This window comes from Phragmites australis, chromosome 19 (assembly GCF_958298935.1).
Source record: "Phragmites australis chromosome 19, lpPhrAust1.1, whole genome shotgun sequence".
Lineage (NCBI taxonomy): Eukaryota > Viridiplantae > Streptophyta > Magnoliopsida > Poales > Poaceae > Phragmites > Phragmites australis.
Window position 1 is genome coordinate 10555555 of NC_084939.1, and position 72089 is coordinate 10627643.

Below are 72089 nucleotides of genomic sequence, written 5' to 3' on the forward strand. Positions count from 1 at the left end.
AGTCTATGCGAGGAAGGGATTACGGATCCCGAGGGCATACTTTGTTCAGTGATGTGAAATCGATGCACATATGCCACTTTTTGCTGTGTTTCTTATCTAGGATGGTTTTGGAGAGCCAATCGGAGTGGATGACCTCTCAGATAACACTGGCCCTTAGTAGCTTCTAGACCTCCTCTTTTGTGGCTAATGCCTGCTCTAGGGGCAGCTTGTGAAGCCCCTGGTGTACAGGCCTAGCCCTCGGGTCGACCTGAAGAGAGTATTCGATAATGGAGCGGTTTACTACCGGGAGATCCTGCAGGGACCATGCAAAGGTTTCGAGGTTACCCTGTAGGACGGGGGGTCCTCGGAGACCTCCTCTGTCGCGGCATGGATGTGGCGGTTGGGGAGCGGAGCACGGTGCCTGTACTCGATGCACCTAGCCAGGTCTTGGTCACCATGAATGGTTATTAGCCCTTAGGGTCCGTGCATCTTCAAGTAGGGGTAATTGTGATGGGGTACAACTCCGAATCTTTTCAAAGTTTCTCATCCCAGAATGGCGTTGTAGGCGTAAGGTACATCCACAATGTCGAAGGTGATTACTTCGGTCCATGTTGCGGAGCCCTCGCTGAAGATGATCGGGAGTTCTATCTGTCCTAGGGCATCGAGGGTGGCCCCATTGAATCCTTGGAGAGGTCTATGGCCTGGTGAGAGTCGACTTCGTGGGATTCGGAGTTGGTCGAAGCCATGCATGAAGAGGAGGTCCGCCAAACCTCCGTCGATTAGTATTCTCCAGACCTCGACTTCGGCAATGTTAGCTGAGATGACTAGGGCCGCGGAGTGGGGAAATTTCACCCCTTTGGAATCATCGATGGTGAGTGTCACGGTGGCGTCGACCCATTCATGGGCCTACCGATGGATGCTAGTTGCTCCGATGTGGTGCACCCGCATGCGTACTCTTGTTGTTGCTGTTTCGAAGTGTAGCCGAAGCTCCCTCTGTCAGTTATGGAAAGGATGATCCGTCTGCCCGTGTCCCTTCATCGTTGTACTGCTCTACGGATGATTGGGGTAGAGAAGGTGGGGCCATCTGTGGAGGGTTCTGCATGGCCAGATGATCGACCTATCGGCTGGTTGGTGGCCTGCGATCTTTGGATCGCTCCTTGGCGGCCCCTCAGTCGAGGCGAAGGCTACCTACCGCCTGAGGTACTCTTCTAGGAAGGTGGTGAGGGTCCAGCAATTGTTGGTGTTATGCCCTCGTCTTGCACCGTGTAGAGTGCAGCAGGATTCCTCCTCGGAACACCTGTTCGGAGTGTGGTTTCGCTTCGAGAGGCCTCCAGGGTGTCCCCGGCCACGTCCCCTAGTGTGGTTTTGATTTGGAGACCCACGGCTTGGGCTGATGTTGTTGATGTTTCGGCGTTGTCGCTGCTGCCTCCTTTGGGACCCGGAGGTATGAGTTTCCTCAAAGCCCCTCTTCGTAGGGAGGGAGAGGGCCTGTGACGATCCCGCATGTGAGTGTGACTTCTCGGAGTTAACATGGGAAGTCTCAGTAGCTCGCGAGTGCCTTTGGTGGAGTTTTTCCTCCTCTGCCCGTGCATATTTCTCAAACTTTCTCATGAGGACTTCCACCGTGTGTATTGGACGCCGGTTCAGCCGATCGTATAGAGGGCCTTTGGCCTGGGTTCGATATGCCACTAATCTGGGCCTTGGTCTGGGACAACCTTCAGAAGTAACACCGGAGGGTTTCGTCCGGCTCCTGCCTGATAGTGAACAGGCTTCCGAAGGTTACTGGCTCAACGAAGGTGCCCTAGAAATTGCTGCAAAAGAGGTCTCATAGTTGGGACCGAGCATGAATGACTCCAGGGTCCAGTGCCCAGAATCAGCGTATGGCCACCCCTTCTAAGGCGAGAGTGAAGAATTTAGCCATGGTGGCCAGTCCGCCCCTGCTGGCCTCTATGGTGAGTGCATAGGAACAAACAAACTCATCAGGGTCTGAATCGCCCTTGAACTTAGGTGGCTTTGAGGTTCGAAAGCCCTCCGAGAAGGGCATAGCTTGTAGGTCGGCCTTCAAGGGAGAGTCGTAGTCTTGCAGGGGATCCTCGCGACGCTAGCCCCGAGGCTCCGGAGGCCGAACGTGTAGGGTCTTAGTGTCGAAGAGTTCATCGGCCCGTAGGGCTTAGGTCCAAATAGCGCCAGTCGTCACGGGAGCAGTGGTGGTCATGTGTGTAGCTTGCTGATCGACTCGTAGGGCCATTTACAGTTTCTCCATATGGGTCAGGAGCGCTGCCAAGCGTAATTGACGCTCGGTTGGAATGGTGTTTGCGGCAGTGGTGCCAGCTGCAGCCCCTAGGGATGCAGCAGTGGCCTCGCCTTGCTGCTGGGTCTATAAGGTTGAGGGCCCTTTAGTGTTGGCTGCAGCTATGATCATGGTTGGGTCAGCGGTGGCTGTAAGGCCCTCGATTACCATGGTTGGGGGAGCCATCGTTGCTACGGCCTTGGTGATCTTCTTCTTGGGTGGCATCCTACCTTTCTTAGCACTTCTGTGTTCGAATTCCCATGGATGGCGTGTTGTTGGAGCAAGAAATCATTTTGCCCCAACAAGTACGGTGAGAGTTTCTTCTAAGGAGGAGACTCAAGCTTGGAGATGAAGTTTGAGAGAAAGGAACACCACAAATGTATTGATAGTAGTAAAATGGATCAGTCTGGGAGAGTACCATAGTGTGGTTTAGTGCTTGGGCACCTCTGTGTCCTGTGTGTTGCCTTGAGTGTTCTCCTTGTGACCTCCTCTCTCCCCCAGATGACTATGACCCCTTATTTATAGTGTGGTACGTAGGTTAGTGTACAAGTTATCACGATGTACAAATATCTAGGACCTCAGCGAATTATTGGGTCTTATCCCGGATAACTACTTTTTACCCTACACAGAGGATAAATATGTACCGTAGTAACTATTATGGTGCTTGCACCCTAAGGGGTGAGCTGGTCACCAATTGTGGCCCGGCACCACGCTGTCAGGGGTGTTAGGATAACCTCCATTGTACTGGGGTGTCAGGATGGTGTCCACTAACCTAGGTATTTAATGCCGGTCACTTTCTTGCAGGCAAAGGATGACCCGTGTTCCCCTTCTGGCCAATCTTTCTTGAGGCTTGATGACTCAACCTATAGCCTTTGGGGAAGTCTGCACAAGCCCTGGAGATGAGGGCTCCAGGGTAGGAGGCATGGCTCCAGGAGATGGAGGCTTCGGGAGGCATGGCTCCGGGAGATGGAGGTTTCGAGAGGCACGGCTCTGAGAGATTGAGGTTTTGGGAGACATGGATCCATGGACATGAGCTAGCTGAGCCATGGGGCCATCGGGGGTCCTTGACAACGACCCCTAACAAGTATAGTTGATGTCCAATATATATAGGTGAAACTATTTTGCAGCCATCAAGTACAATATCACAATGTGGTATAGGTAAGCAAATTCATTCCTTGTTCCGCTGCAACGTCACCTCGAGCAATATGTTTGAGATGAATAGAAACCATTCTAAGCATGCAATACATTTTTTTTTTCAAAAGAAAGGTATAAGGTCTGTCGATTTTATCATAGAAGAACAGAGTTGATCTAGTTTACAAGAAAAATCGGACCCAAAAACCTCATAACTGCACTGTTAATTGATGGAAAGCCGGCTAAAACCTCCAACAATAGGCGATAGAACAACTAAAACAGCACAGGTCGTATACCACTCAAAATACAGCTAAAAAAAGATGGAGTCAAAAGTAAGTAAATGATGTCGAGCTTGTCGCTCCAGTAGCAAACTACTCTGTCTTCTCGCAGAGGACATCAACCACTGCCTCGATGTCAACACGCCTGCATCCACAGCCACCACTGACACCACAAAAGAGTCATGCCTCATGTCATCGTTGCTGAGCTCCGTCGAACCCCATCAACATAGCAGCTCCGACTCCATCACAATCCTCACAGTGAGTTAGCTATCCACCGAAACACAAAGCGAAAATTGAAAGAAGCAACATGACAACTCTAGTGCCTCTGTCTAGGGGTAGTGTGGTGAAAGCCGTCACTGACTAGCGAGCAGCAATACATTTCACCATGAATTGGCCCTGTTTGGCATAGCTCCAGATCCAAGATTTTTTGGAGCTGTAGCTCCAAAAAATCTTGGATCTAGAGCTGTGGGTAGATTGAAGTTATTTAGTTGAGCTATCTGATTTTATTTTGAATTAAAAATAAAAGTTTAAACTACTTTATTTTTTCATATAAACATCAGATCTTGAATCTGAAACTGTACCAAACAGGCTCTTAATAGTGAGCTATGGACATGTGTAAACGTGGATACCAGTATACTACTATCTTTTCGTGTCGTGTGATTTCTTACACTTGGTACGTGAGATTCTTGCTTTATTCATAGAGTGCTGCTTAGTAGTGATTTCTTTTCACATTCGTGGAAAAATTAACCATCAGAAAGCTCATGAACTTTTTAGGCGAGAGGTTTACTACTGACACGTGGTAGCAACTCTGAGGGGATAACAATACAAGCATCTGCCATTTGTCGCATTGGCTCAACTGCTAGGATGAAGAGCAAAAGGATGAGTTCCTTATTTGACAATGCAGGTTTTCTGAATTCTTGAATGTGTCATTGACAATAGGGTTCCGAAACTACGTGAAAAAAGGATATGGGTCACGGGTGATAACATTTATGGGTGACGGGTACTGTACCCGTCACCCCGAACACGTCACTGATGACTAGTCATTGGTAACGGTTCCGTATCCATCACCAATGATGAACAAAGGTGACAGGTAATAACTGTTACCCGTCACCTACGACCGTCTCCTATGTGATGTGGAGAAATTTATAGGTGATAGGTAACTAGGTTACCCATCACCTATCGATTATTTATAGGTGATGGGTGACTTCTACACCCGTCACTTATGTTCTTTATAAGTGACGGGTAACTAGGTTACCTGTCACTTATGTCAGTCATAAGTGACGGGTAACATATTTACCCGTCACTTATAAAGAACATAAGTGACGGGTAGATATTTTACCCGTCACTTATATTTCTCTTGCTCGGTAGGAATGAGCTGTTTCCTGGCTGCATCCTGGAACGTAGCCAGGATTTGGCAGCCGTCTTCTCTCTGCAAACAATAGCAATGCATCCAAATACATATCGACAAACATAATTGTAGGAGTACTCGCTTTATCACAGAATTGCAAATATTACAAATTTCGTATGTATTCATTATAGAATCACAAATGTTACAAAGTTTTGGTCAACTCATAATTACTTAAGACTTCACAACTTAAGGCTTCTTTAGTGGAACTTGCCCTGTGGGCTGATAACGTCAGACACCATGAACTCAACGATTCATCGTCGAATATCCGAGAGTGCACTGGCGTCGATAAATTATGTTACCATGGAATTAAACTAATTACTGAAATTAGTTATGAATAATCTTGTATTGAACTTACCCGCGCGATTTGATATTCTTTGCTCAGAGCGTGAGGAGCATGTTCCACGCAACATAGAAACCATAGGTGTTGCCCGGTGGTTGTTAGTGGCACTGCTGAAAAGAAACTTTACTATTAGATGAAAAGAGAAAAAAACAGCAACAGAGAATATTTGGTATTTTGTCAAGAGTCTACAAATAAGGACATAGTTAGATTCAAATCTTAATGGTATTAATTAATGAATATCCAGTATCATGGGACTTACAATGTGAAGACTCGTAGTAACGATACATCCAGGCCATCAAGGTTGAAGAGGTCGTATAAGTCATTGAAACCCACAATGATGTAGCCATCTTGATCACTTAAGAAGTGTCATCGTTTGTACTGTACGACTATGGACTGATCATTGTTGTCTCTACAAATCTGTACATAATAATTATGTAGGTCGATACATGCTTTTCCCGCCCTTGCTAGCTCATCTACCGTCATCAAGGGCTTCCCATATTTGAATTTCGTGTTGGCCTGAGTCCACACTGGTGCAATGTCCGTGGACTTCTTCATCGGTACAATGGACTTCGACTTCGCCGGTACAATGGCCTTTGACATCTCCGGCAGGGGCTTCTTAGAGTCTTTCTTCTCGACCTCCTTTTCCTTCTTCTTTTTTGGGCTCTCTGGGGGAGATGGTACTGGGTCTGGAAGCAAGGCTGTCGAATGCGGAGGAGAATGCAGTGAAGCCGGTTTCTCTGGGGGAGGAGAAGGTAGTGAAGCTGCCTTCTCAGGAGGTGACCGGCGTGGTGGCGATGCACTTGGAGCTCATCCAGAATGGGAAGCACTGGAGACCACGATGTCGCCTCTCTTCCACTAGATCCTTTGATGAAGAGCTTCACCGAGAGTTATGACTTCCTCATTGGGGGGACCTCCAACACGTGATCAGTGGCATTGCTATGAACCATATCCACCGTAACCATGGCATAGCTTGCACGTATCAGTACCGTATGTAAGATACGGACGCCTGGAAGCACCTGACCCCTTACAACCTCGATGTGATATCCGCCAGGCCTGATTGCAAGGCTGCAGGACGTGGGCCCTCCTAGTAGGTCGATTGTATCCGGCTCAGTCTCGATAGCAGCTACTTGTTGCTTGACCTTCCTGGAGGCGCAGCTACTCTTCCCTGCAGCTCTAGGGCTAAAATCCTGTGGCATAGAAATCTCTATTCCCTTTACTGCAAGCTGCCCCATGATGCTTGAGTAAACTTTCTAGGTGATGTCCCATGTCAATGCATCCACATCCACTGCATCCGACCTCTTCCTCTTTTGTACATCCTGATGTCTTCGGGAAAGCCATATTTCCAGCCTTGGGAACTTGATACACCTCGCACTCAACCTGGGTGCTCCGGGTTTTCCAGCGCCACTGTGAGAACATCACTTTCCCTGACCCCGGTGAATGAACCTTGGGTGGCTTCGGCTGCCTTTTCTTTGACTTTTTCTACGACTCATTGGGTTTCACTGTTTCTGAATGTGATTTCCCCGCTATCGGATAGCTCACCCCTTGCACGAAAATATGACCGTGATCGTACCGGGAATTGATTCCAAGGATTGTTGTCCTCTGCCTACCATTTCGCCCTTTTCCCAGCGTAACCTGCTGCGTCAGTCCTGTGGTCATGCTTGTTCTTAGCCCGAAGCTGCTTCTTCTTTTCACTCTCCATCTTGAACTTCTTTGAGCTCTTCATCTACACAAAAGCATCCAAATCTTCCGGTTTCAGGTGTTTGTAGCTCTCGTAGGGTGCCACCCCTTTTGCTAAGTAACGATTCACAAGCTTGCTCTTAAAGCTTCGGTGAAGTTTCGCGATAGCTTTCATTGCTGCATTGACCGTGGCGTTCTTTTGACACTCGCTCATGTTTCCAGGGTACTCCAGATACTCCATGATGACATTATTGAACAAGTCCCTCTTCACTTCGTCACTGAGGTCATTGAACTTAGTCGTTATCGGCACCCTCTACCAAGCAATGCGCCTTGCGACCCTCCGAAATATTTTAAGGGCCTTTTCATCCGTAGGTAGCCCATCAGCATCGATTCCTATGATGGTAAACTTGTCCGTCGGCCACTGTGTTTGTGTCCTTGGCTTTCGGGCGCGTGCAACACTACCAGCTGTCTGGCTTGGAGACTGCGTTGCCGCCATCTAGTGAGAAAAAAAGGGAGTTGACATAAACAAAGAATATTCCTCCATTCAACAAGTATAAAATGTATTGACTCGCTCATATCAAAACCTCTTCAGTGGGATTGTATTCTTCATCACTTGCCCGACGTCGGCTCTCCCGATTCGGTGACGGGACAGGGCTCAGGCTGTGATACTGGCTTTTGCTGCTGCCGGAGGAGGACATCGGGTGCGGGCTTAGGCTCCTATCCGCCCCATCTTGTGCCGGGGTGGCCTCTAGTGCTAGCATCCTCTGTGCTTTTGGTTTTTTAGGGGTGACAGTCCTCTTCTTCACCATGGTTTCTTAGAGGAAAGAAAAGGAATCAAGGTTAACAATTTTGATCCAAATTTCACCATTGGCTCCAACTAATACCTAACGAACCTTATCACGCAACTAACATATATAAGTAACCGAAAAGTAACACTAATAGCAGATATACCACAGTCCACCAATATCCCATTTCTTAAGTCACAAAAGCATATATAGGCTTTTTTTGGGCAAGGAACTTTGAGGATCAAATAACATACACTAAAATGCCATTGCTGATCCGATCTAGAATTGGAGAAGGCATTAAATTTTAATTTTGAAACAATATGTAAAATGTGGCTAACTCGTGCTTAACTGCTAGCTTGAGTACTAGGCTGCATCCATTTTGTTGCAAAGAGGCATGGGGCATCTGCTCTCAATTCAGCGTGTCCTGATGGAGGAAGTGTGATATTGGGGTTTTATAATTTACAGTCAGTTAGGGGCATACAATATGAAGCATAAATTGTATAGGATAATCAAATTTGCTGTCAATGTACTATCCAGGTGTGACTACTTCCTGTATGAGGGTAAGGCGGAACATCGATAACCCTAACCTTGCTGATACATACAATCCGAGAGCTCGGAGGATTACACATCTCAACAGCCAAAAGTTCCCAATTATAAATCTCATACAGATGAGTGCTATCAAAGTTAATCTATACCAGGTAAAATACACACAACAAATTTTTCTTGGTGAAAAGATAGCACATGTATTATTCTAGTTGCTAAGAATGTGTTCTTTCACAAAACTTTCTATGGCAGGATGCTCTTCTTTCACCATTCTTGAACATCAATGCTCACAGCATGGTGTACATTACTCAAGGGTGTGCATGGGTTCAAGTTGTTAACAACAGAGGGAAAACAATTTTCAACGGAGAGCTTCACCGTGTTCAGTTGCTAATTATACCACAACACCATGTAGTGCTGAAGAAGGCATAGAGAGAGGGATGTGCATATATTGCATTTAAGACCAACCCTAACTCCATGGTGAGCCACATTGCAGGAAAGAGTTCCATTTTCTGTGCCCTCCCAAATGATGTTATAGCAACTGCATACCGCATATCAAGAGAAGAGGCTAGCAGGCTCAAGAATAACAGAGGAAATGAGTTTGGTGCATTCACTCCAAGTCACTCCTACAGGAGTTACCAAGATGTAGCGTGGCGACGGCGACGGGATCAGGGGGCGATGGTGCGTGGCGATGGGGCGACAACGAAGGGTCGATGGCGATGGGGTGATGGCGACAGGTCGATGGCGACAGGTGGACGGCGATGGCCCGTGGCGGCAGGTGGAGGACTACGGTGACGGCGAACCCTAGCTTTGCGCAGGCAAAAAGACTTAGGAAAAACGAGACTGCGCGCGCGGGGACTAGCTAGGGTTATATACAAAAAAGTCATAAGTGACGGGTGATAATATTGCCCGTCACCTTTTACTTCGACTCGGCCTGTACATATCAGTCATAGGTGACAGGTGATAATATTACCCGTCACCTATAATTATAACATGTCACTTATTGTAAGTAAAAGGTGACAGGTTATAATATTACCCGTCACCTTTTACTTCGACTCGGCCTGTACATGTAAGTGATAGGTGACAGGTTATAAATGTCAACTGTCACTTATTGTGTGTAAACGGTGACGGGTTATTAATATCACCCATCACATTTTACTTCGACTCGGCCTGTACATACAAGTGATAGGTGACGGTTTATAAATGTCACTAGTCACTTATTTACTGTAAAAGGTGACGGGTTATTAACATAACCCATCACCTATTGGAAGTAAAAATTCAAACATGTCATTAATATTACAAATTTCACACTAAAATTCAAAATTTTCATTTTCGTGCTTTCTTGACATGGATCCCTTTGTTATGGTTGGGGCAGATGTATTGAGTTTCCTCGATCGGCGAAAGGCATGGCACAACTGCAGTAGCAAAAGGGGGGATTTTATCGAATTGATTGAACTCCTCCTCATCAACGACGTTTGCAACTCTGACGATGCGTCTTTCCCAGCGAGAACCATATAGCATTTCTTCTTTGTTGTGTCAGTCACATAAAAGACTTGGCGAAGATCTTTAGCGAGTATGAAGGGTTCAGACTTGTATCCGACATGTGTGAGATCAACGCTAGTGAACCCATACTTGTCATTAGTGACACCCTTTGTCCCACGTACCCAACGGCACCAAAATAGGGCTACCTTGAATCCCAAGTAGTTTAGCTCCCAGATCTCCTCTATTTGACCGTAGTATGTGCCCCTCTGCATGTCATTGTCATAAGCTTCTATACGGACACCACTGTTCTGGTATATGCTCTTCTCATCTTGCGCAACCGTGTAAAATGTGTATCCATTTATATTGTACCCTTGATATGTCATAATTGTGTATATAGGTCCCGATGCCATTATTTTATCAGAGCACTTGTAGGAGTACTCGATTGTCTGATTCGATCTCGAAACCAAGTCATAAACCTTCGCATATGTTGCCTCGCAACCCAAGCTTCAGTTTCCCCTGGATTCTCTTCAAGCAGCATCTGCTTGTGCTCATCGACATAAGGGCACACTTTGCTCATTTGTTGCAGCACGAGGAAATGATCTTGGTCGTAAGCCTTCGGATCAGGAGTTATTGCCATCTTCCCCAGAACTCCCACACCTGCGAGCCTCCCCTCATGGCGAGACTTAGGCACTCCAATTGGGTTATTTGGGTCAATGTAATTAACAGACCACTCCAATGCCTCTTCTGTCGCATAACCCTGTACGATGCATCCCTCAGGAAAGGCTCAATTCCTTAAGTACCACATGAGAATGCCCATATATCTCTTGTATGGAAACACGTGATGCAGGAACACGGGGCCAAGGTAGTGTATCTACTTCACGAGATGAGCAGTGAGATGTACCATGATATCGAAAAATGATGGTAGGAAATAAACCTCAAGAATACATAGAGTCTCAAAGTGTCTTCTTTCTAGCTCCTCCAGCAAGTCTAGATCGAGCACCTTTTGTTCAATTGCATTGAAGAAAAAGCATAGGCTCAGGATAGTCTCGCGAACCTTTATTGGGAGGATGTTCCTAATTGCTACTGCAAGCAGTGACGTCATCATCACATGGCAATCACGGGACTTCATCATAGCGAAATTCATTTTTAGCTATTTCACCGAGACAAGTCTTGCGATGTTGGACGAGTAACCGGAGGGAACTTTCACACTGTGCAAGAACTCGCAGAGAGAGTGATAGCTGCTGGGGGTAGGTGTTTTCCTTTGTCCGTATCTTGTGCATGGAGCTCCGACCTTAAGCCCATTTCTTCAAGGTTAGCTCGTGCGTTCTCATGATCCTTTTTTTTCCCTTCATTTGGAGCAATGTACCGATCAGACTCTTGCATATATTCTTCTTTACATGCATGTTGACGATAGAGTGACGGACATCTAATTTTTCCCAATACTCTAGGTCGAACAGTATTGATTTCTTGTTCCACATTCCTAACTGTTCATCATCCTTAGAGGATTTATTTCGCTTGCCAAGGACAACATTAATATTCCTAACCTGATTGTGGATATCTTCCCCGCTGAAATGGCTCGGAGGTAACGCTTTGTCCCTTGTGCCATCGAACTGCTTGTCCATGTTTCGGTACGGGTGTTTCCTAGGAAGATAATGTCGATGCTGCATATACACTATTTTCTTTGAGTTGTTCAACCTCAAACTGCATGTCTCATCTAAGCAATGGGGGCAGGCTTCACCTTCTCTTTTACTCTGACCTAATAAGTTACGAAGTGTTGGCAGATCATTGATGGTGACGAACAACATGGCGTCCAAGGTAAAGTACTCTTGCTTGTACTGATCCCAAACCTCGACGCCTTCCAACCAAAGTTTCTTAAGATCATCGACTAAAGGCCTGAGGTACACATCTATATTGTTGCCAGGTTATTTCGGTCCTGATATCAAGATCAACAACATAATATATTTCCGCTTGTTACAAAGCCAGGGTGGAAGGTTGTAGATTGACAATACAACAGGCTAGGTGCTATGTGAGGTACTCATGTTACCGATGGATTCATGCCATCCGTGCTCATAGCAAACCAAATATTTCTCAATTCTTCGGTGAACCAACCAAATATGGAATCAACGATTCGCCACTAAGCACAATCTACCGGGTGCTGTATCATTGTGTCGTTCTTACGACCCTCCTTATGCCAACTCACCAATTGGGCCTCCTTTCTGTTGGCAAACAGACGCTTCAAAAGGGGAATTACAGGAAAATACCACACCACCTTCCTAGGACCACATTTCCGTTTCTTGCCTTCGTCCCCATCACCACTGTCATTCCTACGCTTATATCGATGGGTTCCACACACGGAGCATTGATCTAGCTCTACATACTCTCCATGAAACAAGATATAATCCTGCTTACATGCATGTATTTTTTCTATTTTCAGTCCTAAAGGGAAAATTATCTTCTTCACATTGTAGAAGCCCTCGGGCACAAAGTTTCCCTCCGGTAGCATGTCCCTTAGCAGATCCAGCAATGCTTCGAAACTCTTGTCAGTTCAACCATAGGTTGCCTTTAGCTGTAGAAGCTTTAGGTTCCCAAAGATTTGCGTGTACTTCTCCTTACAGTTGGGATAAAGGGGCGTCTTGGAATCTAGCACAAATTCCTGGAATTTAGCAAACTCACCATTGTTATACTCGTCGTGCCGCTCAACATCCCGCACCATCTGGTCCACATTCTCCACAAAATCCTTGAGATCATTATCATTAAAACCTAATATGTCCTCATCCCTGAGATCATGATCCATTTCATCGGGTGTAAGTCCTTGATCCACACTGTCGGCACTGAGGGCCCGATCCATCTCTCCCTTGTTAAGGTCTTCTTCCCCATGTTTGTTTCAACATGTATAATTCTCTTTAAATCCACGCATGACCAAGTGTGCATGGATATTGTCTAGTTTCGGGAACTTCTTTTCATTCCTGCAGTCGCTACATGGACAGTACATTGATGTTATACTACAATCTTTCATATCCGCCAAGGCAGCACTCAAGAAATGCTTCACCCCGCTCAGATACTCCGTAAAAGTTCGGGTCTCGAGGTACATCCAACTTCTGTTCGTCATCTACAATTAATGTAAAAACATTCATTCTTCATTAATAATGACCTTAATTTTGTGGTTAAGGATGCGATTAAAATCTCCAACAAATACACTAGATCTATGGCATCTCGCGGTAGATCGGCCAAACCTAGTACCAAATCTAACATAAATACAACTCACTTGTACTAAGATTTTGGATGAAGATGCAAAATGACCGATTACAACTTAAAGCACAACAAATCTACCAAATTGGGATTAGAGGAGAAGGAAAGGGGGAGATACAAACCTTCAAAGAAAATCGCCAGAACTATCGCGCAGTACTGTTAACTACTATTCGGCCCGCACAGTAGCTGCCAGCTAGTTTTATATAACAGATATAAGTAATAAGTGACGGGTGATAATATCACCCGTTACTTATTACTACTCATAAGTGACGGGTCATATTACGACCCATCACTTATTTCTGGAATAGGGAGACCCGTCACCTATGCCACGTCATAAGTGACGAGTTGTACCATAACCCGTCACTTATGGCTGGTGCCGGGAGAACTGTCACTTATGACCAAGTTATAGGTGATGGTTTTAATCGTCACCCGTCACTTATGACTTGTGCCGGGAGAATCGTCACTTATGACCAGGTTATAGGTGACGGTTTTAATAGTTACGCGTCACTTATGTTATAGGTGACGGGTAATATTATTACCCGTCACCTATTATATGTTATAAGTGACAGGTATACACCCGGTCCCGACCAGAGGCGATATAAATGACAAGTATTGTAATGATCCGTCACTAAATTGTGTCTACTTTATCCGTTTTTACGTAGTGTGACCAGATAAGAAACACATATAGCAGCAAATAACCAACTGTCCCTGCCTAGAACCACCTTCACCATGTTCCCACTAATTTGTCCATCCTCTCATCTATGACATTGCACAATAATTTGGAATTACGTGTTGGGCTTCAAAGTACTTCTGCAAGAGGTAGGGAGTAACAGTCAAATATTTACACGGAACAGGCGCAAAACCTCGGGAGTTTACATCAAGCCCCAACGAAAATCATACTTATTATTAGTCAGTACAGAACTGGAAGCTATTAAATATCACTACAATAATCACACAGCTGTCGATAAGAGAAAAAAGAACAGAACTACACCACTTACATTAAGACCCAAAATGCTTCACGTACGACTGGTCCTTCCGATTGGCGCGTACGACAAGCACAAACACATGGTACAGTAACCCAAGGGGTACTGTAGCTAGTGCTGGTCGGAACAGCCGGTTCGTATGCATAGCGTCATTCCATTAAGACAAGCATAGAACAGATTTTACAACGAGAATATCTTAAGAATTAATTTCAATGCTCCAGGCTGTGTGTTTGTACAGCCTAGGCTCATTAGGCTGCGCCTTTATTTTTTTAGATAAAAAAGCTTTATTCTGAAGCTGAAATAAGATTATGTCCTCTGCACTGAGCAGTGGACGTCCCGGGGTTTTCAGAACAAAGTGCAAGCCGTCCTAGATTATTATAAAATCAGCCCAAAGCTGGACGCCACAGCGCTAAAACACTAAAAACACCATGATAAAAGCAACATCACACATGACATAGCCAGTGGCTAAACCGACAGCCATGACCCCCCCCCCCCAAGATCTTTATGTTTGTAACCTCCAGTGTACGACATGCAAAAGTGACAATGTCCCGGCCTCATCCTTCTGAAGTAACGACCAGAATCACAGCCTGTAATTACCTATGAAGATCTCTCCTGCATGTAAGTAATGTTCTTCTTATTATTAAAAACAATATTATTTTGGCTTAACCACATTGACCAACAAAGTGCTGCAACCCCAACCCAAATCTATAGCCTGAATTTTGATCCCACACCAGCTAGCCAGTTCCCAAATATATTAGTAATAGATGTAGGTGGGGGCAAATCAAAAGCATTCTGCACTGTTCTCCAAATAAATTTTGCAAACTGATATTCAGGAAAATAATGTTGGATTGTTTCATCATTGTTACAAGAACAACATTTTGAGCTACCATTCCTATTTCTTTAAATACCATAGAAACACTTTTTATTTTCATAGGTATCTTGATTTTCCATATGGAACGATGAGAATAAGGGAAATCCTGATTCATTAGAGCATTATACATCAAATGTATAGTAAATATTCAATTTTGATGTTGACTCCATTGAAACTTATCTCTTTGATCCAATAGGTGTATTATTGCCAATCTAGCAATCAAGTTGTGCCATGACAGAAGCGTTTTACCCACTAACGCTCTCCTAAAAGCGACATTGAGTGGTGTGTTCCCATCACATCCTGAACTCTTGCTTTTCTCAGCTAGCAATATTAAAAAAAAAATGAGGGTATTGTCGCTTGAGGGGGGTATTTCCTATCCATGTGTCCACCCAAAATCTTATTTGGGAGCCATCTCCTGTGATCAAATTTCCCAAGTTTAAGAGTTGATTCTTTACCTTCAAAAGGCCAATCCAGATATGTGAAGCCCATGTTGTTTATCTACTTGAGTAAGTGTCTTACTTCCCAAATACTTCTTCTAAGCAATTTTTGCCATACCCCTTCCTCGTTTAAAAACTTGAACAAACATTTTTTGAGAAAACAATTATTTTTATATCAAGGACGTCCTGGCCCACTTAGATCTTTGGATCGACGTAGAATGCTCCATTTAGCTAATCTATACTTTTTTATGGTTGTCACTTTACCAGAAAAACATGTATTGAAAGTAATACAATCTTCAGAGCACCCCTCTAGGTATCTCAAAGATAGAAATCATAAAAATCAATAGGCTAATAAAAACCGAATTAATCAAGACAAGTCTGCCCTCAACGAACATATGCTTGCCTTTCCAGCTAATTAGTTTGTTTTCAAATCTTTCTTCAACCCCCTTCCAATGAATATTTCTTATTTACCTTTGGTGCAAAGGTATGTCGAGGTATTGAAAAGGATATTCTCCCATTTCACACACAAAAATATAGATGTATTGCGCTTCTTCCTCCTTGGCTTGACCGTAGCAAAATAATTCACTATTATAGAAGTTTATTTAAAGACCGAACAATTGCTCAAATGCACAAAACAATATGTTAAAGTTTTTGGCCTTTTCAATATCGTAGTCCATAAAAAGAATCATATCATATAAATATGCAAGATGGACAAACCATTATTGACAAAATGTGCACCACCCTCTAATTGGACCGTCTTCTTTAACTCTTGGAATTAGAATGGTCAACATATCTGTAATTATATTAAAAAGGATTGTGGTAATAGTGGGTCACATTGTTGAAGGTCTTTTGTAGTTTGGAAGCAATTACCAAAGTGTTCATTCGCTTTAGTACCAACACTTCCACAGGTGACAAAGCTCTCTATCCAAGAGCACCATTTGGTTGAGAAGCCTTTCATTATTAAGGTTTGATGTAAAAAAGAGCATTTAACATTGTCATAAAATTTCAAGATCTAATTTTAATACATCCCTTCCATTTTCTACCTATGTGTTGACGCCAGTTATTATACACTTTCAACATCAACTTCTCCCAATATATGGAGGAGTTATCACCATGATTGTAGATTATTATAACTAATATTTATGATTTTGCGACATAGTCCTTATAACTTCGTTTGTAGGAAATAAGGCTCAAAACGGTGAAATGTGATTGTGCTAACACAAAGCCCAGTTCTCCATCCAAGGGCCAAAAACCTTGGCCCATGAAGCCTAAAGCATCCCCTGAACGTCCATAAGGCCCAATACGCAAAGCCTAAGCTCATAGGTTGGCACACAAGTCTTCTAGAAGGTCCAACCAAAAGATCCTCGAAATATAGAATTATTCATGCAGTCCAGGAAAGCATCATATTCCAATGAACATTCGAAGTCCAAGATGGCATTTTCTCGAAATGCAATGAATACCTAAGTTGTATATCTCGTTGAGAGCTTCGACTTTCACAAATTGAAAACATGATTTGGACTTGGGAACTAGGAAATATGTGCCCCACAATGAGTGCTGCACTGAGGAGTCCAAATCTAGACATATCATCTTTCAATGCATTTTGGGAGTCAAGACTACCTTTTCAAGGAAATTCATAACAGACAGTGTTGTACACTTTTCAAGAAATACAATTTAGAGTCTAAATTCATCCAGTATGGAGTTACAAGTGGGAGATATCATCCTTGGAAGGGAGAGCTATGAAAAAAAAAAGTCTGAAAACTGACTTGAAAATATGTAAAATGAGTTGTAATTTACCTCAATCAATAGATTCTATTATAGGCCAGTGGAACACACCCAAAGACACACCTATAGATTCTATTATAGGCCAGTTGAACATACCCAAAGACACCTCTAGACTAGAAATATGACCCCAGGGTGCTCCTAATTGTATACCAATACATAATTTTGAGTTGAGATCACAAAAGACGGCCTCACACCATCAGCTTAAGCCATGTAGTCTAGTTTTCTAGTTTCTTCTAGTTGGCTAATTAGTGCTCTAATTATAGTAGCGCTTGTTTAAAAATGCTCTAATTAGGGTCCAACTAGTCATGGTTCTAATTAGACCAAGGTTTAAGAGTTGAATTCGATAACCATCAGGTTCACTTATGAAGGTGTTCTAATCATTTATCTTATGAAGATTTATTTGCCTTGCTAGAGTATGTTAGCTATCGTGTTTCTCTCTTGGTCCTGGTTATTATCATTATGCTTAATCATTTATTTAGGCAAGACTTGATGATTAGCTAGTAGATGTGATCCCGTTGATTAGATCTATTAGTCAAATTCTAATGGTAACTAAGGTATGAGCTGAGCTAGGTATTTTTGGCCAAACACAAATCATTCTCAAGCTCATATTCAACGAATAGCTTAGGGTGCGCATACCCTTCCTACGGGACAACATGGGGAGGACAACCATGAGGGCTTAATTAGTAAGAAATAATCGGGGGACAATAATAGATTTAAATATGCTTAGATTAGCAATGGCAGTATCTGGCTACCGGGTTTGAGTGTTATTGAATATCTGGCTAAGACTCATAATTTCGGCTATAGGTTATGTGCTATCGGCACTCAGCCATTACTCTTCATTCATTGTTTCTGATATGGAATTGAGCTTATCGTAAAGGTTTATCTTATTAGATTATGCAGAAAAGTATATGGTTTGCTTGTTGATCCTTGGTGACGATGGATAATGGACAGTTACCATATCCAGGTACCCCAGGGTTTCCTGTAGTTCCCACAACATATCTTTATCTTTGGCAAGGGGATCCTTAGAAGAAAGGAAACTACTTGCGGGTATCCAAGGCATCTCATAACCGAGAAAGTTATCTCCAAAAATAGGAAGGAAGAGTCTAAAGGATATACGACACCCCCATATATATACAGAACCAAGGGACCCTGTGGAAAAGAAGGGATTGAGGGAGAGAATAAGTAATCACAAGCAATACGAGTTCCACAAGCCCATACAATCCAACAGGAGCCAACAAGGAAGTCATCAACTAGGTTTAGATCCATCCAGACTAGCTACACCCCCTTGTAATAGGCTCAGATCAATACAAGATAAATATGACGTAGGGTTATTATCCTCAGGGAGGCTCGAACCTGTCTAGAAACCCCTCTGTGTTTCCCTTGAGATTCATCTACTCAAAGCATCCCCCTATTCTTCAATAAATTCATTAGATCGGTGATTTACAAATCGTTGACAGCTGGCACAGTTCGTGAGGATCATGACAAAAGGCATTGAAGAGTCTACACACGACATCCCATTGCCATCGCCTAAAGCTTCACCAAAAACTGATTTTTTAGACGAGGGGTTCTACGACAACCTTACCTCTCTTCCCAAGGAACTGGTGATCAATTAGGTATATTTTAGCGTTGAACTTTCTAGCGACGATTCAAGTGATGAGATAAGTCAATTTATGGATCAATGTGCCAAATATTAAGGTATCGAGTTCGAACCACTCAATTGACAAGACAACTATGGATGTTCGATTCACAACAAGTTGGGATCAATCCCCGTAACTTCTGATAACATGGATTGTCAAGATACTAACCCAATGAAGCATGATGGATATAGACACCTCCTCCAGGGGGAGGTTACCCCTGAGAAGTTTTCACCATCTAAAACGAGGGTGATGATCTGGGTCCTCTGGCCTTGATGGAAGACAATGGTCAGCCTCATGCGGACAGACCACATCTGGCCCTTATCATACAGTCCCTTGATCATCAATAGGGGGCTAGTCATTTTAAATCCACGACTGCAAAATGGATCCTCCTTCTACAAAAGGCCCTCATGCGCCCTCCAACCACAGATCTGGCTACCCTAGCTAGTAAGGATTTGGTAAACACGATGGTAGACTTGACAAAGGAGATCATACTACATCTCGAGAATTGTCACCTAGCCCTAGTTGGAATAGTACTAACCAGGGCAGGCCAAGCAATCCTCTATCACGAGATGCATCTGACCCGAAGAGGCGTAACCTTAGGAACAAGACTTCCCAGAATGACAATCGGGCAAATAATCGCTATCGTACCTCAACGGTCAAAGGTCATCCAATCAATGACTTGCATCGGTTCATCGACAATCGGCAAAGACGCTCAGGGGCTTCTGACACCCCCATTAATCTAATCAGGAAATGTCATGACATCGATCAAATAGGGACCAATCTCCAATTGCCGTGGAAAAGACTCCCAGGGGCGCTGAAACCAAGCAAGGCACCATCAATGGGTGTCTGGCCTTCTCTCTAGATTTATGGAACATAAGTTGTCCAGCAAGGTTCCATCCCGGGACGATCAAGAAATATAATGGAAGCATAAATCCCATTGAGTTTCTCGAAATCTATACCACAACCATCCAAGTAGATGGTGGGAACCAGAAGGTAATGACAAATTACCTCCATACAACCCTTGAAGGGGCAGCCAAGATATGGTTGACCAATCTATAGTCAGGGATAATCTACTCATGGTAGCAGCTCTGCGACGTGTTCTGAGCTAACTTCCAGGATATGTATGTTCACCCTGGCATGAAGAACGATCTCCACCGCTGTGAGCAAATAACGAATGAAACATTGTGCGAGTTCATGCGACGCTGCAGCAACACCTGAACACTATCCCCAAGATTAGTGACTACGATGTCATCTAGACGTTCACTCAAGGGGTTAAGAGTCGGTGTTACATTGAAGACATCACTAGAAAAATGCCCGAAATAGTTAAGGAGCTCATGCAATTGTTGATAAGTCTACTAGGAGCGAGAATGTGCTCCTCTATGTTAAGGAAAAGACTTAGGGCATCAAGCGTCCTCAACTTGGACTTGGCGGGGACAAGGTCCGGAGCAAGTGTAAGAAGAACACCAAGGGAGGTAAGGGCAAGAAAGCTAAATCTAATGAGATTTTTTGCAGGTCTGCCCGACGTTCGTCCCAACCAGTGTTCATATCTTTCCCAGGGTAGAAGCTTTACACCAAGCTCCGGCGAATGTGACGGGAAGACTTGGTGCGATTTCCACCAAACTGACAACCACAGCATCTACGACTGCAACCTTTGGAAAAAGGTGGTCAAGGTGAAAGTCAAAAAACATCCAAGAGAAAGAAGGTCCAACTCGCAACCCAAAACAAGGGCTCTGACTTAGATGGCAGCGAGGATGACACAGACATGATGTCTTTTCAGCCGGATAGAGAATGATCAACCACATGTTCGGTGGTTTTGAATCCTATGTGTCCAAGCAACAGCACAAGACAGTGGCCTAAGAAGTCCTAGCCACTATTCCTAATGGTCATCGAACCGTGAAGTGGTCAGACACATAAATCTCCTTCGACCAATAAGACTACCCTAATAACTTCATACGGCCAGGCTGCTTTCTGATAGTGGTTGAGTCTATGATAAACAATTGCAGGGTTACTTGAGTCCTTATCGGTGGAGGAAGTTCCTTGAACATCCTCTTCGCTAATGCACTCAGAGGAATACAAATCTCCAAGTCTACGATCAAGCCAATTACTCAAGCCTTCCATTGTATAGTACCCAGATCCTCGTCCACTCCAATTCACCAGATATCGCTACCCATCACCTTCGGGAATCCTAACAATTTCCGAATAGAAAAAATCATGTTTGATGTGGTTGATTTTGAGACGCATACAATGCCATCTTAGCAAGACCTACTCTTGCCAAATACATGGTAGCCATGCACTACGCTTATCAGTGCGTGAAGATCTGTGGACCCGAAGGAGTCATCACCGTCCAGGATTGTCCTAAAGCAGGCCTCCGATGCGACATGTGATGTGTCGACATGGCAGTTCAGCACCTATTAAGCGAGGAACCCAAAAGCTCAAGGATCATGGTGAATAAGAAGTCTCAGTAATAACCACGATCACATCACCTCGAGACACACACCCAAAAGACTCGAGGGATCATTTTCATGATTCATCCGAAGCTCATAAAATAGCGTCTAAGCTACCCCTAAAACAATAAGAGTCACTACTTATCGGCTCAATTTAGTCTATGTTGTTTAGGTTTAAGAGAATGGGTCTACATAGCTCAAGGATCATCAAGAGTCTCTGTAAGTTCTAAGTGTAATTCCCTAGAGTACCTCCTCATAATAATAAATCATATTGCCCATGAAGTTGATCAATTTTCTTTTTTCTGCCTTTCTTGTCTTTCCATGCATCTTCATGCTTGGCAAACGGGGTAAAACACTTCTCGGATCCTGCATCCTAAACGTGCACCTGTGGCAGCGAAAATTTTATCTCGACCTAAGGGAAATATGAGTTCCTTTTACTTTAAAGATGTTGTTTGCTATATGGACTACCCACCCGAAATCTCTATTTCTGAGTGAACAGTTGTGGGCTTAATAAGTACTAGGAAACTGAAAACAACATAATGTGTACCATCTGATAGCAATTTCTAACGAGAAGAGAAGGACCATTGTGTCACAAACGTGGGGTTGCGAAAGGGCTCCATATCGCATTCCATGAGTTACTGGGGGCTACGATGCCTCCCACTCAAGCAGACATAAGGCTGGTCATAATAAGTGCTCCGACTAGCAATCAACACGTCTCTATCTAATCAACGGAGTAGTAAGTCCACGATATGCTGTCAAAAGAGTTCAGAACAAAGTACCCCCATCTATTGCAAAAAGCATCTAAAAAATTTAAATAAATAAAATATTTATCTTTTAGCCTATCTTCGAACGAATACCTTTAAAAAACTGAGGTAAGCCCCATTTCGGGAACTTATACCCACACATGCACTCAATTTTTCAGACTGCCCATCTAGGAATCCTTCCCTAATAGCCAGCGAGGGACTTCATGTATACCATGATTGCAAAACTTGTCGTGCGCGCCAAACCTTCGACTAAAAGTACCCTACTTACTTGGAAGAAACAAAGGCTGAACACTGGTTTAAAAACTCCTTTGTATTCAAAAGAATGATATAGTCATACACAGGTGTTCTAGTAGAAATAAGAATATCCCATTTAGCAAGGTTTTTTGAGCTCTTTTACAGATAAGCTAATGGATAGATGATTACAAAAAGACCTAAATGAGCTACTCGACAAAGAGGAAGGAGAGCCTTCGACCAACGAAGCTTCACTGACTAAGCAAGACTAAGGAGAGATTCCCTTGTTTCTCTCCAACCACTAGTGCCAACGGAGGAGACCAGGTCATCGATGTTGTGGCCCCCTGCCGAACTCAACGATGTCATTGCTCGATCATCGACATCTTTAATAACAAAAGGTTGGGAAGAGGCAATGGCTCTCCACCCTTATTGTCGGTGTAATTGCTCCGGCTACTCCCTCTGGTCATCCTCACAGGAAAACACAAGGATGGAGAGGATGAAGCGGCAGGTGTCTTGCCGTCTTTAACGAAGACATTGCCGGATGCATTGTTCTTCTCCGCCTCATCCTCCGCTTCTTCCTCCTATATTTACGCTCCAAAATATCCCATTCCACCTCATCTTAGACCTGAGGTGCTGTGGGCTTGCTGTCTTTAACAAGGACGCCACAAGTCACAACCCTTTCTTCAACTTCCTTGTCAGAAGAAACGTCGACGCCCTCTACCACTAAACCAGACTTTGTAAGAGATGATAGAGGAGTAAGGGGTGTGTACTCAGGGGAAGAGGGTGAGTGGGAAGAGGGCGTGTACTCAGGAGAAGGAGGAGAATCCATGATTGAACTTGAGTGTGGTGCAGCTGAGATCTAGCAGCAGAAGGTTTATATAGACCAACAGGTCAGGAGGCGACACGCCTCACCTACGAAGCCTTAACTCCAGGTGTAGTTGCGTTACGAGTCATGGGTGCCCAAGCGACACTTGGTTATCAAAGCTATGTCTTTTCAGTAGACCAATGCGGACGAAGAGTCGGACTCCAGTGCAGTCGTTTACCCATTGAGTCTTTTAGGGCATAGGAGCAGTTGAAAGGATGGACTAACGATCCCTTTGAATTCATGAAGGAGAATCTTTTTCACCACCACGCAAACTTTCCGCTACCACAGTTCAACTTCTATGCCTAGCCAGCGATGAGCCTTATCTCCCTTGTACTTGGCAAGGACAAGATAATTTTTTGGACCGACTAAGAAAATCTACCCAAACAGAATACCTTCTCGAGAACTCTTTTAACAACTTGGAGGTATTCGAAATCCTGAGTAGGTGATCTTAAAGACCCAGGAAACCCGATTGGATGTTTTATCCTAATCAGAAGACCAAGTTTACTCGATGATATGGTCGGACAACATTCATCATCTCTCTAGCTCTCTTCCAGTAGGTACTAACACTGTTAGTGGCCCAGCATCTGCTACCAAGTTTTGCTACCCTCTACCTTCAATTCTTACACATGATCGATGTCCATAGCTGACGACAACAACATCGACAACATGCTATGACAATCTCCACTATGAATATTTTGATACCGCCCTCCACTCCATACTATCTTTTAGAATTGCCCTAAACTTCATCCATAGAGGTGAGGACATTACAAAGGTACGCTACTGTGAATATTTTTAACGTAGATGTTTTGGAAAGATGTGCTTTCTAACCTCAGGAAACAATGGATGCATGACAACTTGAGGATTATTTCTTGGAAAGAAACACAATTCGAGGGGTAAGGCAATTATAAGACTGCAAGATAGAGATCGCCTCCATGAGAACTTAGGCAACCAATGCCGACCCTAATGCCACGCGGCACACTTGCTGAGATCACAAGAGTGCCACCAATTTTACACAGAAGCATCCTCGTGCTCCTCCAAACATGATCCGAGACTACAATTTAGTGATGAATACACCCTCATGCATCACCAAGCATGATGGAATGTCCTCAAACCGCAATCAGCATGTTATAGAAACAATAGATCAAATAGCCAAGAATACATCAGAAGTCCTTCAATCTCGACGAAAACCAAAGCAATCCGGACTAATTCATTATAGTTTCATGTGACACCCGCGTTGGTGCCACACAACACTTTCTCCAACCTTGGGATGTGCGCTCTAGTTTTTGTCAGAAGACTCAACAATTGTTCTAGAATAGTGTTAGCCTATCGACTCCCTACTTTGATTATATGATGAAGCCATCAAAACCTATGAAGGAAAAGATCATGTTATCAACATCTTAAACTACACCTCTGCTAAGCCTATGGCAGATCTTCAAGTCGAATCAATCATCACCACTAAGACTTTCTATGCTACAAGGGCATCTTTTGCTATTCATGATGGCGAAGTTACATACAGGTAGATGTAGAATGAAGCTGAAGATGAAGATGGAATCAAAGGAGGAGGATGAAGATGACTACAATGATTTAATAAAGAGTAAAACTTCCATTGCAGAACAGATTGTCAAGCTACTTAATCCCAAACATTGAACACAACACATAAGGCGTTACATTGAACACAGATGGTGTTACAAGATAAACACGATGAAGTTGCATACTAAAGGCCTCACTCACTCCTGGAAGAAGTACTTCAGAATAGTTATTGCGCACTACTACATAAAAGGTCATTACTGCTGGTTTAAAAATGGCATCACTGCTAGTTTTTAAACCGACAATGATTAAGCAGCAATGACACATAGCCGCAACTCGCAAGCCACACAAGTCACAAGTTTTTAGCACGAATTATGTGTTTGTGTGATTCGTGGGAGTTGAACTTGGGATATCTCACCTTACACGTAGGCTTCTTACCATCTCACCTATCACTCATTGCTAAGAGCAATGAGATATCTTTTCCTTTTGACCCTTGTTAACTGAAAGTTGTGATGATTATTTGGACAGTAAAATGACTTCAAATGAAAAGGTTGTCTACTATAAAGTTGTAGACCTTGTCAGGGGCTACAATTTTTATATAAAGTTTGTCTTTATTTGACTTTGTTTGAAAAAGTTATAAATTTCTAAAATTTGTCATCAATGTCAGTTCGTATTATGAGCCGATCACTGCTGGTCCATAATACGAAGCGACAATGATAATCCAATGAGATATTTTTTGAACTAACATTTATTGTTCATAACTTGTGATGATTATTTAAGAGTCAAAATGACTTTCCGTGCACTGTTCTGTAAAACAACTATAACTTTTGCATACAGATTCTGATTTTGATGTTCGACCTCTACTTTCGAAACTAACAAGGAGATGCATCTGAAACAAATACAATGATTACACTGGTACCTTTCTTGACCCCTAAAAAGGCTTAGAAGACCATCGACAGGAACTTTGAAGTGTTAGTCAAAAATTTACCTTCTCCAATTTGCCTGAAATTTTTTAAGATATAGTGCTACATCTAAAAGTCAGTGTCGTGCAAAGTTTCATCAATTCTAGTTACCAAACTCACAGTAAAAATCTTTGAAGTTACAGTTCTCAACTTTGTAGCCCTGTATGTGGCTTTTTCAATCATTCCTACTAGTGTTACACCACATCCGACAATTTACTTTGTGGTCCAGTGTGTGGTTTTTCCATCGACGGTTTTTACATGATTATTTGGGCATCTATATTGCTTCAAATAAAAAAATTTATCAACTATAAAGTTGTAGATCTCATCAAATGATACAATTTTCATATAAAGTTTTTCGTCATCCGACTCTATATAAAAAAGTGATAAATTTCCATAGATGAGCTGCATTTTATTGTCACTGTCGGTTTATGACTAAAACCGGCAGTGATAATCAAGTATCACTGTCGGTTCATTATCACTACCGATTTTTTCTAAACTGGCAGTAAAAGGAGGCACGGATGACTTTTTTCTGTAGTAGTGACACAATAAGAATTGACAACAACTCCGAAGAATCAACATCAAGCATGGAGATGGAAAGTTGTGCATCTGTAGTGAACTTCAGATAATCAACTATCTTCCCTAATCTACAGTAATTTAGAAACATTCAAGCACCAAACATGCAAGCAACAAGGAGGTACACCAAAGTGGACGACCTACTAGCCAACTCACTGAAACAACCAGGGAACATTGCGTAGGAAGAAGTGAAGTAGCTGTAGCGCCAAGTGTATCATCACTTCACGTTGGCTCTGGCATAATCGACACGATGAAGTGAAGGAAAGCTACTTGGACACCTTCGGCATACTGCACAAGGACCATGACTTCACAACCTTAGGTACATAAGAAGTCAAGATCTTTGACTATAAACAGAGTGCTTTCGGGAGGCAACCCATTTTTTGCATTTAGAGCAGAGCATATAGTGCTACTGAGAGGGCAACTCAGATCTTGCATCTTTTAGAGTGAACTAGGAAGCTGAACCTCACCTCAAAAATCTTAATTTGTCGCTAATTAACTCTAAACTAACTTTTGATCTTAATTTTAGATCACCACACCACTCTCATGTTTTTATTTTGATTTTCCCCTGCTGTTTCCAGTTTTTTTATGTTTTTCATCCACCCTTTGCAATTTAGGTCAAACCAATCAATATAGCATATCTAAGCCTCCACCGCAAAAGCCTCTACACACAAATAAGTAGCTCTCATACCACCCAAAACCACACAAAGCTTACCTCACTGCGGACCCACAGCCACCCACCAAAAACATGACCACCCTGACCCCAGCACAGTGTCACACGGCAGTCCCACTAATGATGCGCGGCACCACCAGGACCCACAATACCAAAAGACCACTGGTTTTGCCATCTACTACACAGTCCGACAACCCCACCCACCCACTTTGTTTCCTCAATCATTTATTAGCATGAGTGAGTTCTAGTCTTTCGAGTTCTAGTCTTTCTAATGAGCGATATCTTATCATAATGGCATTTGATCAACGTGGTTCTTTAGCAACATAGGTGTAAACATAGTGTTTAGACTTCGTTGCAGATCAACATCAGTTTAGGTTAATCCTTCTTGCTAGCTCTTTAATCATTTTGCATTGGTTGGTCTCTTCACTTTGAATTGCGCCCACTTTCTTTTACTACAGTTCAAGTAACCTCTGAATAAAAATGGTGTTTAGACTTTTGTTATAAATTTTTGTGGTAACAGAACATTAGCAAGTGTTGAAAAAATTAGCCGATGATTAATCGGCCTGATTAATCGCAGCTCGGCAGGGGAATGAGTTGATTACAGTGAAATCGGCTCAAAATCGGCCGGAGGGGGGAGAGGAGGAGGCAGCAATGGGGGAGAGGTTGAGGTGGCGATGGGGGAGAGAAGGAGGTGGCGGCGGGGGCGAGGAGGAGGAGGTGGCTGCCAGGGCGAGGGGGAGGAGGCAGCTGCGGGGGAAAGGAGAACGAAGGTGGCGGCAAGGGTTAGAGGGAGGAGGAGGCCGTGGCGGCGGGGGAGGTGGTGGCTACGGGGGTGAGGGGGAGGAGGTGGTGAGGAGGTGGTTGCGGGGGCGAGGGGGAAGCGACGGCCGCGGGGGGGGGGGGGGGAGGGGAGGAGAGGGCAGTAGCTGGGGCGAGGGTGGAGAGACGGCAGCGACTGGACTTAGGGCCGGGGGGTTGGGGTTAGGTATAGGGCGGATGGGCTATGCCAAGTCCAATACATCTAAATTGTTTCTTTTCTTTTCTTTTTCTTTTTTCTTATTAATCATATGATGTATTTATTTATGGATTTATGTGTATCAATCATGAATGTGAAAAAAATAGTAGATGCAATGCAATATTTTTGTATGTAAGCCCATCAAGTATTTTATATCAACCGATTAATGGTCAACTAATTAATTTAGTTAATCCTCGATTAACTGATTAATCCCTACTGCTCGACCTGCCGAGCAGCTATCGATCAACAATTTTTTCATCAGTGGTTGTAAACATGGTGTTCAGAACTAGGTGAAAACTTTGATATCGTATAGTGCCTGCCACTAAACTCCACACACAAACATTCACACACTTGCACTCACTAGATTCTCCATTTGTTAGTAGACTAATTAGGCCACAAGTTGAACTTTGAGGACGTATTTCTTTTAGCTGCTTACTGCTTGGATATATTTGTTGCTCCTGACTGTCACCTTGAGCTAGCCTATGCACTTGGACAATTCACTACAACAGAATAGCTCATCCGAGCCGGGTCCATGCCGGCTAAGCTAGAACTAGCACTGATGAAGTATTAGTGCCGGTTTGTAACTTTTTGCGCTCGATCAATGATCGAACCGGGTTAAACTGGCACTGATACTATCTATCAATACCAGTTTATAATTCGAACCGGCACTTATACTATCAGTGGATCCGAAATTTTTATAAACCTTGATTTTAGCTCATGCCTCAGGTCCGGTCCGGCTCATCTCTCTCTTTCTCACTCCCTTATTTGTTCGGCCTCCCTCATCGGCTCGATCTCGTTCTTCCTCCCTCCAATATCTCTTCACCAGCCTCTCTTTCCCCTCACTAGTCTCCCTCTCTCTCCCCCTCACCGGCCTCCTCCCACCCTCCCCCACCAGCAACTCTGCCCCTTGCGAGATCCACGCGGGATCTAGCCATGGATCTCAATAGGGTCGGAGATCCACGCTGCTTGCGGGTATCCGTCGCCATTGAAGCGATGCTAGGTATGGTCCACCGTGTGTGTGTGTTATGCGCCACCGTTGAAGTGATTCGGGGCTCTGACGCTTGCGTGTGTTATTTGCTGCCATTGAGGTGTCTGTGTTCTTATATGCTTTCTCTCTCTGTCTGCCGTGCTTGCTGATGTGTGGGCTACCGTTGTTCTAGTGTGTGTGCGTGCGATGATGGCAGGCCACCGCCATTCTAATAGTTCGCCGTTGTGTCTGGATGACTAGCGTGGTTGCACCATTGTTATTCTATTTTAGGTGGCTGGTGTGATCCTTTATGACCATGTATTCTGTGCTAGTAGCTTGTTGGTGCATACATGTGTGCGCTATTGTTGTTCTGTCACCAACCGAGGTGCTTGCTCGCTAGTGATTTGGCTACCAGTTGATGCCGTCGTCCATGTGCCATGTGTGCTCCGGTTGGTTGTATGTGTATCAACCACCATTGAGATTGGTCATAGGGTGCCTCGCGTTTTCTTGTGTTGGATGGAGCAAGGCTGCGTCAACGAGATGAGCGGCCTCCTCAGTTGGAGCACGACGATGGCGGCGGGCTCCGATGTCGGGCAACGCTGGGCTCTGACTCAATACATCGAGCCGACTTGTTTGCTAGCACTTTTTCTTTTTTTTTTTTTCTAAAAACCTCAACAGTGCCAGTTGTTAAGTTGATAGCTCTCGGCTATACAATGCCGGCTGCAAAACCGGCACTGTTGACCTTTTTGTTGTAGTAATTTTGCTGGCACATTGACATGAACAAATTCGATACAAAGGAAATTCAAGGATGGATGTTTGACGTGTTGAAATTCAAGGATGGATCATATGTATAGTTTCATGTAACATGACTACACCCTCCATTATATATCTTCTTAGCATGAAAGACATTTTTGTTGTCGGATTACTTTTTCAGCCACCCCGGCAATTCTGGTTGTGGCCCCTTTCTAAAACTTTTGATGATAACATTAAGTAAGAAAATCGACCTATATTATTGAATCTTTTTAGCATCTGGCACTTTGCACTACGTGAAAAATAGACAAAGTAGACACTACATAAGTGACGGGTCGTAATATGACCTGTCACTTATGATAAAAGTGATGGGTCGTAGTTGTGACACGTTACTAATGCCAGTCATTGGTGACGGGTGAAAACTTGACCAGTCACCTATGACGACTCATCACTTATAGGTCATCGTAGGCCAGTCATCGGTGAGTCATCACTTACAGGTCATCGTAGGCCAGTCATCGGTGTAACTCATCAGTGACGGGTCTCATAGGCCTGTCATAAGTGACTAATCTGTGACCTGTCACTTATAACCCTCAGCAAAATAGTTAAAAAGATCTTTTATCCGAGTCCCTTCAGGACGCACGCGAGGTTGAGGTGGTTAAGCAGCTACACGTGCGAGGGACCGTCGCGAGTTCGATTCCTACGGAACGCACATTCTAAAAACAGTCTGAAAAATAGGTAGAGACACGTGACGAGTGGTGATAGGTCTGAGTTGGATTGGCTTCGGTGAAAAATATTTTTTAACTTTTTTTTGCGTTCAAAAAGCACGAAAATCGTATATCAGTCATAAGTGACAGATCACAAATAAATCATAAGTGACGAGTCACAGTTATGATCTATTACCAATGACCTTAATAAGTGACGAGCCAAGTTAATTGACTAATAACTTTATTAGTGACGAATTCTTATCCATCACTTATTATATATCATCAATAATACGTATCATCAATAATACGTTAAGAGTGACAAGTATATGATTCGTCACTTATAACGATTATGATCCATTACTTTTATCTATTTTTTACATAGTATTGTACCAAACATTTAGGCCGCTTTTACTAGCTCGTTGAGGTCCGTGAGTAACTTCTCTGTGAACGTCCTTTGGACGACGTCCTCCGTCACGTCGCTTACATCCTGACCCCGACCCACCTGTCGTCGATGCGCCACACCACTTCCACCCCGATACTGAGGTCATGTGCGAACAGCACAGCATCAATGTAGGCAGCACCAGCTGGCTCCCGGCGATAAGACCCTTCACCACTGAGCTGAACCCAGCATGGTTCCAGTAGCATCTAATGCTCCTGTGCCGCAAGATGTGCTGCTGTTGTAAGGACCCGTGTAACCACCCACCCATCTCCCTTTCACCCTTCCCGCCAATCCTGGTGGGATGTGTAGCTTGATCTTTGCCTCCGGAGTCGTGCCATTGGGGAACTTGAGCACATCGACAGACAGCTGGTTGGTGGCCATTTATAGACAGAGGAGAGGATCTGTCGCGGTAGCTACTGGGTGGAACATCTTGCTGCATAATGAGCTGAAGATGACAGCATTTTGGCCATCTCCAATCATATTTTTTTTTTATTCAGTTTCTTTTCCGATTTAAAGTTCCTATTCTTTTATTTTCTCTCATCTTTAACAGTTTTTTTTCGAAGGGAATCGCGAAACAAAAGGATAGAGAATCCTATCCTGAAAGGAATGAACTTGAGAATTCTTTCGTGACGAAAACAGTAAAGAAAAATCGTTAGAGCGCTGAAAGAAACGAAAATTCCTTCATAATAAGATTTTCGTCCCAAAGAGAAGCCTTTGGACATGGCCTTATTGTCCCAATACCCATTACAATTCTCTCATCCAATTTTAGATCATACAGTTTATTGGAGTGGCTAATTGTAAGATTATCAAATTTATTTTACCTTTAAACTACTAGAAAAAATATATATTTTCAGCACAACAGGCTTAATGGACTAACTGTGGATGTAAATGGTCCCCAATGGGATCCAAAGTAGGGAAAACCAGAATCTAGTTTGTAAGAACTTATATGGAAAACCAGAGTAGAAGTTAAACCTTGCCTCCTCTACGTGTATTACAAACTACAATCTGGTCATTCTCAGATCTGTGGCGTGAATATCCTAGCACAATCACCTTTTTCCCTGACACGACTACTCATCCTACAATTCATGCAAGGAGGCCACTCTCATCACTTACGTACAGGACACCGGCAACAACTCATACATGGAAGCGGTCCAAGTCTCTGCTTCCTTGCCATACCGTATGCGGTAACGCTGAACAGATCGGTGATATTTTCAGAGGTGTGAATTAGGATATTTAGAATTATTTTGATTTTAAAAATAATATAAGATAAATTTATATCAATTTCTATATAAATGTGCTCTACGTTTATCTAAGTATATCTACTCTACCGATCATGCTTGCAACCTATCTAAAATGGTAAATTGTAAGGATGTAAATACGAAAATGTAAATAAGGTAAAGAGTGCAAAGTCACTATAAAGATTATTTCTTGTGGTATCGATAGCATTAATGTCACCTCTAGTCTACGTTGGAGCTCCATAAAGGATATACTCCCGGTCGGTACCTGGTCACGACTCTTAAGCAACCAGGTCACAAATACAAGGCCTCCACCCGGATGAGCCACCAAACCACCAAGGTAAGGTCTCACCACCAGCATCTTTTCTGGTTCCTTACTGTCGTGATCACTTCGGAGTTTGAGCCACCAAGAGAAGGAACTCTACATCAATGCACCATAGCCTTGTCACCGCTCCACACCAAGTCGGAGGTTCAACAAGCTTGCTGATGAGTCACCAAGACTCCATGGTACCATTGTACCACTTGGTACAAAATTGGATCACTGCTTAATCCACTCTCTAGACAGCAATCACCTACCAACACTCTGTTTAGACCTATAAACACTAATCACTCACTAATGTTATGCTTAATCACATTAAGCACTTTGGTGGCTTCGATTTCTTCTCAGTTGTACATGAACTTCTCTGAACTCCAACAGCATGCCACACTTTCAAATGACTGAGTGAAGGGGTATTTATAGGCTTAAACCTGCACACTAGCTATTATCCCAACGACTCAGAAAAGTTGTTAACACCAAATGATCCGGTGAGAGCAATAGTACTAACACCGGATCATTCGGTGAGTACATTCTCACAAACTAGCTGTTGGAACTCCACTCAAGCTTTTGTGAACACCAGACACTCTGGTCTATATTTCATTTCCATCACCAGACTATCTGTGAGTTATCCTGAGCCATCCGAGGCTTTCCTTATTCTCTGTGTAAATTGCTCCGGTGAAAGCATCTGGTGCACATCACTTCATCACTAGACTATCTAGTGAGATGACTTCAGCCAACCAAGCCAATGCAACTCTCTCTGGAAATAATGCTCCTCTATGTACGGCCTTCATCACTGGACCATCCGATGTATTGAACTTCGTTCTGGCTCTTTGCACTGTTCATTCTCCTGTGTATGCAACACATTGATCACTGATCAGTTGTAACCTTCTCTTGATAAAATGCTTTGGTGTGTATCTTCTCTGATCATCGAACCTTCTGGTGAAATCTTCAGGTCTCTCTCCCCTTTATGAAATATACTCTGGTGTGTTCAATACCCAGAGCACCGGACCATCGAGTGAAGCAAATCTTCCTGAAACTTTTCCAATTCAGTCTAACTTTGTCTCAGCTACGGTGGCTTCTTCATATATTGCACCAATGAGACCTACTAATATATATTCTTGACAAACATGTTATGCCCATTAACTATGTTGTCATTAATCACCAAAATCACAATTATAGTCTAATAGGGCCATTTTCGCTATAATCTCCTATTTTTTGGTGATTGATGACAACAAAACTAAAGCAAGTGAGAAATAATAAATGATACCGAATGTAAAGATCATAAGCGAGCATAAAATCTTACCACATTGCTTCGATGCATGTTCTTACCACTTAGTCCCTATTTGTTGTGGCTCTTCATTTCTCTATTACCACTATCTCCCTTGAACAACCTATGCAAGAATTTATCTTTTGTCAATCTATGCGCCTAGCATCTTTTCTTCTCCCCCTTTATCAACTTCGGCATTCCTAGATGTCTTACTTATTGCTACAATCTCCTCGCATTGTTCATCTTGCTTTGGTCATCAAACTTCTCCCTTTTTGTCAATAATCTCCAAAAAAGGCTATAAACACATGTTGAACTCAAGGGAAAAATATTAAAGCACATGAGAGAAATTCACAAATTATGGTCCAATAAAAGGATACCAATTATATAGATATCACTGCAAATAAATAATACCAATTTTAGGTTATAAAAGCATATGGATCATAATTTATGAAACTCACATAATATAGTCTAGACTCCCCCTATTTATATGCATATGATGAGAAAGAAACATATGCAAAACTCGACAATATGTCAAGATAGGAAGTTTAAGCTATATTATGTATGTAGGTAGCTTAAATGAATAAAATATTTAACAAAGATACCAATTGAAGCATTTAAGCATTGTATATTACTGGGGACATATTGATTGCTCCATGAGACTACAAAAGATGTCACTAGAAACACATGTTAGTCTCAAAATCACAACCTATAGGATATACTCCCCCTAAATGTGTGAATACAAGTGTTGAATAATTGTGAGATATATACACTTGTTATTGATAACAATAGGGATTTATCCTATAGATTGGATCATGGCACATGAAAGATACTAATTGTAAAAACTAGTGCCATATAATGAACCTACAACTAATAAACCATGTAGGTTGCTCATGGGTTAGAGATAAACACAAACAATCTACCATATGAAAACCTACACTAGGCATTACAATAAATTGAAATAAGCATATGCAATTGTAGATGAGGCAAATATAAGCTAGAAGAAGAAAACAAAATGCTTGAACATAAGTCTAGCTACCATTTACCTCTTCTCCCTTGGATGGGGATTTGGGTATGTGATGATGATGATTATCATCAAAGCGTCCAAACTTGTATACTTGACTTATTTGCTTCAACCTTCACTTCATCTTGTGAGCTAAGTCTCCAAATCTCCATAGCCGCTTCAGGCTTCAAGTCTTCTTTGGAACCCAAACCGATTGGGGCTTCTTCATGTTGGTGATGACTTCCTTAGGCACCAAAATAGGTTGGTTCCACCTCCAATCCTTTCTCCCAACCGTATGTAGAACCACCTTGCCATTATCCTTCTTCATGACCTTGTAGTGGTTGGTTTTGATCTTGATCTTGTAGTTGAGCTTGGTGTAGAGGTTTGAGGTCTTGTTGGAGAAGTTTTTCATCTTCTTCTTCTTTATCTACTTCTTCACTTGTTTGCATTAGATGGACTTGTAGCCTTCTTGTTGGCATTTGAAGCATGTCACGGTGGACCCCTCCATAAGGTTCCTCATCATGAAAGTATGGTTATCTTGAGGAGGTTTGTTATGTTCTTTGCCCTTTAAACCCCCCAAGTTATTCTTGAGCTTCTCCACTTGTTGTTTAAGCTCAACATTCTCTGGTACAATGAGATTGTTAGATGATTTTACAACAATATTCTCAACACATTTCCCATTGCAAAGGGGTGAGCATGATATATCAATTAAATCATTACAAGAAGTAGAAGCATCTACCTTAGGTTTGAAATTAAATAGAGGTAGATTGTTTCAAAGGTACCTTAGTTTGAGATTCAATACACTCAAATTTAGCTTTAAGCTCTTCACCCTCCTTGTTTAGAAAATTAAATTTGCATAATAATTGTTCATAATTAGAAACAAAGCTAGCATGAATGTTATTAAGTGCATTGAATTTCTTAAGCTCTTTATATTATTTCTTAGGGGCCCTTTGTTGCTCATTGATTAAATGAAGGAGTTCATCATAGGAAGGAGAATCCTCATCGAATTCATCATCACTTACATCGCTATCCATACCTTTGGAAATATGACTTGCGCGATGACGACTTGTATGATGACGACCTTGAGGAAGAGCTTTTCTTGGATGGAAGGATGGTGAAGCTTTCATCACTTGAGCTTGACTCTTCATCGTCACTCACCTATCTTCCTATACTTGCGAATGCCATGGCTCTTCCCCTTGTCGCCCTCTTATTCTTGGTCTTCTTCTTTTCCTTCTTGATATGATCAATTGTATTGACCAAGTCTTTAATGGAGATAGGATGATCAACCTTGGCATTGATCCTCTTCATGTTCTTCTATAACTTTGAGAAGAGGTTGACCATCTTAGGATCAATTTCTTCATCACTTGATGTACTTTAATCATCCTCTTCATCGCTATCTTCTTCTTGATCACCAACATCTTCACTTGAGCTCGACTCTTGCTTTTGTCTCCTCATCCTTGCCTTCATGTATTGACATTGAACATGCTTTCTTATGAGGGCAATGTTCTTGGTTTCGGATGAGGAAGAAGCTTCCACCCCTATGTTCATTGTCATCTCATGGGCGATGATCTTGCCTAGCATTAGACTTGGAGTCATCTTCTTGATGTCATTATTGTCATAGGTAATGGAGACTATCAACTTGTACTTCGGAAGAAGAGCTTGAAGTATTCTTCTCACCACTTGATCATCTTTAATTGGTATCAAACCTAACCCATTGATCTTATTGACAACAATATTTAAACATGAGTACATGTCATTAGCACTTTCCTGCGGTAATTCCTTAATGCCATTGAGCTTAGTAACAGCCACATGATATTTCTCATTACGCACATTCTTTGTGCCTTCATGTATTTTAATGAGACTAATCCAAATATCATGTGCATTGGTGAGAGAATAAACACGATTAAATGCATCAACACATATAGATGATAATATGATACTCTTGGCCAATGCATCTAATTGCCTCTCCTTGTTGGTGATGCGAGGTCTCATCCCATCCTTGGTGACTCTCCAAACATCCAACCCTTGGGCTTGCAAATAACAAGTCCTTAGAATTTTTCACAGGAGGAAGTTTGTGTCATCAAAAAGTGGAGCACCATAGGAATCCATCCCAATCCCAAACGTCACAACTCACTAGGCGATAAAGCCTAACCGATCACAATGAGACTAAGGCTCAAATACCACATGAATTGGTGAAATCTTGTGAAAAGTGTGAAGCTCTAACACAAATTGTACAGCTAGATGTGAGTCCTAGCTCTAATACTAATTGAAGGGATCGGTGACGTTGAAAGATGGGGGTGAATTAAGACTCTACCGATCAAAGCGCTTGCAACCTATCTAAGATGGTAAATTGTAAGATTGTAAATTCGGAGATGTAAATAAGGTAGGGAAAGAAAACACAATGAGACTAAGGCTCAAATACCACATGAATTGGTGAAATCTTGTGAAAAGTGTGAAGCTCTAACACAAATTGTACAGCTAGATGTGAGTCCTAGCTCTATTACTAATTGAAGGGGTTGGTGACGTTGTAAGATGGGGGTGAATTAGGACTCTACCGATCAAAGCGCTTGCAACATATCTAAGATGGTAAATTGTAAGATTGTAAATACGGAGATGTAAATAAGGTAGAGAAAGAAAACTCGGCACAAGAATTTTTTCCTATGGTATCGATGACATGAATACCAACCCTAGTCCACGTTGAAGCTCCACAAAGGATATTCTTCTGGTCGGAACCCGGTCATGGCTCTTGAGCCACAAAGTCACAAAGACAAGACCTCCATACGGATAAGCCACCAAGCCACCAAGGTAAGGTTTCACCACTAGCCTCTCTTTCGGTTCCTTACCGACGTGATTACTTCGGAGTTTGAGCCACTAAGACAAGAGTATTTGCGTCCCCACACAATCACCTTGCCGCCGCTCCACACCAAGTTGGAGGGTCAACAAGCTTGCCGATGAGTCATCAAGACTCCAAGGTGCCAGCGTACCACATGGTACATGGTTGGATCACTCCTTGACCCACTCTCTAGGAAGCAATCACCTAGCAACACTCTCTCTAGGCCTATAAGTACTAATCACTCACTAATCTTGTGCTAAATCACTTTGGATAATCACATTAAGCACTTTGGTGGCTTGGATGTCTTCTCAGGTGTACATGAATTTCTATGGACTCCAGCAGCACGCCACACATTCAAATAACTGAGTTGAGGGTATTTATAGCCTCAAAGCCGTGCATTAGATGTTAACCCAACAGCTCAGAAAAGTTGTTAACACCGGATGATTTGGTGAGAACAATAGTACTAACACCAAATCATCCGGTGAGTACACTCTCACAAACTAGCTGTTGGAACCCCAAAGCCTCTGTGAACACCAAACACTTCGGTGTATACTGCATCTCCATCACCGGACTGTCCGGCGAGTTATCTGAACCATCCGAACATTTCCTTCTTCTATGTGTAAATTGCTTTGGTGAAAGCATTAGGTGCATATCATTTCATCACCGGACTATCCGATGAGTTGACTTCAGCTAACCAAGTCAATACAATCCTCTCTGAAAATAATGCTCCGGTGTGCACAACCTTCGTCACCGGACCATCTGATGCGTTGAACTTCGTTCTGCCACTTTACACTGTTCATTGTCTGGTGTGTGCAACACATTGATCAGCAGAACATCTGGTGCTTTGATCTTCAGCTACAACCATCTCTGGACAAAATGCTTCGATGTTTATCTTCTCTGATCATCGGACCTTCCAGTGAGGTCTTCAGGTCTCTCTCCCCTTTGTCAAATATGATCTGGTGAGTTCTACACCCAGAACACCGGACCATCCGGTGAGGTAAATCTTCTTGAGACTTCCCCAATTCAGTCCAACTTTGTTCCGACTGCGGTGACTTCTTCATGTATTACATCCATGAGACCTAGTAACATATATTCTTGACAAACAAGTTAGGTCTATTTGTCACACCCAGTTTTAACGGCCAAAACTAGATGTAGCGTATGTGTGCGCAGGATGTTCAATACACAAAAGGATGTCACAGGTGAAGTAACAAAAGTAATACTTTTATAGAATAAACGTTAAACTCTATGACGATATCTGCAGCAGAACAAAAGCATTAGTGCCCAACAACACCGCAGGAAACCGACCGTGAGACACATGCCTACAACGTTGCAACCTCGTCTTGATAGTCTTAAACATCTTCACTCACTGAGAAGCAACACACATGTCGCATGGCATAGGGAAAATAGCAAGTGTGGGAAAGATAATGATATGCAGGCTTATATCAAGAATAGGCTAACACATGGTATATTTACGTAAATGCGAGTAATGAAAACATATTTAGCCTTAAAAAGCATTAAACAATTATTAAGTGAATATAACCCATAAAGTCCAACACCCAGCATACAAGGCTCTCCACCTTGCATACCATAACCGTCTAGTACTCCCTATATTATAATCAAAATCACAACCATCTAGTACTCCCTGTACCAGAACCATAACCACAACCAAACCCATAACCACAACACAACTCATAACCACAACCCACTAATCATGTGAGGATCCAAGTCTCTCATAACCGTGAGCACGGCTGTTATAACAGTTTTTACACTCTGTAGAGGTTGTCCAGCTTTCCCCACGAGTCGTGATTTCAATGTTGCTATGTTAGCTAAACACTTAACACACATCAGTGGTGTGTCGTCTGGAAAGTCACTTCAAAGACGTTACAAAGTTTCATCCAGTATGTGGATGCCCGCTAGGTTTCACCGCCATCAAAGTGGCATTCACACCACCCAGAAGCCCCCTTTTGCGCCTTGTAGCTCCAGAAAGATTTCACTCTTCCCTTCTACTACACATCTCATACCACTAACTAAATAGTTCTTGCCTTTATTGTCCCCACACATCCACTCTTCCATTTGACACGCACAAAAACTGGAATGCACTAATTAATATACCAGGCCTGTCCCATACTAGGTCTCGTGGTTGGTATGATATTTCTTGGGTTATCACTCCACAAACCGGTCCTTACTTAGGTCACTTGAGCAAACACTAAGCCAACAACATAACCATCATCATCAACAACACTACTTTGCTCAAGGCCTAAGGTTCCATGTTGCTAGACCATTAACACATTAACCACCAATGTTGCATATGTTCATTAGTTAAGATTATGATACTTCACAATATCCCAAAAGCACAGCTAAGCAATCTACCTACCAAATATATCTAACCATAAACCATATAAGTTCCAAGGGATGATAAGGGAAAATCTAGGGAAAACCCTAACGTCGGTGACTACCCATCATATTAACAGACACTGCATGCAATTTTGTAAAACAAAACATTTAAAAACATAGGTTCAAGATGATCAAGGACACTTGCCTTTTACCCAATGCTGCTCAGTGTTGTCGAAATCTTGGTCTTGAAGTCCCTCGAATTGCTTCAGAACGTTATCGACTAATCGCGAGAATTGCCGACAAACAACACAAAGGAAAACACTAAGAACAACATATCAAACATCATTAAAAATACTATAGTTGGATAGGGATATTTTTAGAAACATTTAGACGCAAGAATCACCTAAATCGGAGTTAAGATAAAAAGAGAATGAGCTTTCGGGAGATGGATTAGACTGAAAAGAAAGACTAGTTTACTGGAGTTATCTTCTTATAGGAAAAGAGTTTATTGTGCAATCATTGCGCTAGGCTTGACAACGTCATAATGCATGGTTCAATAAGTGTAGGGCAAACTAGACTTCACTGATTTGGCTAAGGAGAATGATGTGGTGCTAACTTGACATGCTATGCAAGAACCATCTTGGATTAAAGAAAGGATGCGCGGGGATCTAGTCTCGATCACCTATGATGGATCAAAAAGGCTGAAGGTTGCGCTTCTAGGTTAAGGATTCTACTGGTGGCTCTATATAGCGGTGGTGGTTCGGGTTTCGTCGAAGACACTGATCGGGTATGTGGTCACTGACATCGATGTCGAGCTTCAGTGGTGTTTCAGTGAAACGAGGGAAGCATATCATAGAACACGGAAAGACTAACTCAGTGGTATGGTTGGTTTTGTAAGGGGTCATCCGAGGTAGCGGCAAAACAGCGATGACTACTTACAGGTTTGGTGGTGATCGCGAATAGATGCAGGAAAGAAGATGCTCGCATTCCCAAAGATTGGCTATGAAATTTGGGAAACCGTTCGAACAAAGTTGTTTGTATATCCCGGGAACACAATGCTACGACATAGTTTTGGGTAGATCATCCACTGAGAGGAAGAACGATCAGCAGAGATGAGATGGGTGATGGCTGCGATGTGCTGTGGTTTTGGCAATGGCGTCCTGGTCGTGTCGCTGCACAAACGGAGATGGGCTCCTAGGGTCACGTAGAAGACTCGATGGGACACGTCGTGACGTGGTTGGTACATCTATACGGCTTTCAGATTGATGGAGAACGTGAATGCAAATTTGGTGCGCGCGCAAAACGCATCTAGAAACCGGACAGCGGGTATGTCAACCTTGATTACGGTGGTTTGGCTGCTCTACTAGACGAACCGGTTTGTGAGGACGTGGGGAACATCATGATACATGTGCTGGTGAAAGGGCATGGTAAATGGTGCACTAGTTGGCCAGGAACGTCGATGCCAATCAGCTACAGCATGGCTGTCCGCGACGGCGACGACCGTGGCGGCGTAGATCAGGCTTTGGATGAGGCTGGAGCTTGGCTAGGGACTTAGTATGATGCTAAAAAGTAGTAAGGGAGGATAATAAGGGGTCCTCACATTGCTTTGATAGTCGAGGAAGGAGGATTCACAGAGAAGACGACGAGGTAGCGCATCATGGGCAGCGGGGATGGCGGCTTCGGCGAACGGTGGCACACGGATAGGGCAGCAGTGACTTCTAGGGTTTGGTGGCATAGAATAGAGGTAGGAGAGGGCATGAAACTCACATTTTTAGGGCTAGGGCCGGCTGGTTGAGGTGGAGTCCAAGCCGAACACGAATCGGATTCGAGTTCGAGTCGGTTACGATTTCCTTTTTCGTAGTTCTCTTATCCGAGGATGATATCTCCATCGTCTGGGCTCAAAATTGGACGTTTATTGATTTTAAATTGTAGTAATCGAAAAGATCTACAACTTTGGTAGTCATTGGAACTTCTAAAAACATCATCATGATTTCCAAAAATGCACCACAAGATAAACTGTTTGAACTCGGACTAATCTGCGTAGTACTGATTTCAAAGGCCATAACTCCAAGCTCCATTATCCGAAAGGGGACTTGCATAGGTCCAAAATTGAAGCTCTCGACGAGACCTACAACTTTAGTATTGTCAAGATTAGCATTTGGAGCCGTTTTTAACTCCGAAACTTCATAAGAAGATGAGGCTGTCCAGGACTCCACGAAAATTTACAAATTTCGTAGATCCTTTGTTGGGCCATCTAGAAGACTTGGCTAAGGATTTAGAGTTGAGCAAAATTGAGCCCAAATAAACTTTAGGTATATCTAGGGTTTAGAAAAGAAACTTTTGCAGAGAAATCTGAATAAGGTTTGAATTTGAAATCAGTTTGGAGTGAATTTAAGAGAAACAAAAAATAAGGTTGAACAAGAATAGGAGTAGATAAGGAATTTGAATTTAGATTTGGGTAGAATTTGAGAAAAAGGAGAAATTAACTTTAAACAAGGATTTGAATAAGATTTGAATTGAACTAGAGAAGGATTATGCATGATCAAGAATTGAATAAATAATGAATTTAAAGATTTTGAATTCCAACTATTAAGATCCTTAACTTATTCACTATTGAGTTTTGTAAAACCTGTTTCAAAATCTTTTTCACTTAAAACACCAAAAAGAAAGAAAAGAAAAAAAAGTTCTAATGCATTTACCTAGCACCTAACAAAACTCAGCATGCAATTAATACAAAATAATAACCTATATTAATTGATTGATTAAGAAAATAGGTTTTAAACCTATACTACTGTTGAAGCCATTTAATAATCTTGAAAAATTTTAAAAGTTGTAAATTCTGAAAATCAGGATGTTACACTATTGACTAAGTTATTATTCATCACTAAAATCATAATTATAACTATAATCTAATATGACTATTTTCCCTACAAATGCACCTGTTGCTTCTCTTTTGCTGATACGTCAAGGTAGATAAGTGGTACGGCATGTGTTGCTTTGGCTGCAAGCATATAGCTACTCCCGACACTTCCCAAGCTTACAAGCATCTGAGAGTGAATGCAGTTGATCATGCTCGTAGCTCATTAGCTTGTGAATGACAAGCAACAGTAATATTCATGTACTATATATCACAGAATATTTTAAGCTCTTCTATTATTGAGCTTTAATGATATAGCTGAAACTAGATGGTGGATTTGAGTACAAGGCACGTAATAATTCCTCTAATCATAATTATTCATTGGCACAAGGCACGTAATAATTCCTCTGATCATAGCACAATAATTTGAAGAGGCTCCAACTATATAGGCTCGAGAATGTCGTTCAGAGAAGTGTGAATAGACGCCTCAATAAATTTCTTTTAAAATTGATAGTGTTCTTCTATTTTCACCCAACACACCTCAAAGCTTAAGCGAAAGCAAAACAGAATCAGAAGAAAAGTATCAAGGCATGTTGACTCTAGAGATGAAATATGAACCATAGGTTCCATTCAAGGCCTTCCATATGTCTTAACACTTGAAAGCTTGCAACTTGCAAAGAAACTAAAGAAGATGATCACTGGGCAAAAAAACTCTCCAGATTGATGATTTAGATGTAAGGAAACGCAAGACCTTCTCATATACATGAGTGTGCAAATTTTATACCTCTAGCAACAAGAAGAACAACTTCCCAAGGTGAAAGGATTGCAGCTAAAAGGAAAAAAATGAAAAACAACACAAAAATAGGAAAACATGCACGGAAGGCAAGGGAACCAACAGGAGACTAGCACGAGATGAGCATGAGCATATGCAAGAAAATAATCTTCATTAAGTACAGAGGTCAACCCTATTTTCGTTAGATTATAAAGTTGTTTCTCTCATAAAATCTCTAGCCTATTACAAAGACTAAGTCTATCCTCTCATCTCCTCCAAAACCTATCACTAAGCTTTCAAATGGCTGGCTCACCCTCTCTCTACAGCCCTACCCCTCTATTTATAGGTCTAGGGAGGTGCCTTAGCTCTTAAGTTTCCTTTTTCCTAAAATACCCCTCACCGGTAATGCATTCTTACCTATCATCGGAGCATTTTGGTCTATTTTTCGCTCTGTTCATCGAATGCTATGACTTCTTCACAACTTAACTTCCCCTCAACCCAAGTTCACGATGATGCCATGTGACTCTCCAGTCCTCCCGCAGTTTTGTGGCCAAACCGCAAAACCCTAGCACGCTTCTCAAAGCGTGACTAGTCGCAACTTGCTTTGCCTCAAGCAAGTGCTCCGTTGTCGACGCGTGTACTCTGTCTTATGATCTTGACCACTGGAAAGTCTCAACTGCTCCTAATCCCTAGGGTCTCCTTGTCACTTGCACCGGTATCTCCTTTGCTTGACTTTGTCCACATGTCGTCTTCATCAATCACCTCATGCTTCACTTATCCTCCATATGTACCGCTAGGATCACCCTTGACTCTGCTCAGCCTCCTTGATCATCCAGCACTAAACACCTGCTTAGCTCCGATCATCCCACCATCGATCGCCAAGATACATCTATCACCTATACACCATGAGACAAGCAAACATGTTTTTCCAATTCCAAGCCATCACAAGTTAGTCCAAATAAAAATTTACAATTGAACTCCTAACTTGAAGAAACTATGGACGCCTGATGGTCTGGTGTGTTCACCCTCTGAATACCGGACCATCCGGTGAATGTAGCTTCATTTTGCACAATAAAAATTTGCTCTCTGTAGAAAACACTCCAGTGCAGCCTTCCAATGTGTTGGGCTCTAGTCATCGGAACTTCCGGTGCATACAACCTCACCAAACAATTACTCCTGTGAAGCCTTCGGTATTTAGAGACCCAATAACTGGATATGGTCAATTAAATAGCACATAACTTCATTTTGTTGCCTCTTTGTAAGAATTGGTTCGGTGTACCTTCTGGTGTTCACAAACCGAAGAGCTAGACCATCTGGTGTATCACTTTGAATTTGGCGCCAAAACATATCTTCTGAAGAAAATGTTCTGGTGTCACCTTGCCCCCACACACCGGACCATCCGGTGTGCAGTATCCAATTTGCCTCCATATAGAAATGCACCGGTGTTCAGCTTCAACAGATCACTAGATTATCTGGTGAAGCCACTTTTTCAGACACCGGATATTTCAGTGAGTTCATTTTTTTGAACTTAGACAAAATTTTCCAATTCCATTCTTCAACTCGAGTTAATCATGAACAAGAACAAGCATCAATAAACATGAGCTAACCAAGTTCAACTCAACTCGAACATTGTCAATAACTCATCATACGTATAAACCAAGACAATTATCCACTTGGTTTCTCAAACTACCATCAGTACATGTTACATTCAACTGTGAACTAATGGTGAGTAAGTGGATGCATGTGGATATACCACTAGTAGAAGTAGTATCATTTTGCATTTTCTGATTTCTTATGCTAGACATGTTGGCATTATTACAAAATTCACTAGGTGCTCTTGAGTAGTAATTTATCTGTCTCCTTCTTGGCAAAACTAACCATCACAAGGCTCACAAACTTTTAAACTTAGGTTAACCATGATACGTAGTAACAAACTTTTCGTTTTCTCTTGATTGGTTAAAAAACAGATCCCTTTGCCCTGTTTATATACATGCAGATTGTACTTTCCAGAATTTGACTAGGATATTACTTGCTCTACCACAGAAATAGTGAAAACAGACGGAGTCACTATTACAAAACCCCCTTTCACTACCAACTCAAAAGCACCTTTCACTGACCTGGGGACCAACAGTGAAGGTGTTATCACTACCGGTTGAAGGTTTCAATCGGCAGCGATAGTCAGGCGCCGAATCAATGTGTTTAGGGTCAGAAAATTTGAAAAGAAAAATTTGCACATGAGGAAACCCCACGCCCGTGCCATCGCAAGTCACAAGTCACACGATGTTTCTCACAAAATACACACGCATGTGGTTCGTGGCACTGGAACTCAGAACCTCTCAGCTTGCACGATACATCCTTACCATCCAACCATAAAGGTACTAGTGATAGCATTAGTATATGCATCCTTTTGACATATTCTGTTTGAAACTTCAAATGATTATTTAGATATCTAAATGACTTCAAATGAAAAGTTTTCAACTACAAAGTTGTAGATCCCATCGAGGGCTACAATTTTGTGGATAGAGCCAGCAGTGACAGTTAAGGTTTCACTAGCAGTTAATAACACAAACCGGCAGTAATAGTATCACTGCCGGTTCGTGGTTAGAGCTGACAGTGATAATGAAATTTCACTACTGGTTCTTTTTGAATAACCTTTTAGTGCCGGTCCTTGATACGAACCAGCAGTGATACTCTATTACTGCCAGCTCGTAAGGAATTGGTAGTGATGGACAAACATATAAGCCTATTTTGCAGTAGTGAGTATTACAGACAGCTCTAAGATCTGCCACTCACAAAGTATCCAGAGATTCAGCTCGGGTGCGGAGACAGCTTCTAATAAAAAGGCATGGGTGCGGAGCTTGGCGGGCGACAGTGGCGCGGTGGGGAGTGGCCAGGAGGTCAGCTCGGCGGGTGGTTTCCCGCCCACACTAATTCACTGTGATTGTTTTCTGAATCGGTGCAGGCTGGGAAGATAAGCTGCCTTGACTTCCACGTTCCATCATAAGAGGATCTCCTCCTCAGCTCAACGCGACGTGAGTACTCAGTCCCTGCTTGATTTCTCCTATTTTTTCATAGTGATGTGTTATGTATACTCTGATATGTAAGATTATCACATATGTGGTTGGGAAAGGTATGTTAGCGTTAATCTTGACTTGTACGTGTTGCTGTCAATCAAATGTTCCGTAGTGATCCTGTCCGGGCTAGCAGTACGCTTTTGTTAGCTGAGTTAGTTGTGTGCATGTGTTAGTGGGCTTGTAATCAGCCGAGTCGTGCAGCCAGCCGAGTCATGCATGGAGTGCATGCACATTCATGTGTTAGTGGCTGCTGCTTAGTGTGTTCGTGGCTGAGTCGTGAGGTCGAGTCATTGCTTGCGCAGCTAGTGCATGTGCGTGCCTATTTAAGCGTAGTCTATGCAGTGCCACGGTGTGGTGAGTATGTGAGTGTTGGTGAAGTGAAATACAAGTGAAAGCATTTGGTATACAGAGCTGGGTGGAGTGAATGCCCAAGATGCTTCCTTGCGACAGGTCACCGAAGTTGCCAGAAAGCAATGCCGTCGACAGCAGCGCTACATCGAGAGTACTGGTGAGGGAGGGAGTTGTGACCCTCCAGTACCCCATGCTCATGGAGAGCAACTATGGCATGTGGGTAGTGAAGATGAAGATCTTCATGCGTGCACAAGGCTTGTGGGCGGCCGTGGAGGGCGATGAAGTGATCGACGAGAAGAAAGACTAAATGGCTCTCTCCGCCATTACCAAGCTGTGCTGGAGGCTGTGATGATGGCCATATCCAAGGAGGAGACAGCAAAGAAGGCTTGGGACGCTCTCAAGAATATGCACGTCGGTGAAGACCGTGTGAAGAAGGCCCGAGTACAAACTCTCAAGACGGAGCTTGGTGGTATGTACATAGATGATTTTGAGAAGGTTAATGAGTTAGCCTTGAAGGTTACCACGATCGTAAATGAGATACGCTCTCTCGGTACAAAAGTGGAGGAGAGCATCATCGTATAGAAGCTCTTACACTTTGTTCCCCACAAGTTCCTACCCATCGTCAGCACCATCGAACAATGGGGTGATGTGACGGAGATGTCAGTGTCAGAGACTATCAGATGCATCAGGGCATTTGAGGAGTCCTCGAAGGGGTGGCATCGTGACAAGGATGAGGAGATGCTACTGCTGCTCACGCGCACCGAGTGGGAGGCCTAGGTTGCTGAAGAGAAGAAGAGTAACGAGGGCTCCGGCAGCAGCATCAAGATGAAGTACCACGGCAAGTTCGACAAGTCGAAGATCGATTGCCACAAGTGTGGTGAGTATGGCCACTTCACCGACGAGTGTGAAGAGACAAAGAAGGTGAAGAACAGAGTGGTGCACCTTGCCTTGGCGGACGCTGAAGACGAGCCGGCATTTCTGTGATGAAGTACAGAGAATCAAATCAAGATTAGGGGAGGCATTGTTAGCGTTAATCTTGACTTGTACATGTTGCTGTCAATCGTGTCTTCTGTAGTGATCCTATCCTGGCTAGTAGTGTGCTTTTGTTAGTTGAGTCAGTTGTGTGCATGTGTTAGTGGGCTTGTAATCGGTCGATTCGTGCGGCCAACCGAGTCATGCGTGGAGTGCATGCACGTTCGTGTGTTAGTGGGTGCTGCTTAGTGTGTTCGTGGCCAAGTCGTGTGGCCGAGTCATGGCCCGCGCAGCTAGTGCATGTCCGTGCCTATTTAAGCATAGTCTATGCAGCGCCGTGGTGTGGTGAGTGTGTGAGTGTTGGTGAAGTGAAATACAAGTGAAAGCAAGGTACAGGCTCCGCTGCATCCTAATTGCCTGCTGTCTTGCCAATTGCAGTGACCAGTTTGTGTTGGGATGGGATTTGTTGGGTTCCCTACTGCTAAGAGATTCGAGATTTTCAATGCATTGATATGATACTAGAATCAATATTACTGAGTATGATGTCATAAGCTGTTGAAGTAAACCCCTAATAACCAAGTGCAGCCTCTTTGCCAATGGCCAGTTGAATCCATTTGATAGATATGCATGGATCTGCCTTAGTATCTTGTCTTAATATTGCACTCAATTATGGTTTGTTATTTCCATGATGTGTTTTGCATTTTTTTACCATTATGCTTGTGTAAATCATTCCTTGAAAGTTTGAAGTAGACAAATGTTTATTTAGCTTGTTGAGCCTCACCCTCCGCACCCCCTGCTCAAAGCCTACCCAGAATCCGGAAGGCAAGGGCTCAAGAGACTAGGGCCTCAGAGGGTAAGGGCTTTGGAGGTCGGAGCTTTGGATGGCCAGGGCTTCGAAGGCTGGAGCTTCAGAAGGCCAGGGCTCCGGATGGTCCCGAGCCTGGTGATCTGTAAGGCCTCCATGGGCCCGTTTTGTCCGCAAGCACAGTCCATCGGGGCCAGGACCGGCAGGGGTCCTAAATGATGACCCCCAACAACACTCTTTTTTGTGGTTGGAAATCTATATTATTAAGTTTGTGCGTGCTTGAATTGGTTAGAATTCAAATTGGATTAAAAAGATAAATCAAATAAAGAGCTAAAAGTCACAAAGTTAACCGAGCATTAGTGGTTAACATTGATTTTCCTGTAAAGAGTACAAAAAATTAAGATTAACATAACTGGTTTCACTTTTTTTTTTTGATATGGATATTTCATAATTTCATTACAGAATTAACAAAATACAAACATCTTAATGAAATAAAGATAACTTAGTGCACATTTCATGCATGCAAGTATTTTAATCATTTAGGTAATAGTAATACAAACTCATATTTTTCTCAACTTTAATCATTTTTCTATGAAGTTTTTTAAGTTTTTAGCCAAATTTAACAATAGAAGAATATTTCCAGGGAGAAATTAATTATCAGTGTTGGTTATTAGTAGTCACTGCCACTGATACTTCAACTATCAGTGCCGGTTAGTACCTAGAACCGACACTGATACATGTATCCGTGCCGGTTAGTAAATAGAACCGGCACTGATACATGTATTAGTGCCGGTTAGGAAGTAGAACCGGCACTGATGCTTCTGCTATATATATACACTTAGCCGCTCTCCTCGCTTTCTCCATTTAGCCTCATGCCGCTCCTCCTCCCTGAGGCCGCTCCCCCTTCTGATGGGCTGCATCCTCCCCGACCACCACCTCCTCCCCGATAGCCACCTCTTCCCCGACTGTCCTCCTCCTCCCCGACCATCGCCTCCTCCTTGACTGCTGCATTCTCCCTGACCACTGTCTCCTCCTAAGCCATAGCCTCCTCCCTGACCACTGCATCCTCCCAGGCCACCGCTTCCTCCCTGACCGCACCTCGATGCACCACATCCTCCCCGGCCGCCGCTTCCTCCCCACTCACACCTCGACGCGCCGCCTCCTCCCCAGCCACCGCCTCCTCTGGACTCGACCTCGATGTGCCAGATGTTGGTTTATGGCAAGAACTTGTTGGAGCCATTTTGGGCAATTGGGTGCATAAGATGGTCTATTTTCCTTGTGGTTGATGGTTAGAACTATGCTAGCTAGTTGCAAGAAATCTCGTATATTTCCTTTTTATTGAATTAATTGATGTTTAGTCTTATCATCAGGCATGCACTAAAATCTACTTTGGATCATTAGTTGGTAATTAAGAATGTTAAAACAATTTTCATTGTGAAAGATAAGAACACATTCCAACTAAACTATCCAGGTTTTAATTAGATCACAGTTTCGAAGCAGATGAAACTCTGTATTAAAGGATCATTTAGTTAAGTAACTTTGCTTTCTATGAGAAGAGATGTGAAACAATAAGCGATGAGCTTGACTGGAAAAACATTATGAGTTAGTCATGTTTCTTATTTACTTTATTTTGGCCCCTTTCTGTTCCTAGGATAAAATATTGGACTAGTAATTTCTATCTTATTTGACAACTTAGAAGCTAAAGAATCATTGAGTTGTGTGGTGCGAATATATAGTCTTGTTTGAACTGTGATACATAGCATATTTGTTAGAAATATGTGTCCATGCACTTCTATTATTTAGCAAAAGGGTCAGGGCTTAGATGGAGGATGTAGCAAAAGGGGCAGCAATGTGTGACTTGTAGTTAGGATGTGCAGTTCAAAGTTAATTTGTTGTTTCTATTGTATAATTAGAGCAAATGATGTCTTTGGACCCCCATTAGCTTACAATCTCATCATAAATTGTTTAGATGCAGATGGATTTCAGAGTTCATTTTTTTATTGTTATGAATTTTCAGTTTGAGCCCAGATGTGATTTTAGTATTATATGCTTTAATCAATTAAAATGATTGTTTTGTTTTGCATATACAAGCCACTCTCTTGTCACGCCTTGGAAGTGAAGAGTGAATCAACAACATTTTTAGAATTAGTGCTCATCTCAAAAGCGTGGTAGCACTGTGGGCACTTTGGGTACAAATATTAATAGGTAGCAGACTATTAGCCATAATTTTTTGAAAATCATAAGTTGGTCATGATTCCTTCGTGGGTTTCATCATTTTAAGGAGATGGAGGTAGTAAGTTTATAAAGGTTCTGACAATTGACACATTGATCTTACAAGTCACATCATCTTACATAGCAAAATAATGATGATTACAACCAAAACTAGGATTATAATATCTTTACACTAGACATCACACTTCTTCTTATTTTTGAAGTTAGCCAATTTTAGCTCGACTTAGATTTGACTGTTGTATACCGTAACAGCTTCATGTTTGGACTTGTATTCTTTGTAACATGCTCCTTTGAATCCATTAACTTGTGCATGACATTCCTCCCAACCGGAGAATACTCCACTTTAATGACCACGATGAACAACATACCATGTCATAACAATCCTAAATTTCAGAGAATATGCAAAAAATGATATACTACAAACCACACTAATGCTCTCTAAACTAGTATTGCACTGGATAGCCAAACCAAATAGTATTTCAAAAACATGAATATTATATCACATATCAAAATACAAGATAATATTCATTACACATGATCTTGAGATAAAAAGACAACAAGCCATAAAGGACAATATCTCTCATCATGTATACAGAAAGTAATGGAAAACGGGAACATAATTTGTGTATATGTGCTCTCAGATATTGAGTAACAATTGGCCCCAGAATTGTTTAAGTTCTGCTCCCTAATTGTTCTAGTGAATACATCATAGACAGGGCAATGTTTCTGAGATTTTAGCTAGCAAATAGAACCTGATCTAGTTCTTCAAATTTTAAGGCATCATCATGGACATGGCTGCTATGCCAAAAAAGTGCACAAACTCTGAACAAAATAAATAAGAAAGTGCCGAGGTAAGAGAACTAAATATCAGTTTGCAAAATGACTGCTCAGAGAAGCTAACATAATAATTTACCAAGTATCAAGTATATTAGACAGAATTTGAACTCATAGCAGCATACATCCAGGAATCAATTTAACATGTATTGCATTGGATAGCCAAACCAACATGGATTTCTCAGTGTACATGTACAGAACCGAACATACAACAAGTAACATCCAGGTCTATGCTAGTGTACTCAGAAATCAAGCCCAGTCTTAGTGCATTCTTTCATCACAGAGGATAAAGCACATGTAACCTGCTATTTAGATTAACAGAGTAGGGAGGAAGCTGATGATAAAATTTTCCTTTGCTCTATTGGTTGACAAGGTGGGCGGGCACAGATGATGGTGCCACGAGCGGGATGAGGGATGGCGGCGCCAGGGACAGAGACGGTGGCCTCCAGGACGGGGACGATGGGGCTCCAAGGACAGCGGCCTCTAGGACAGGGACGACGGGGCTTCAGGGACGGCAGTGTTAGGGAGGATACGGCAGTGATGGCGGCATCGAGGAGGAGGTGGCAGGAGGCATTACGACGCGAAGGGCACATGCAAGGAAAACTTTTCTAAGTGTCAGAGGGCGGGCATCGAGCAATTATATAGCAGAGGGCTTCCACTGCCAGCTCAATATGAGCACCAGCAGCGAAAGAGTTCCTTCACTGCTGGCACAATAGGATGATAGGCAGTGAAACTACTTTAATTGCCAGCTTAATAAATCCACCGGCAATGGAAGTAGTTTCACTGCCAGCCCAACATGTCTACCGGCAGTGAAACCCCTTTCACTGTTGGTACCATGGGGCGCCAAAATTTTGTTTTAGTTTCACGCACGCGCAGAGAAATTGAAGCTTCCATAACAAAAGTGAGGTATAATTGCATCTATAACAAATTCATACATAGTAATTAATACAATTTAGCTACTTTCCCTTAATGATTCACCCTTTATTATGATCACGATGTACATAATGAGGTTCCAAGGGACCTAGGTTGACGTCCTCTCCGAAAGGAGGTAGCACGTCGAATTAATTTTAGTCCTCCTCGTCAACAACATTCTCCAATCCGACAATCCTTCTTTTTCTTTGAAGAACCACGTGGCGCTCCTCTTTGTTAGCTGGCTCCGGGTCCTTTACATAGAAGACTTGCATAACATCATTCGCAAGTACGAATGATTCTTCTCTGCTTGTAGCTAGCGGGGCGAAGATATTTGTTGCCTTCTTTCAATACTTCGGGATATAGATCATGTCTGAGTTTCAAACATTCTAGGTCCTTTCGTGCTTGGAGTGTATCCTTTGTTTTGCTAGGTATGTCTAGTAACGTACCAATCAAGCTATCACCCACGTTCTCCTCAATATGCATGACATCGATTACATGTTGAACCGCCTAATCCGACCAATATGCTAAGTCATAAAAGACAGATTTCTTCTTGAATATAGGAGCTCTAAGATTATATTTTGGAACCGATGTACTCCCGGTCCCTTTCCAAGGATAACCCTAAATCCCTTTACCATCTCATATACCTGTCTCCCAATGAGATGCTTAGGAGGCCGAGTCTCAACCTTCCCATCAAAAGCTCTCCTGTTGCTACGGTACGGGTGATCCTTGCAAAAAGATTTACGATGACATAGGTACACCATTTTTTTTGCTATTCTTTGGCCACAAGATATTTGTTTCATCCAAGTAATGCACTCATGCACAATAGCCTTTGACAGTCTGGTCCGATAGGTTGCCAAGGGCTGGCCAATCTTGGATTGTTACAAACAGCATTGCACGTAGGGTGAAATTCTCTCATTTGTATTCATCCCATATCTGCACACCATCGTTCCATAGTTTTACAAGATCTTCCATTAATGGTTTTAGGTAGGCATCAATATTGTTGCTAGGTTCCCTCGGCCCTGGTATTAGCACCGGCATCATAATGTACTACCGCTTCATACACAACCGAGGAGGAAGGTAGTAGATACATAAAGTCACAAGCCAAGTGCTATGACTAGTGCTCATGTTGTTGAATGGATTCATCCCATCCGTACTCAACAAAAATCCTATGTTGCTCACATCTTGTACAAAAGGCTTCTTGTATTTTTTATCGATGTTTCTCCACTGCGTAGAACCAGTGGGGTGTCTCAGCATTCCATCATCCTTGCTCTCATCGGCGTGCCATAGCATCAATTCGGCATGTCTTTTGTTCGCAAATAAACACTCCAAATGGAGGACTATAGGAAAATACAACATCACCATCACGTGACCCCTTTTTTTCTTTCCTTCACCATCACGCTTTTACAGTGCTGCACTACAAACGAGACACGCTTGCAAGTCTGCATTCTCTCAGCGATACAACATGCAACCGTTTGGATATGCATGTATTTTCTATACTTCTAACCCCAATGGGCACACAACCTGCTTGGCCTGGTAAGTGTTTTCTGGAAGCATATTTTCCTTTGGAATCATTTTCTACAAGAACAGTAACAACTCTATGAAGCTTGTATCAGACCACCCGTTGCTTGCCTTCAATTGCAGCAGTGAAAGCACGGTACGCAACTTTGTGTGCTCCTTCTCGTAGCCCGGGAACAACAGTGTTTTAAAGTCCTCTACCATACGCTAGAACTTTGGAAAATCTCTTTCATTGGTGAAGTTCCCCTCCCCATCATGCAACATCTGCTCCAGATCATCGACGCCGGTGTTGGCCAACATCTCTTCTAGATCATCATCGGCCAACGTATCTCCGGCAGGTGGCATATTGATGTATTCGTCGATCGGCATATCGGTGCACATGTCTTCATCTTCTCTTCCAATGTATTGCACTTCCTGTACAATCTCAGCTTCACCATGCTCGGTCCAACGGGTATAGTCAGGCATAAAGCCCCTTAGCATCAAGTGCGAATGTATCTAGTGGGTGGTGTAGAACTGCATCTTGTTCCCACAATCTACACATGAACAACACATGTATTAAGACTGTGTATTTGATTTGTGGGCCACGGCTGCTACCAGGAAACCCTCCACGCTGTTCTTGTACTTTGCGCTCACACGGCTTGTATCGTACATCCATCTTCTATGCATCTACAATTATATCATTATTGTAAATTCAAATTCAAAATATCTAGAAGATTTTATGATCACCAACAAATAAATTACCTCACCATCTCCTACTGGCAATTGGCCCGGGTTGGAGGAACCATCTTTTGTATGCTTTCGCGTCCGCTTCCGATGAGTATTTGTTAGTACTATCTCTAGAAATTTTCTTTATTATTCAACCCTTATCTAGGACTCATTAAGGAAAAATGAAAAATAAATACGCTCATACCTAAAGTTTCTATATTGGAGGTTGCTAATTAAATAAATATAAAAAATACAATTGGAACTTGCTACATACCTAAATATCCTAGATAATTTTTATAATTCATTAAAAATAAAAAATAAATATGCTCATACCTAAAGTTTCTATATTGTAGACTTCTAAATTTATTCCTTTGGTTTATTAGGATCAACTTTAAAGATTTACCTAGGTCTTCATTGGGATAAGGTCAACTTTGGTTTTTCAGGTAATATTTTGAGTTAAAATGCTAAATATAGGATTAACCTTGGGGATTTCAACTTACTTGAGCTGAAAAGGCTCCGGCTAGAAGCTTGGTTGCTGTAGGGGAAAAATCGAGAGTTCACTTGTCCTAAAAAATGAAGAAAGGGCAAATGAGCAAATATAGAGGAAAGAAGAGATTTTGTTTGCATAGCTAGAGAGAGCTCATCTAGACCTCCTTCTTGACCAAAATTGAGCTTGAGTAGTAGGGGAATCAATGCGGGAGAAGGGATGATATGGTTGTTGCCATATGAGATTTTGTGAGGGAGAGAGTACTGAAATGGCTCTGTTAGCTCGAGGTAAAAGAAGGTGGGGAAGAGGAGGATATCACTGTCAGCTCATATAATCCGCCGGTAGTGATGTAGAGATATCACTACCGGTCAGTAGATTAAACCAACAGTAATGAAGTATGGGTGCATCACTGCCGACTCAATCTATCAGCCGACAGTGATGACCCTTATCATAGGCGGTTCATAAGCCACGATGGCTGATTTTTCACGTGCGGCTAACGAACCGGCAGTGATGTCACATCACTACTAGCCCATAAGGAATCGGTAGTGATGGACTGACATATAAATCTTATTTTGTAGTAGTGTGAAAGTTAAGACACTAAATCCACTAGTTCTACTTGCAACAAATGCTAATTCCTGTCCAATAATTCACATTTTTCTCTTTTATTTTCTTTACTTCATCCTAAGTCTACACGGTGCACTAGCGCCAATGATCTGCGGCGCTTAATATTGATGCATTGTTTCAGATTATTCTAGGTCAATCATTTGACAATAATAGTTAATATTAACTACACCAACTGACGACGTATGTAGTGTTCACAAGACAGATGGGCGAAGCTAGCCAGTCAAATAAGCAAGAAGGATGAGATCGAATATATCAAATACATTGACCTGGAGATTAGCAACTGGAATTATTTTCCAGAGCAGACAATTAAATAGCTTGTCATCGATCAGGAGTCACATGCATGCATGTGGAGCAGGGAATTTAAATAATACCATTTTTTTTACTCTATCATGCATTTATTCATGAAGTCCTTGAGTTAGTCAGTCCTGGGCGTTCACATTCTGCAATTCCTATCCATTTAGTGCTCCTATTTAGTATTACCTACGATTATAGCTCTGATCTGAATAGAATGGGCGATCGAGTACAGATTGCCCTGCATGCATCTAAATGTACTATAATTGTGATCTATCAAGAATACTGTTAGCCCCTTTCGGATGCACCAGAGTTGTTGAATCTTTTCGTTCACCCTTTTACAGACTACACTATAATCATGTATTATATTCTAGATTAACTGATAAGGGCACGGTTTCTCGATACACACAAAGTGAATTCAACTTTTATTGTTTATATTTTTTTCGTAAAAGAATAGAGTACTACTAAGTTTTGTGTTGTTTTTAGAATATGTGAGAAGCATCACAATCCCTTCTGGACGTCATCACTCGAAGGACAAGTCTACTCGGACTCAAGGCTGAGCTCTAGTCATAGTCGTGGTCGAAGTCGAGTTTCAGGACACCATATCAGTAAAACAGGCATAACTCTCTCATACGAAGTCCGTTTTAGACAATCTTGAACATTCTAGAAAGCTTACGACAAGCTATTTCAAATGGATATGAGTTCTACCAAATATTCCTTATAGCTTAGTCAGAGTCAAAGGACTATGTTGCTGTGTCACCAGTTTGAACCCTGTCGGGTTTTGTAATCGTGTCGTAGTCAGAGTCCAAGTTGTGCACACCTCTCTCTACGGTTGCACAACTCTAGGTCGATCTCCTCACGCCCCCTATATATACACAGTAGCCATCATAGTTTAGGCTTAGGTTTAACTTAGATTATTCTGTTTAATACAGTTTCACCATTTATCAGTTTGTTGAACCCCAAACTTGAGTGTTTCATTGGTAATTAGCAATATTCAGATTGGATCTACATGTTCTTGCTTGTGTTATCAATTCACGAGCAAGAAAAGCCTTCTTGGTGAGGTCAATCACGTCTTGGCACGATTGATAAACACAGAGTAGTGGTGTAGTGGTTGCGAGGGTTCTTAATCTGTTCTGATCGGAGCCTTTGGAGCATCAATGTCAAAACTCTACTAATCGACTTATCATATTATCTTTTGGAAGATCGAGCGTGCCCTCATCATCTGGTATCAGTGCCTCAATTGCCCGTTAGGTAATCTCAGTTACCCCTTTTGTTTCGTCGAGTTTCTTTACCCAAAGTCCAGAAAATTACCAAAAAAAAAAAAAGGATTTAGATCTTAGTTTTTCGCTGTCCAAACCACTTTGTGCCTTTCTCAATTTTGTTTTCAGTTTTCGCATTGTTGAGTTTGAGTCCATCGTTGGTGTCTTGTTGCTTATCGAGTCATCGTGTTCTACTTTCTAGTATGAAGTCTTTGCTAATTTAGTCGTCGAGTTACTCAGCTTTAGTCTGCTATAGTCGAGTTTGTGTCCCATTCGGGGTCCCGACCAGTCACTCCGACCACCCCTCGGGTCCCAACCACTCACTCCGACCACCACTCGGGTCCCGACCAGTCACTCCGACCACCCCTCGGGTCCTGACCAGTCACTCTAACCATTCACTCATTATCCTATCAGTCACTCCGCCCACCTTCTCGGATCCGACCACTTAGTTGGAGTCATCCACCTTCTTAAATCCGACCACCATAGCCGAAAAAAAGGTAGCCAAAGTTCAGAGAGAGAGACCTTTATACCCCTACTCTCTGAAAAAAAAAGTTTGTGACCCACATACCTCACTGGTCTTAGAAAAGGCAATATAAGAGTTTTGAATTTGCGTCACATTCACAAAAAAAGAAAGAAAGAAAAGAAAAGAAAGCAAGAAGCAAAGGAAAAAGAGAGAAGAAGAAAAGAGTGCAAAAAAAGAAGAGAGAGAATTAAAGAAAAGGGAATCAGTTTGCATTGCGAATTTTGTTTCATTGTGCTGGTGTCTGTTATAGTTTTCAGTTTGCTTGAGCTAGTTCTAGGAAAGTGTTCGGGCTAGCAACTGTGACGAGTACTGTGGACTTTTATTCAGCTTTACTAATCTGATTTTAATTATTGTTATTCCTTGCTACTAAATATTGCCTATCCAAGCTACACCTTCTCTTGATCAGAACGGTTTCTCCCCTTGCAACTACCTCACTCGCACCCGATAAGGTATCACGAACCAGCTGTCGGTTGTGCCAACTGCTGTGTATGGTCAGAACACTTACAAGAGCGTGGTAAGACGCTTGAGAGTGAGTGATTCCACTTCAAACTCCACCACCTAGTAGTCGGTAGGGATAATAAGTTTGTTGTCTCTTGTTTGCTACTAACAATGGCAGGAGAAATATCGGATGCGAAAGAGTGTGTTTTGAAGGAAGAACTAACAATGGTGTTGGATGATCATCGGGAAACTATTGATGACTCCATCGACCGGAAGCTTGTGGAAACAAATACTACATTGCAACGACTAAATGATAGTATTGCAATGCTCAATACACACTTCGATCAATTGGTCAACCCGCCGAACAAAGGACATGTGTATCCTCGAGTTGCGGCTCATGAACATAAGGTTGTCGATGATAATGAGATTCACAACCACGACGTATTTGATGCATGACCAAGGAACCGATTAAACTTCAACCATCAAGGTCTGAGAGGTAATAATTTTGAGCAAATTAATGCACGTATTAATGAAGATCCATTTGCTAAAGTCAAGTTTACCATACCATCTTTTGCGGGTGCTTATGATGCTGAAAAATATCTAAATTGGGAGATGAGGGTGGAACAGAAATTTAATGAACATTTAGTTCCTGAAGTGCATAGAGTTTGCATGCCACTAGTGAATTCAAAGGTTTTGCCATCATCTGGTGGAATAGAGTATGCATCGATGAATTAGAACCTACTACATGGGATGCTTTAAAGGTTGCTATGCGTAAAAGATTTGTTCCACCCTCTTTTAAATATGACTTGCATAAGAAAGTGCAACACTTGAACCAAGATAATAGATTTGTAGATGAAAATTGTCAGGAGAACAAGGACAGTAAAACCATTATTGTGAATAGGAGGGAAGAAGTGCTTCATAGTTGTTCAAAGCCGAGGACGGCTTTGCTTCAAGGGGGAGAGAAGGGCATGACCATCAAGTCATCATTTAATTCTGTTTGCCCGACTAAAAATCAGCAAGGATGTGTTATGTTTACCACTAAATCTGATCTTGCTGAAATTTATGATAATGAGCTGTCATGCGATGACTTGAAGTGTACAGATGCATTAGTTTCAATTGAGGATATATCTAGCTCTTCGCCTTCTGCTGTCACTAACCTTTTCCAGAATAAGAAAATCAACCAAGCAATGAATGAAGAGAAGAAGAAGTTCTTGAGAGCCACACCACCACTGCTACATCTCCTTCCATAGAAAATGCGAATAAACCAGAGAAGAAAAATGAGAAGAAGAGCAAGGAGAAAGAGATAAAGTTGCTGCACCATACTTGTGACAACAAGGTACAAATGCTAATGCAGCTATATCACTTGATATAGAGAACAAAGGTAATAAAAAAGGTGTTACACTCACACTAGGTGAGGAATATTTTGATGTGCTGAAATTGCCCACTACCCATGCTATTGTAGAGCAATCATTAGTGGATCCTATTGCTGATTTACCTTTGTCACATGATGATTTGCTTGTTGTTCCTTGTGATAAAAAAGAGTTGTGTACTGATACTTTACTTATATCACAACCACAACTTGTGCATGAACATGTTAATTCTGTTTTACAAATGAGTACTTATTCTGAAATTAAACATGTTCAATTCATTGCTAATGAGCAAGAAGAGCTAAAATTGCTATCTTCCCTAAATACTTTAGATTATATTGAAATTGATGTTTTTTGTGATCTGAATAGTTTAGAGGAGCAATTAGAACATAATTCTAACTTGCCATGCTTGTCACAGAATACTTTTCATGTTATTGGCAAGTACAATGACAAATTAGAGTATATAGTGCATCGAGATTATATTTATTCAAATCCGAAACCTCCTATTATTGTGCCACAAAGTGAACATTTAAAAGACTGCAATTGCAATATTAATGTCATGTCAAATTTTTCTAGTTCTATTTGCAATCCACTAAGCACTTGATAGGAATGGGAGTGTTGTTGGATGCTACCATGCACCACAACCATTGCTTCACCTTTTTTTATACAGAAGATATAAATTGTTACTAGGTTAACATGCAATGGCACTTCTTCTAAAGAAGGGGAGCAAGAAAATATCACTTATTTTAAAGATAGGGAGAAAGAAGTGATACATGCCTACATTGTACCAATGATGTTTACTATGACCAATGATGATCAGGTACAATTGTTTTAAAGAGAATTGTAATTGTTTGATAAAGAACTTATAATATTGCATAAAGAACAATTGTTTCAAACCGAGGATGGTTTGTTGTAAGGAAGGGGAGAATGAAAAGGGCACGACTCCCTCGGATACACACAAGGTGAATTCGCCCCTTATTGTTTATATTTTCTTCGTAAAAGAATAGAGTACTGCTAAGTTTTGTGTTATTTTTAGGAATATAGGAGAAGCATTACAACCCCTCCTAGATGTCATCACTCGAAGGACAAGTCTACTCAGATTCAAGGTTGAGCTCTAGTCGTGGTCGTGGTCAAAGTCGTGGTCGTGGTCGTGGTCGAGGTTGAGTTCCATGACAGCATATTAGTAAAACGGGCATAACTCTCTCATACGAAGTACGTTTTAGGCAATCTTAGATATTCTAGAAAGCTTATGATGAGCCCTTTCCAATGAATATGACCTTGGCCAAATATTCCTTATAATTTAGTCATAGTCAAAGGAATAAAATTCTGCATCATCGTTTTGAACCCTGTCGGGTTTTGTAATCGTGTCGGAGTCGGAGTCCAGGTTGTGCACGCCTCTCTCCATGGTTGCACAACTCTTAGTCGACCTCCTCACACCCCTCCTATATATACACAGTTGCTATCATAGTTTAGGCTTGAGTTTAGCTTAGATTATTCTGTTTAATAAAGTTTTGCTATTTATCAGTTTGTTGAACTCCAAACTCGAGTGCTTCATTGGTAATTAGCAATATTCAGATTGCATATACCTATTCTTGCTTATGTTCTCGATTCACTTGCAGGAAAAGCCTTCTTGATGAGGTCAACCATGTCTTGGCACGATTGATAACCACGGAGTAGTGGTGTAGTTGTTGCGAGGGTTCTTGATCTGTTCTGATCAGAGCCTTTGGATCATCAACGTTGAAACTTCACCAATCAACTTATCATATTACCTTTCGAAAGATCGGGCGTGCCCTCATCATTAAATATTTTCTCCTTCACACCCCATCCATTTGGGAGAAATTAAATTGCCCCTTGTATTGGCTCAGATTGACGGTCAAGCCCTGAAGGAAACTCATTTGGTGAAAATTGTGGGATCCCTGGATTTAACATCCAAGTCCCTCTGCGTCGCCACAAAAATATTTCCCAGATCAGTAGATAGCGTACACATAAGCATTTCTAGTAACAGTAATCATATATTAATTGCAGGTCTGGATTACACATAGATTGTGGCTTATAATATCAACCACAAAGGGTTGGACATACATATAGTAGCCTACTGGCTGAATATATATTTTGTGTTCATCCAAAAGATAGCAGCAGAAATGAATCGATGTGATAGAGTCCCATGCTATGCCTCAGGAAGCCACTGGGGCTCTTGACCTAGAAGGCGTATGGATCTTCCTGTCCTGTTGGCTTATTTATATTGAGCACGTGTGAGTACCATCCACCATACTCTGCAAGTCACCACAACAGAGGTGCAGATAATAGTATGCACAACTTTAACAATGGAAGGCTAAGGTTCTTTGATGCGTAAAGCCAAAGTTGCAGTATCATTATTAATCATTATTATAGATTGCCAAAACCTACGATTTAGCATATCACAACCATCCTATATTGAATCAAAGGGTTTATCTTTCATACTGACAGCCACACCGTCAGCTAAACCATCCTGACTCTCATAGCCAACACATTACTTGCATCTTGGGCCATGCCCTTCTCATCCATCAGTCACCAGGGTCAACACCCTTGCCAGTCTATTGCCTTAATCTCACTTTACCAGACTTGACATCACTGGGCTCGATTTTTGCATCTACCCAGGCTCACACCAATTCCCATTTTAAAATAATCCCATGTATATATACCCCTGAGATACCTAGCCCCGGTCTTGGCCGTGAGCCCGGTTATTCAAATAATTTTCACTTTGCAGAGATTGTGCCCTTGACCCACCGGTCATGAACTTCCTTTTGATGATATAGTGAACATGAAGAGTGTATTAGGGTGTCATAAAAAGGCCTTTACTTTGTGCCATTCTAGTTCTAACTCCGTGCTTGTAGAACTACGTGAAAAATAAACAAAAGAGACACAAAATGAGAGACGAATCATAACATGACCCGTCAATGATAATAATAGTGATGGGTCATAGTTGTGACCCATCACTAATAATGATTCATCAGTGACAGGTCATCCTAGGCCAGTCATAGGTGACGGGTCAAAACTTTGACCCGTTCATTACTACAAAAATTATTTCTAGAGGCGGGTGGTAACTCGTTTTCACAGGCGTTTTGGATCGACCAGGAACCCCACGGGGTCGCGATGTCACAAGTAACCCTAGGGTCCCCGAAGTCACAAGTCACGCGTTTTTTTGCGAGAAATATACGCTCTACGTGGTTTTTGGTACTCAAACTCAAAACCTGTCGGGTCGCGCAAACCCTCTCCACCATCACACCAGAGAACGACTACTGAACATATGAGCATATGCAATTCTTTTGATATCTGCAATCCGAAACTTTAAACAATTATTTAGGCATCTAAATGATTTCAAATGAAAAACGTTTCAACTACAAAGTTGTATATCTCGTCGAGGGCTACAATTTTCATATACATTTTGTCCTCATCCGACTTCGTATAGAAAAGTTATGAATTTTTGAACATAAGTTGTCACTCATTTCCACATGCGGTTCCTCATGTGAACCGTCTGTGAAAATGGATGACAGCTTATCTTTAAAAATTCATAACTTTTTTATATGAAGTTGGATGAGGATAAATTTTTTATAAAAAGTGTAGCCCTCTATGAGATCCACAACTTTGTAGTTGAAAAGTTTTTCATTTGAAGTTATTTAGATACCCAAATAATCGTTTGAAACTTGAAACGATTATTTGGGTATCTAAATAACTTCAAATAAAAAAATATCAACTACAAAGTTGTAGATCTCATCGAGAGCTACAATTTTCATATAGAGTTTTTCCTTATGCGACTTCATATGAAAAAAGTTATGAATTTTTTAATAGATGGTCATTTTCAGCGGCAGTTCACATAAGTGATAATAATCTATTATCATAGGCGGTTCACATAAGGAACCGCATGTGAAAATATATTTTTACAGCGGTCCGTAACCGCAGGAGAACCTCGCCAACTGTTCAGACGGTTTTTCAAATAAACCGCCTATAGAAAGTTACTTTAGGTATCTCGAAAAATAGTTTTTGCAGTAGTGGTTACCTATGACACTCATCACTGACAGGTCATCCTAGCCAGTCATTAGTGATGGGTCAAGTTGTGACCTGTCACCAATAACTAACTCATCAGTGACTGGTCATCCTAGGCAATCATTAGTGATGGGTCAAGTTATGACACATCACTAACGACGGTATTCACAAATACTTCGCTCAATATATGATGCTATATGGTCCTATAATTAAACATATACACATATAGATATTCCTGAGGCTGTATTGTATATATATACCCTTAGGTATTCATATACTTAGGTTTATGTAGATATATATACACAATATTTCTGGTAGTTTTTATATGTACATGATCAATACATAGAGCTATCATTTCAGGTGGTGCAAAAGTACATGTACTCCTGGTTTATGCCATGTGTGTGTATATATGTGTAGTAGTACAAACATATACTCATATATATATATATATATATATATATATATATATATGTTTGTATACACATATATAGTGGTCTATCCATATACTCCTGTTATTCTATGTTATTTTTCTGTAATCATCAAGGGTATATATATACACACTGCAACCTTTGGAAGATATGAATATGATGCTAATTTTTTATTTATTTATTTTTCTCTATTTTTTTCTCACCTCAGCAGCGCTGGAATATGAACTATTGTACATTTTTGCTTAAATTTGATGCAAGGGGTACGGCTATGGATGCAAGGGGTATTCCGAAAACGGTGTAGAAACTTAAGGGGGCAAGAACTCAACCTTCTAGGTCATTTTTGGCTTAGAAAAATTCACCAAATCCAACAAAGTGGAGGAGAAACAGATGTAACATTTTCTATAGATGTCCGCAGAATAAAAAAAAAATGCCAAAATCAGAGTCCGTATGCAAAAGTTATGCCTATTTTACCGAATGTCACTCTTGGTCACCTATCAAATTACAATTTGGAAAAAAAAAACCAACATAAGTGATTGGTCATGACTTTATCATAAGTGACGGGTCACGGTTATGACCAGCCACTTATGACCTTCGACAAAAAATATTAAAAGGATAAAATATCCGTCTTCCTTCAGAACGCACGTGAGGGTGTGGTGGTAAGGGGCAATGCACCCGAGCGAAGATCGCGAGTTCGATTCCTATGGAACACAGAGTATATAAATAGTGTGAAAAATAGCAAGTGATATGTGGCGAGTGGTGATGGCTCAGGTAAAAAAAATATTTTTTAAACTTTTTTCCTGTTCGAAAAACACAAAAAACATTCATTAGTCATAAGTGACGGGTCATAACTGTGACCCGTCACTTATGACTTTTTATAAGTGACGGATCAAAGTAATGACCTTTCACTTATGACGTTCATTAGTGACGGGTTGAGTTGTAACCCGTCACTTATGACTAGTCATCAGTGATGCGTTCAGGTGACGGGTGTAGGACCCGTCATCTATGACGGTTATCACCCATTACTTATGGCCTTTTTTCACATAGTGTAGATTTCAAACACGATACAACATGGCGTCCAGCCCGAGCATCCCCTCAGGACTACCATGCCTAGCACATGTCCCCTTTAGCGCACAAGATAGGTCATGACCTTACCTCACAAGGATGCCCCCTTGCTAGCCGATACCCTAGCCCTATTGAGATATCAGTCCCGGAAGGTCCACCGATTCTCTGGGACATTGCCGACCACTAGCCATGCTAGCCCAGATGATTCCTCAACCAGTCCAACAAACGGGGTTATGACCTATCACCGATGATATTTTTCCCGAAATGTTGAACCAGAGTGCTTTTAGTAAAAAGGGCATAACTTTTGCATACGACCTCCGATTTTGAATTTTTTTGACTCTACGGACATCAGCAAAAAAAGTTACATCTGTTTCTCCCCTACTTTGTTGGGTTTGGAGAATTTTTTGAGGCTAAAAATGGCTTGGAAGATTGGCTTCTCACCCCCAAAAGTTTCTGCACTATTTTCGGAACGTGTGTTTGTGTCCATAGTCGCCACCCCTTACATCAAACTTGATCAAAATTGTACAATAATTCCTATTCTAGTGCTGCTGAGGTGAGAAAAAATAAGAGAAAAATAAAAGTAAAATAAGTTTTTTTGGCATACTATACATATATATGAGTATATGTACATGCACTTTTGCATAGAGAAAAATGTTATTTATATGTATCTACATAAACCTAAGTATATGTATGAATACCTAGGGATATATATATACACACACAATACATAAAATGATAGCTCTATGTATTGATCAAGTCATTGGTGACGGGTCAAGTTGTGACCCATCACTAATGACTAGTTAGGATGATCCGTCACTAATGACTAGTTAGTAATTGGTGACGGGTTAAGTTGTGACCCGTCACCAATGACTGGCAAGGATGACCCATCACTTATGAGTTATAATAGGTGACTGGTCACAACTATGGTCCGTCACCTATGATTGACCTAGGATGACCCGTCACTTATGATAAGTCATAAGTGACGGGTCACAACTATGACCCATCACTTTTGTCATCAGTGACGGGTTATGTTATGATCCGTAACTTATTTTGTGTCTCCTTTGTCTATTTTTCACATAGTGTTAGTCTTGGAATTTTGAAAATTACTTGGTCAGGCTAAACCTGTCTCTCATGCCAACACCACCATTCTACCCTCATCTTTGCCCCAATCCATAACTAGCCACTTGCTCCTTCCATCCCATACCCACAAACTTTTGTATAGATGCACTCGCCAGCCAGCTACCCAATGGCTACCTATTCGCAATTTCTCCAGGTGAGAAATTTGAGTGTAACTCACATGCGTATGGTATGTACTCTAAGCTAGGATAAGCATGAACTCTAACAACGGTTGAAGTTTGAACAACTTTGCGACTCATCCTAGAGTGACAAGGGTCAAGATCAGGGTATTACTAGCTGACATTGGAACAATAGGGAAAACTACTAAGAGCTACTCGCTTAGTTGGCACAATAGTAAAGCATGCAAGTTCATAATTTGAATCATAATAACATTAACAACTAGGTGCAATATGATCAATGTGATGAATTGCGCTCCTTGCTCCACGCTATCCAAGCCTAGTTCCTAATCCTAGATCGGCTCCTTGGTAGTTCTGGACTAAAATCTAAAAAAACCAATGCATCCAATAAACATCCAAGAAATAACATCCAATTGAAAGGCAACATTGTGATTTAGGTTTACTGCATAGTGGTGTTATATTCTTTCCTTGGTTACAATTTCTTTTGTCACTACTATGTGAATATTAAAAATGTATATATATCCCTTAGTTTATTTAAACACTATTGTTCATTGGTTAGTAATCCTACTGGCGACTTAGCGAAAATCAGATCAAGTTATATTGTTCATCATTATTTGGATTTGAAGAGAAAACCTAATAAAAAATCTAGTTTGTCATGGTTCTGCCATCTACTAGCTATAGGGTTTCTATTACCACTAATGTACATGTACGTGTTAAACATGATAATGTATGCTTATGTATAAATGTATATATGTAGATACATACATATGTGAGTGATCCTATACAAGTACAAATACCTATGTAAATATAGGGGTATGCATACGCATATGTATGTATGCTTGTGTATGTATACACATATGGTATACACTTGTGTATGTATAGTATACATATGGATACATATGCATATTAGTATACACACATGTATACTAATTATACATGAGTCATCGCTAAATGTTTATCTAATTGAACACTAATGTTAGATTAACTTACTCTAATGTATGACTAATTATTTGATCTGCTACTGCTAAGCATCAAGTACTAAATACTTATTATTATGTGTAAAGAACGATTATTATTTATGGGTCGAATTAATAAATACTAAAATATATTAATCGAATTGAATTTAAACTAAATTACAAAATGTTACTATGCATTTGGGCTGCTACTAATGGGCTAGCTTCCTTTTCCTTCTCTTTTTCTTGATTTTTCTTTGAGCCGAACTGGGATCGGTCCAATCTCTCTCTCCCTCTCTCGGGCTCTCTCTCTCTCTCTCTCTCTCTCTCTCTCTCTCTACTAGGTGGGACCAGCCATATGTTCTTTAGTCCATCTCCCTCCCTCACTTAACTTTCTCTCCCTCAGGCACCTCCCTCACTCAATCTCTCTCCCTCTCCCTCTCTCTGTCTCTCAATCCTGCATAGAGCAACAAAGGTGGTGGTGGCTTGGTTCTACGGGAACAACGGTTTAGGAAGGTGATGGCAAGGCAAAGGGGATGGCTTGGGGTGGCACTCTACTTTGGGGACGGGGCGCCAACAAGCTAGAGCAATAGCGAGTGTGAGGTGGTGCAGAGGTGGAGGTGGGGATGTCATGCGTTAGAAGCGAGCGGCCAGGGGTGGACTCTATTTATAGCCATGGGCGATCAACCAAGGATGGGTGATGACACGGGGTGCTGACGTAACTATACACAATCCATAATTGTATCTCGTGTGGTCTTCTAGAAGGTCCAGATGATTGACATCATCTTTCAGATTGATGAGATGGTTGACATTATTGGAGACGCCGTCTTCCAAAAGGGCAAGATGATTGACATCATTGGACAACATCGTGTTCTGGAAGGATAAAATGATTGACAACATCTCAGCTACCTGCATTTCACCATAATGTGAACCCAAGCATCATATTTAATCATCATTACCCTCATCAGTACACTAGATCGAAGCAAACACTAATAAAACCATGATGCACATGAATCCTACTGTAGGGAAGGGGATTTGGCACCTAGATCTTGAACCTCCATCGCAGAAACAAACTCTAGCTAACCTTTGTAGACGGGGCTCGGATGGCAACGAGGAGAGTGAGGGAGATGAACTTCTCATCGTTTTAGCTTCATTGAGCGAGGGAGATGAGTGGTTTGTGTGTTTATGGGGATAGTGGGAAGCTGAAAAGTGAGGGGTCTAATTTAAAATAGTACCTGGGTTTTAACTACAGACAGTGTTTTAGAAAATCTGTTGGTGTGTATCATAAAGACATAGATGGATTTTAAAAGAAACCGTTTGTGACAATATCATAGACCGAATTTTCTAAACACCATATGTGTCTGTATGATACACATAGACGGATTTGTGAAAACCGTTTGTGAGTTATGGCACACAAGACAGCGGTCATGTTACATAGACGTCTGTCTTAGTAATCGTCTGTGGGTATTTTGTCATTGAGGGTCCTAAGAAACCATTTATGACACTCTGTCTTCTTCCACTGATTATGTAGTATTGTGATTCTATGCGCTTGCAGATGTAGCAATTTGTATGGCAAAAGAACTGCCAACACAGTGTAAGCAGATAGTTGCACATCATTTCTTGCACGCTGGGGATGGGAAGCATGAGTGGGAAAATGTGGGACGTCAAAGTGTTGTGGGACAAAACCCCTGTTACATGGAGCAAAACCATATGAGTGATAGCCAAGTCCATAGTGAGTGCCAATACGTTTATGAAAGCGAGGCTGATAATTATCATGAAAGCAAGGCTGATAATTATGAAGAAATCAAGAGTGTTGGTAACGAAAAGGCTCATGTACATAATGGGAAGGATGGTAAATGTTCCAAGACGCCCACTCAGCCTGCTTGTTCTTATCTCTTTTACGCCTATAGAAAAACTAATTTAAGTTACATCCACACCCACAATACATGCAAGAGAAATCCTTCTGAGAGGTTAACTTTGGAGAAGTTTTGACTAGCTTGGGAGGATTGGGTTTTTTTTCCACGACTGGTACTGGCTTTGCTACTGAGGTTGAGGCTTTTGTTTCTGGTGCTAGTTTTGTGTCAATGGACTTCATGAGTTTTACTTCATCAGCTAAGAAAGAACTAGAAATAAACTTGCCTCTATTATCACCACCAGAATCACATCTCTCAAAGCCTAGATCCAACCTAACACTTGTCTGCGCACCACACCTCCTGGTTTGGGACAATATCATGCTTATTTTATCCTTATCAGCCATAGTTTTCTTGAAGATGGACGTGAGGGAAGGGTTGTCAGTTATCAACTTTTTACACTCCTCCCCATAAATGACTAGCTTGTCCTTAATCAAAACCCAGATGTAACACATTGTTTTCTCATCCTTTGGACCATTGCAACCTCTAGCCTAGCTTCTAACTATTTGACTCTTGTTGCTTTCTCATAGAGCTCCAATGTCCACTTGGGGCAATTCTTGCATATGCCAAGACAGCCAGCCTTGACTTGACTTCCTCTAGCTCTTTCACGGTTCACTCAAGCTGACTAGCAACTTGATTATGCTCATATTGAGGTTCAGCTAGATCTTCCATGACCAATAGAAAAGACTCAGATTCATCATTCTCTACCACCATAGGATGAGACTTAAGCATAGCAAGCTCTACATACGCACTCTCCAATTTACCCTTAAGCTCTTTCACTTCTTTATCAGCATCACAAAGTAACCTATCCTGCCTAATCACCGCTTCATTCATGTACTTGATTTGACAAGAGAGTTGGCCAGGGCTAGGAGGTACCTCACTTGTGTCAGAGTCTGAGCTGCTAGCTCTCAGGATCATCCTTTGCCATATAGCATAGACCGGTGAAGTCCTTCATCAAATTCTTATCTTTTGGCTTCTCCTCCTCTTCGAAGCGTGGGGAATCTTCACTTGAGTTAGAGTGGAAGTCACTCTAGTGGTCATGGTGGCAAAACTTCTTCGTCTTGGGGCAGTCTACTCACAAGTGACCAACACCACCACACTCAAAATATCCTCGAGGATCAACTCTTCCTCTATCCCTTCAATTTTGGTACACCTGCTTGAACTTCTTCACCAACAAAGAAAGTGCCTTATCTCAAATGCATTCCATTTGATCATCACTAGCAGCAATCAAAGAAGATAGAAACTATCGATGATTAGTGAACCGCCGATCTTATGAATACATTAGTGAAGTAGGGAATACTCCCTGTAATATAATTGTATGCCAAAACACAGAGATTTATATATATTTAGGCCCCTCGAAGGATAATAGTTCTAAGTCATGTGGTCTTGTATTAATCTTCAAGACATATTACAAGGGGGTGGGGGGTCTTGGTGTCACACCCCAAAAATCCTAACATAGTCATAAAGAACGCATATGCATCATGACATCATGCTTCAAGCTTATGGTTTTGTTTTAAGTGTTCCAAAAACTTTTGAAAATGTTACGTCAATAAACGATGAACAATTCCACCATATACTTATGAGTGGGAATTGTTTGAAGGTAGTTTAGATAGCCCAAAAACCATTTAGGAAGAAAGGGGAAAGAATTGGTAGAAATGGGGAAGAGAAAGAGAACTTTCTGCACGTGGGCTCAACCCGCGGTCTGAGTGACACAAGCCACGGTTTGACTACCAGGACTTAGAGGTGCCCACATAAAGCCTCCATCGACAACCTTTTTTTTCTCTCCACCTCATTTCTTCCCCACCCAAGAGAGAGAAGAGAGGAGAGCTCCACCTTGTAATATGAACAAGGGTTCCCGATCTTCCGAAAGGTTCTGGTAACTCTCGATTTGGTGGAAACGAGACACAAGTCGATCCGGCTTCCGAACAACACGATCCGAAACCCCGCAATCGCAGCACCACGTCTCCTCTGGTTATCAACCGGCGTTGCACGGTTGACCTCGCCAAGAAGGCTAAAGTCCTTGCCTGCGAATCGAAGAACACAAGCAAGAACAAGGAAGAATGCAACCAAATTGCAGATGAATGATTAATCTCACGAGTTGGGGTCTCACAAACCGACGAAACGGCGAAACTGTTCTTGACAGAATAATCTAAGCAAAACCTGCCCTAACGAGAGTGGCGGTGGCTGATAATAAGGGTCTAGGGTTGTCACACCCCCTGGTCACGCCCCCCTAATGGGCTCAACGACGATACACGGCCCAACGGACCAAAAACGGTGACGCAGCACCGGGACAGATTCTGGATGCTGACTTGTTTCGACGTTTTCCGTTGACTCAGAAGGAATTTGGACCTCAAACCAACGCCATTGGTTTCCTTATGAAATTATCTTTCCTACCATATGTGAATCGTCCAAAACGGAGTCCGGATGCGTCCTGGGCGTCCGTTTTACTGCTCGCTGGTCCTGGAGGTCGAGGCTGATTCGGACTCGAGTTGGACTGGACCTCCTGCTGTTGTTGGACGTCCTAGCTGCTCCTCCACGCCTTCAAGCCTTCCTCTATGTGTCTTCTTGTTCTCTCCATGATTCCTAAGCAACACATAATCATTAGGTAGTAATCTATTCTCAAAATTATATAAAGAGTTGCTTAGGAACGAGCTCACCTCTAAATTTAATTGTCGTG

At 42.0% G+C, this 72089-nt stretch overlaps 1 pseudogene; it reads left to right on the plus strand.

The window, feature by feature from the left end:
* Nucleotides 1–6100: 6100 nt before the first annotated feature.
* LOC133900187 (glutelin type-A 3-like) lies at nucleotides 6101–46398 on the plus strand (annotated as a pseudogene).
* Nucleotides 46399–72089: the final 25691 nt, after the last annotated feature.